General features: G+C 36.9%; 1 protein-coding gene across 1 annotated transcript; it reads left to right on the top strand.

The window, feature by feature from the left end:
- Nucleotides 1–17,135: 17,135 nt before the first annotated feature.
- opn5 (opsin 5) lies at nucleotides 17,136–57,617 on the top strand. Its single transcript, XM_054618933.1, has 7 exons — nucleotides 17,136–17,289; nucleotides 32,884–33,021; nucleotides 44,195–44,314; nucleotides 54,334–54,504; nucleotides 54,945–55,279; nucleotides 55,422–55,666; nucleotides 57,545–57,617. Exons 2-7 carry the CDS (start codon nucleotides 32,898–32,900, stop codon nucleotides 57,609–57,611), a joined length of 1,062 nt encoding a protein of 353 aa, XP_054474908.1. The 5' UTR covers nucleotides 17,136–17,289; nucleotides 32,884–32,897; the 3' UTR covers nucleotides 57,612–57,617.
- Nucleotides 57,618–72,089: the final 14,472 nt, after the last annotated feature.

Below are 72,089 nucleotides of genomic sequence, written 5' to 3' on the forward strand. Positions count from 1 at the left end.
AAAATATCCTCACTTTGGAAAACATCCTCACTTTTGAAAAATATCCTCACTTTTGAAAAATATCCTCACTTTTGAAAAATATCCTCAATTTTGAAAAATATCCTCACTTTTGAAAAATATCCTCACTTTCTAAAAATATCCTCACTTTTGAAAAATATCCTCACTTTTGGAAAATATCCTCACTTTTGAAAAATATCCTCACTTTTGAAAAATATCCTCACTTTTGAAAAATATCCTCACTTTTGAAAAATATCCTCACTTTTGAAAAATATCCTCACTTTTGAAAAATATCCTCACTTTTGAAAAATATCCTCACTTTTGAAAAATATCCTCACTTTTGAAAAATATCCTCACTTTTGAAAAATATCCTCACTTTTGAAAAATATCCTCACTTTTGAAAAATATCCTCACTTTTGAAAAATATCCTCACTTTTTTAAAATACCTCACTTTTGAAAAATATCCTCACTTTTGAAAAATATCCTCACTTTTGAAAAAATATCCTCACTTTTGAAAAATATCCTCACTTTTCACTTTTGAAAAATATCCTCACTTTTGAAAAATATCCTCAAAACATCTTTTGAAAAATATCCTCACTTTTGAAAAATATCCTCACTTTTGAAAAATATCCTCACTTTTGAAAAATATCCTCACTTTTGAAAAATATCGTCAATTTTGAAAAATATCCTCACTTTTGAAAAATATCCACACTTTTGAAAAAAAAATATCCTCACTTTTGAAAAATATCCTCAAAAATTTTTTTGAAAAATATCCTCACTTTTGAAAAATATCCTCACTTTTGAAAAATATCCTCACTTTTGAAAAATATCCTCACTTTTGAAAAATATCCTCACTTTTGAAAAATATCCTCACTTTTGAAAAATATCCTCACTTTTGAAAAATATCCTCACTTTTGAAAAATATCCTCACTTTTGAAAAATATCCTCACTTTTGAAAAATATCCTCACTTTTGAAAAATATCCTCACTTTTGAAAAATATCCTCACTTTTTGAAAAATATCCTCACTTTTAAAAATATCCTCACTTTTGTAAAATATCTACAATTTTGAAAAATATTCTCAATTTTGAAAAATATCCTCACTTTTGAAAAATATCCTCACTTTTTGAAAAATATCCTCACTTTTGAAAAATATCCTCACTTTTGAAAAATCCTCCTCACTTTTGAAAAATATCCTCACTTTTGAAAAATATCCTCACTTTTGAAAAATATCCTCACTAAAATATCCTCACTTTTAAAAATATCCTCACTTTTGAAAAATATCCTCACTTTTGAAAAATATCCTCACTTTTGAAAAATATCCTCACTTTTGAAAAATATCCTCACTTTTGAAAAATATCCTCACTTTTGAAAAATATCCTCACTTTTGAAAAATATCCTCACTTTTGAAAAATATCCTCACTTTTGAAAAATATCCTCACTTTTGAAAAATATCCTCACTTTTGAAAAATATCCTCACTTTTGAAAAATATCCTCACTTTTGAAAAATATCCTCACTTTTGAAAAATATCCTCACTTTTGAAAAATATCCTCACTTTTGAAAAATATCCTCACTTTTGAAAAATATCCTCACTTTTGAAAAATATCCTCACTTTTGAAAAATATCCTCACTTTTGAAAAAATATCCTCACTTTTGAAAAATATCCTCACTTTTGAAAAATATCCTCACTTTTGAAAAATATCCTCACTTTTGAAAAATATCCTCACTTTTGAAAAATATCCTCGCTTTTGAAAAAAATATCCTCACTTTTGAAAAATATCATCACTTTTGAAAAATATCCTCACTTTTGAAAAATATCCTCACTTTTGAAAAATATCCTCACTTTTGAAAAATATCCTCACTTTTGAAAAATATCCTCACTTTTGAAAAATATCCTCACTTTTGAAAAATATCCTCACTTTTGAAAAATATCCTCACTTTTGAAAAATATCCTCACTTTTGAAAAATATCCTCACTTTTGAAAAATATCCTCACTTTTGAAAAATATCCTCACTTTTGAAAAATATCCTCACTTTTGAAAAATATCCTCACTTTTGAAAAATATCCTCACTTTTGAAAAATATCCTCACTTTTGAAAAATATCCTCAATTTTGAAAAATATCCTCACTTTTGAAAAATATTGTCACTTTTGAAAAATATCCTCACTTTTGTAAAATATCTACACTTTTGAAAAATATCCTCACTTTTGAAAAATATCCTCAAAATATTTTGAAAAATATCCTCACTTTTGAAAAATATCCTCACTTTTGAAAAATATCCTCACTTTTGAAAAATATCCTCACTTTTGAAAAATATCCTCACTTTTGAAAAATATCCTCACTTTTGAAAAATATCCTCACTTTTGAAAAATATCCTCACTTTTGAAAAATATCCTCACTTTTGAAAAATATCCTCACTTTTGAAAAATATCCTCACTTTTGAAAAATATCCTCACTTTTGAAAAATATCCTCACTTTTGAAAAATATCCTCACTTTTGAAAAATATCCTCACTTTTGAAAAATATCCTCACTTTTGAAAAATATCCTCACTTTTGAAAAATATCCTCACTTTTGAAAAATATCCTCACTTTTGAAAAATATCCTCACTTTTGAAAAATATCCTCACTTTTGAAAAATATCCTCACTTTTGAAAAATATCCTCACTTTTGAAAAATATCCTCAAAAAAAATATCCTCACTTTTGAAAAATATCCTCACTTTTGAAAAATATCCTCACTTTTGAAAAATATCCTCACTTTGGAAAAATATCCTCACTTTTGAAAAATATCCTCACTTTTGAAAAATATCCTCACTTTTGAAAAATATCCTCACTTTTGAAAAATATCCTCACTTTTGAAAAATATCCTCAATTTTGAAAAATATCCTCACTTTTGAAAAATATCCTCACTTTTGAAAAATATCCTCACTTTTGAAAAATATCCTCACTTTTGAAAAATATCCTCAATTTTGAAAAATATCCTCACTTTTGAAAAATATCCTCACTTTTGAAAAATATCCTCACTTTTGAAAAATATCCTCACTTTTGAAAAATATCCTCACTTTTGAAAAATATCCTCACTTTTGAAAAATATCCTCACTTTTGAAAAATATCCTCACTTTTGAAAAATATCCTCAAAAATTTTTTTGAAAATATCCTCACTTTTGAAAAATATCCTCACTTTTGAAAAATATCCTCACTTTTGAAAAATATCCTCACTTTTGAAAAATATCCTCACTTTTGAAAAATATCCTCACTTTTGAAAAATATCCTCACTTTTGAAAAATATCCTCACTTTTGAAAAATATCCTCACTTTTGAAAAATATCCTCACTTTGGAAAATATCCTCACTTTTGAAAAATATCCTCAATTTTGAAAAATATCCTCACTTTTGAAAAATATCCTCACTTTTGAAAAATATCCTCACTTTTGAAAAATATCCTCACTTTTGAAAAATATCTCACTTTTGAAAAATATCCTCAATTTTGAAAAATATCCTCACTTTTGAAAAATATCCTCACTTTTGAAAAATATCCTCACTTTTGAAAAATATCCTCACTTTTGAAAAATATCCTCACTTTTGAAAAATATCCTCACTTTTGAAAAATATCCTCACTTTTGAAAAATATCCTCAATTTTGAAAAATATCCTCACTTTTGAAAAATATCCTCACTTTTGAAAAATATCCTCACTTTTGAAAAATATCCTCACTTTTGAAAAATATCCTCACTTTTGAAAAATATCCTCAATTTTGAAAAATATCCTCACTTTTGAAAAATATCCTCACTTTTGAAAAATATCCTCACTTTTGAAAAATATCCTCACTTTTGAAAAATATCCTCACTTTTGAAAAATATCCTCACTTTTGAAAAATATCCTCACTTTTGAAAAATATCCTCACTTTTGAAAAATATCCTCACTTTTGAAAAATATCCTCACTTTTGAAAAATATCCTCAATTTTGAAAAATATCCTCACTTTTGAAAAATATCCTCACTTTTGAAAAATATCCTCACTTTTGAAAAATATCCTCACTTTTGAAAAATATCCTCACTTTTGAAAAATATCCTCACTTTTGAAAAATATCCTCACTTTTGAAAAATATCCTCACTTTTGAAAAATATCCTCACTTTTGAAAAATATCCTCACTTTTGAAAAATATCCTCACTTTTGAAAAATATCCTCACTTTTGAAAAATATCCTCACTTTTGAAAAATATCCTCACTTTGGAAAAATATCCTCACTTTTGAAAAATATCCTCACTTTTGAAAAATATCCTCACTTTTGAAAAATATCCTCACTTTTGAAAAATATCCTCACTTTTGAAAAATATCCTCACTTTTGAAAAATATCCTCACTTTTGAAAAATATCCTCACTTTTGAAAAATATCCTCACTTTTGAAAAATATCCTCACTTTTGAAAAATATCCTCACTTTTGAAAAATATCCTCACTTTTGAAAAATATCCTCACTTTTGAAAAATATCCTCACTTTTGAAAAATATCCTCACTTTTGAAAAATATCCTCACTTTTGAAAAATATCCTCACTTTTGAAAAATATCCTCACTTTTAAAAATATCCTCACTTTTGAAAAATATCCTCACTTTTGAAAAATATCCTCACTTTTGAAAAATATCCTCACTTTTGAAAAATATCCTCACTTTTGAAAAATATCCTCACTTTTGAAAAATATCCTCACTTTTGAAAAATATCGTCAATTTTGAAAAATATCCTCACTTTTGAAAAATATCCTCACTTTTGAAAAATATCCTCACTTTTGAAAAATATCCTCACTTTTGAAAAATATCCTCACTTTTGAAAAATATCCTCAAAAAATATCCTCAATTTTGAAAAATATCCTCACTTTTGAAAAATATCCTCACTTTTAAAAATATCCTCACTTTTGAAAAATATCCTCACTTTTGAAAAATATCCTCACTTTTGAAAAATATCCTCACTTTTGAAAAATATCCTCACTTTTGAAAAATATCCTCACTTTTGAAAAATATCCTCACTTTTGAAAAATATCCTCAATTTTGAAAAATATCCTCACTTTTGAAAAATATCCTCACTTTTGAAAAATATCCTCAAAAAAAATATCCTCACTTTTGAAAAATATTGTCAATTTTGAAAAATATCCTCACTTTTGAAAAATATCCTCACTTACTAAAAATATCCTCACTTTAGTAAAATATCTACAATTTTGAAAAATATCCTCACTTTTGAAAAATATCCTCACTTTTGAAAAATATCCTCACTTTTGAAAAATATCCTCACTTTTGAAAAATATCCTCACTTTTGAAAAATATCCTCACTTTTGAAAAATATCCTCACTTTCTAAAAATATCCTCACTTTAGTAAAATATCCTCAATTTTGAAAAATATCCTCAATTTTGAAAAATATCCTCAAAAATTTTTTGAAAAATATCCTCACTTTTGAAAAATATCCTCACTTTTGAAAAATATCCTCACTTTTGAAAAATATCCTCACTTTTGAAAAATATCCTCACTTTTGAAAAATATCCTCACTTTTGAAAAATATCCTCACTTTTGAAAAATATCCTCAATTTTGAAAAATATCCTCACTTTTGAAAAATATCCTCACTTTTGAAAAATATCCTCACTTTTGAAAAATATCCTCACTTTTGAAAAATATCCTCACTTTTGAAAAATATCCTCACTTTTGAAAAATATCCTCACTTTTGAAAAATATCCTCACTTTTGAAAAATATCCTCACTTTTGAAAAATATCCTCACTTTTGAAAAATATCCTCACTTTTGAAAAATATCCTCACTTTTGAAAAATATCCTCACTTTTGAAAAATATCCTCACTTTTGAAAAATATCCTCACTTTTGAAAAATATCCTCACTTTTGAAAAATATCCTCACTTTTGAAAAATATCCTCACTTTTGAAAAATATCCTCACTTTTGAAAAATATCCTCACTTTTGAAAAATATCCTCACTTTTGAAAAATATCCTCACTTTTGAAAAATATCCTCACTTTTGAAAAATATCCTCACTTTTGAAAAATATCCTCACTTTTGAAAAATATCCTCACTTTTGAAAAATATCCTCACTTTTGAAAAATATCCTCACTTTTGAAAAATATCCTCACTTTTGAAAAATATCCTCACTTTTGAAAAATATCCTCACTTTTGAAAAATATCCTCACTTTTGAAAAATATCCTCACTTTTGAAAAATATCCTCACTTTTGAAAAATATCCTCACTTTTGAAAAATATCCTCACTTTTGAAAAATATCCTCACTTTTATCCTCAAAAAAATATCCTCACTTTTGAAAAATATCCTCACTTTTGAAAAATATCCTCACTTTTGAAAAATATCCTCACTTTTGAAAAATATCCTCACTTTTGAAAAATATCCTCACTTTTGAAAAATATCCTCACTTTTGAAAAATATCCTCACTTTTGAAAAATATCCTCACTTTTGAAAAATATCCTCACTTTTGAAAAATATCCTCACTTTTGAAAAATATCCTCACTTTTGAAAAATATCCTCACTTTTGAAAAATATCCTCACTTTTGAAAAATATCCTCACTTTTGAAAAATATCCTCACTTTTGAAAAATATCCTCACTTTTGAAAAATATCCTCACTTTTGAAAAATATCCTCACTTTTGAAAAATATCCTCACTTTTGAAAAATATCCTCACTTTTGAAAAATATCCTCACTTTTGAAAAATATCCTCACTTTTGAAAAATATCCTCACTTTTGAAAAATATCCTCAATTTTGAAAAATATCCTCACTTTTGAAAAATATCCTCAATTTTGAAAAATATCCTCACTTTTGAAAAATATCCTCACTTTTGAAAAATATCCTCACTTTTGAAAAATATCCTCACTTTTGAAAAATATCCTCGCTTTTGAAAAATATCCTCACTTTTGAAAAATATCCTCACTTTTGAAAAATATCCTCACTTTTGAAAAATATCCTCACTTTTGAAAAATATCCTCACTTTTGAAAAATATCCTCACTTTTGAAAAATATCCTCACTTTTGAAAAATATCCTCACTTTTGAAAAATATCCTCACTTTTGAAAAATATCCTCACTTTTGAAAAATATCCTCACTTTTGAAAAATATCCTCACTTTTGAAAAATATCCTCACTTTTGAAAAATATCCTCAATTTTGAAAAATATCCTCACTTTTGAAAAATATCCTCACTTTTGAAAAATATCCTCACTTTTGAAAAATATCCTCACTTTTGAAAAATATCCTCAATTTTGAAAAATATCCTCACTTTTGAAAAATATCCTCACTTTTGAAAAATATCCTCACTTTGGTAAAATATCTACACTTTTGAAAAATATCCTCACTTTTGAAAAATATCCTCACTTTTGAAAAATATCCTCACTTTTGAAAAATATCCTCAATTTTGAAAAATATCCTCACTTTTGAAAAATATCCTCACTTTTGAAAAATATCCTCACTTTTGAAAAATATCCTCACTTTTGAAAAATATCCTCACTTTTGAAAAATATCCTCACAAAAATATCCTCACTTTTGAAAAATATCCTCAATTTTGAAAAATATCCTCACTTTTGAAAAATATCCTCACTTTTGAAAAATATCCTCACTTTTGAAAAATATCCTCACTTTTGAAAAATATCCTCACTTTTGAAAAATATCCTCACTTTTGAAAAATATCCTCACTTTTGAAAAATATCCTCACTTTTGAAAAATATCCTCACTTTAGTAAAATATCTACAATTTTGAAAAATATCCTCAATTTTGAAAAATATCCTCACTTTTGAAAAATATCCTCACTTTTGAAAAATATCCTCACTTTTGAAAAAATATCCTCACTTTTGAAAAATATCCTACATTTTGAAAAATATCCTCACTTTTGAAAAATATCCTCACTTTTGAAAAATATCCTCACTTTTGAAAAATATCCTCACTTTTGAAAAATATCCTCACTTTTGAAAAATATCCTCACTTTTGAAAAATATCCTCAATTTTGAAAAATATCCTCACTTTTGAAAAATATCCTCACTTTTGAAAAATATCCTCACTTTTGAAAAATATCCTCACTTTTTGAAAAATATCCTCACTTTTGAAAAATATCCTCACTTTTGAAAAATATCCTCACTTTTGAAAAATATCCTCACTTTTGAAAAATATCCTCAATTTTGAAAAATATCCTCACTTTTGAAAAATATCCTCACTTTTGAAAAATATCCTCAATTTTGAAAAATATCCTCACTTTTGAAAAATATCCTCACTTTTGAAAAATATCCTCACTGTAGTAAAATATCTACAATTTTGAAAAATATCCTCAATTTTGAAAAATATCCTCACTTTTGAAAAATATCCTCACTTTTGAAAAATATCCTCACTTTTGAAAAATATCCTCACTTTTGAAAAATATCCTCACTTTTGAAAAATATCCTCACTTTTTTGAAAAATATCCTCACTTTTGAAAAATATCCTCACTTTTGAAAAATATCCTCACTTTGGTAAAATATCTACACTTTTGAAAAATATCCTCACTTTTGAAAAATATCCTCACTTTTGAAAAATATCCTCACTTTTGAAAAATATCCTCACTTTTGAAAAATATCCTCACTTTTGAAAAATATCCTCACTTTTGAAAAATATCCTCACTTTTGAAAAATATCCTCACTTTTGAAAAATATCCTCACTTTTGAAAAATATCCTCAATTTTGAAAAATATCCTCACTTTTGAAAAATATCCTCACTTTTGAAAAATATCCTCACTTTTGAAAAATATCCTCAATTTTGAAAAATATCCTCACTTTTGAAAAATATCTAAAAATATCCTCACTTTTGAAAAATATCCTACAATTTTGAAAAATATCCTCAATTTTGAAAAATATCCTCACTTTTGAAAAATATCCTCACTTTTGAAAAATCCTCACTTTTGAAAAATATCCTTTTTGAAAAATATCCTCACTTTTGAAAAATATCCTCAATTTTGAAAAATATCCTCACTTTTGAAAAATATCCTCAATTTTGAAAAATATCCTCACTTTTGAAAAATATCCTCAATTTTGAAAAATATCCTCACTTTTGAAAAATATCCTCAATTTTGAAAAATATCCTCACTTTTGAAAAATATCCTCACTTTTGAAAAATATCCTCACTTTTGAAAAATATCCTCACTTACTAAAAATATCCTCACTGTAGTAAAATATCTACAATTTTGAAAAATATCCTCAATTTTGAAAAATATCCTCACTTTAGTAAAATATCTACAATTTTGAAAAATATCCTCACTTTGAAAAATATTTGGTAAAATATCTCAATTTTGAAAAATATCCTCACTTTTTTTGAAAAATATCCTCACTTTTGAAAAATATCCTCACTTTTGAAAAATATCCTCACTTTCTAAAAATATCCTCACTTTAGTAAAATATCTGCATTCTGACGCTTGAGCGACTTGCTGACAGTGTAGTTGGCCACCTTTGGCTGTTCTGTTGCCTTTTTTTTTCGTCCCATGTTCCCAAGAAAGTTGTTCATAATCCTTCCTGGTGTAACGCAATCTCACTCCCAACTGGTCAAGCAAGGCAGCTTGATCAGTGGCCTAACCCTTCATGCTCTCTGTACCCCTCTTCAGCCCCACTTCAGCTCCTTACGTGCATTAGAGTTTTTTCAAAAAAAAATCTGAGCTCAAAGAAAATAACTTGGTTAGGTTTAGGAAATATCGTGGTGTGGGTTAAAATAGTTAGTTGAGTAGACTAGCCTATATTTGGGACGTAAGTTTAGTATGAAATGTAATGTAACTTTGACATCGAGTTAAAATAAGTCTCACGCAGGACACAAACACCGGTCTCCTGTGTTCGTTTTTTGACCCATCGGTCCATCCCCTGGCATCTTATCTCCACACATGGACTATATAGCTCATTATGCTACGTAACCTGACTTCCTCCTCTACTCCTGCCATAACCACGGCCAGCTAAAGCAGTTAGCTTAGTTTGACGCGTAGGGCCACTGACCAAGTTGCCGTGTTTGTATGTAGAAAGTTTGAATAGGATTACAGTTAAACCTCTGAGAAAGGCATAATAGAAAGAATGCAAAGCAGTTTATTCAGCATAATTAGAAGGAAAAAAAGCGTTTTGTTAACCCCCCACAATCTAAGGTCATATTTTAAAGTGAGAATGTTTTGTGAACAGTCTCCAGAGCCTCTCCACCCTCACCTGTTGACTGCTGTTCTCTGCAAGGTTCATTACAAGGTTGGAGGAGTTTGAATCAGAGCTTGAGCCGACATATTATTTGGGTTCCGCTGTGGGTTTCAGTATCAAGCGATGCTCTCTCACAGTTAATGGAGCTATTCAAAAATGCATGGGCTCTGAGCTGACCCGAGACTGAACCGATGGAAGGTTCCATTAAAGGTGTTGAAGCAGGCCGGAGCCACTAAAGGGACTGTGATGGGAGATTGGCGCCAAATGCTGCAATGCAAGAAGCACCAGATCTGTGAATTCATAAGAGGGGGTTCTGCCAGCTACTAGCACCTCTAGGATGAAAGGCGACTCATGAGAGCACAGAGGTTGCTTCAGGTGTGTCAATGTTTTCTTTTTAACCCCACACTAGATGCAGGGAGGGTGATCTACATGCACAAGTAAATGGCTTAACTCCCACATTATCATTGCCAGAGATTTATGATTGGATGAGCTAGGGAAGGGTTTGATTGTTTGTAGCTGATCATTTTTGACGCAACAAACAATACAATATAATACCCTTACTGAGAGCGAGGTTCAATGATCCCGAGCTAATATGCTACATAAATGAAATGTGCGTTACTAAATGTAAAATAACAACACAAGCAAGGTAAATTCCATGATTTATTATTAACAAATGAAATGCATACAAACAGTTAATGACAACAAGCACAAACAAACAATAACAATCCAATTCATAGTCAACACTGTAAATCCAAGAAAGAAAAGAAAACAGCTGAAGCTCAAAAACTGAAAGTATAAACTGTTTTACAGAGAAATATCTGATTTATCTAAGATTTATCTAAACCTAAGAAACTACTTTTTAACTCAAACTTGTATGTGCTTTGGGCTGAACTGTCAAACTGTCACTTCATCTTTGTCCAGACAGATCCGCAGTGTGAGAATGGGGAAAAAACGTGCAACTTGGGATGTGGATGTCAGAACCAAGCACCTGATGCCCTAGACAGGATCTGTTCAACAGTTGCCCTGAGCGTACTTCCAAGACGCTCCATCTTTTGAGGGCTTAACTAAAACTCCTAGCAAATGTCTCTGCTGGCTGCTCTGTGATCAAAAACACCTGCAGGGGTAGTATAAAAATAAAAAAGTGTGCTGTAGATGTTAAGCCCCTGTTCTGAAGTGGAGATCCATCGACAGAATTTCGGGGCAGAATGACAAAAAACTCAAGGACGATCCACTTTTCAGCTGTGATTCCTTTAGATGGATACTAAAACCAAAGAGAGAGAGAAGATCCAGCTGTTCGGCTTCTCTTCGGGGAAGTCTGAATCTATCATTCAGCAAATGACCTCCAAACCTTTCAAGCCCCACAGGATGTCTCTGGACGGAGAGGCCAGAAAAATGTTGGCCTTGTGTGTTTCTGAATCAAAAATAAGTTTAGTAAATCAGCCTCATATCGCACTTGCAGAAAATTTAAGGTTTAGGCAGCAAAACTAGGTTAGAAAAATGATCACGGTTTGTGTCAAAATAATGTGACTTTAGTGGACTTACATACGTATCATTATGTAAGAAAGTGTTAACGAGAGTAAAGTCAAGTTGCCTCATTTGAAACACAATCTGGTCTTGTGTAGATGGGTATACATCTGAATGTGTCCCAGTCATCATAAAGGTCTTTGTGAACAATACAAAAGAAATACATGCCTGTGAATGTTATATGTCTGGGGCTTTTATTGTAAAAGGTTAGAAGAGAAGGAGTGAATCTGATCTGTGCTGCCTTTGTCAAGGTTGAAGGAGGACTACGTTTGCCGCCTTGTTCCAGACTACGGAGTGTCCCTGTTGTTGGTACATTAAAATTGGCGCGACTCCACCCGTCACTTGATGGTTGATGCCTTTTACTCGTATGTGAAAGCTCCTTAAAAATCAACCTTGTTGCGAAAAAGAATTTGTATTGGTTCTTTGCAGCACAAAATAAACATTACATACCATTAAGGAAAAAATGTATATTGCCATGCAAAGTAATCGCGCTAACCACTCTCTCTCTCCCACCATGAAGAAATACAGTACTTTTCTAGGTTTCTTTTCAAGTCAATTTTATATATACTGCCCAATTTTACAAATTTCACATTTGCCTTAGGGGGCAGATATGACTCCTACTGTCCTCAGACCCTTGTTTTATACAAGCAGAAACATGTTTCTTTTAATGGAAAATAAAGGAAGAACCTCAGGAAGAGTAACTTAGGATGGATCCCTTTTCGCGGAGGGACATACGTGCAATAAATTTACAGAATAGACTAAACAATAAACAACATAATACAATATTGCAATAAAAACTCCATACGACAAAAAAATACATATATGGTGAATAGCTGCTCCCAGGTGTTGCCAAACAGCTTGAGCCTGAGCCAATCTGCCTCCTCTCCACATGGAAACAGATCCGGGTCCAACATGTGGAATGAGTATTTCGAAACATAAGCGGGGAGTCTGAGTGTCCTCCCCCAGGAAAAAGTTCCAGAGATTTTTTCTGCATTCTGATGACTTTTAAAGAATGGAAATAGTGAAACATATAAGTACACTGCATCAGCAATGTTCATCTCAAATACTTTAAGTATTTTTTGAACTCTCAGGAAAGAATACAGTTTAATTTGCTCTTTTGGCTTGAACTTGGCGGAAACTCTAAATAAACGTATATTCATCCATTTTCATTCATCCATGCATTCAGTTGTTTTTTTGCCCCTGCTTGACTATTTCGTTATTACTGTAGCCTGCTCTCCATTTCTCTCTTCACTCTGACTCACTGAAGGACGTTTCAGAAACAATGTGACAGTGGCTTGCATTGCTTTAGGATGGCTTTTTGCGCCATCGAGCAAAGCCCAACGTTGGGCACTTCACACTCTGATGAACGCTGAACCCGGGGGCTCAGCTCAAACCAGGTTGCATATAAGAAGTGGACACAGTCGTTGTACGCCCTAAAGCATACCCTGCTTTATTGTCTATTTGGCTCTAAACGGACCATAATTTACTAAATGACCATCATCCTGTGTTGAAGAAGATTTGAAACTAGAGATTGAGACCATAAACTGATGTTTACAATGTTCACTGAGGTACTAAATCAAGAGAGAAGTAGAGTCATGTTTTAATAGAGTTCTATTCAGTTTATCTTCTTTTTTTAACCAGGGGAGTCGCCCCCTGATGGCCATTAGAGAGAGTGCAAGTTTGAAACACTTCCACAATGGCTTCGTTTTTCAGAACGTGGAGGTTGCCACATGGTCGTAAACAGCTCCCCTCGGCCAGGAAACAGCATTTGGTGTAGCTGTTTTGCTGTCCGTATGGAAACAGTTTGGGCTTTTAGACGCAATATAAAGAGCCAGAAACTGGTTGTGATAATGAGAAGTTTAAAAAAAAGTTTGGAAATCTTTCATTAGTCTAAAGAAATACAGGAATATTGTGATCACGTGAGGAAACCGAGAGAGGGCAATATAAAAAGCTAAAGTCTCCCAGGAAAATGTGCATGGTTGGGAAGTGTTGTCCCAGAACAGCCAAAGGTCGAGCCCAGAGAAGCCTGAGTAAAACCAGAGAGATAGAGAGAGGATACCAAGCAGTGCTGGTGGGACACAAACAACACAAGGTTATTGAGAAGCAGTGACTTTCAGAGAGTTAATGTAATCCCCTTGGGCAAGACTACTAGGCTCAAATGATACATTGAGAATGCTGACCCGCCGGCCTGATAATGAAAGGATGAGCAACTAATTGAAAGTTAATGGAAAAATTTGAGGTTCAGTTTGGATTTAAAGGTCTCAACAGATTCAGACAGTCTGATGTCGATAGGGAGGTCACTCCAGAGGAACACAAGGCCCTTTGGGCTGCTGACTTCTTGACCTGGTTATTATTTACTTATATTGTACTTATCCAAAACGGCTGCAAGATATAATGTAATGCCATCAAATAAATGACAGCGATACCAAATAAAATGGCTCTGCTCATGTGTGGGCCAATAAACAAATGAGTAAATGAATAGACCTTGATTTGTTGAGACTGTCTTCTGGATCTCCTCCGATGCTTTAGTACCGATGAAAGCACTGCACACACACACACACACACAGACACACACACACACACACACACACACACACACACACACACACACACACACACACACACACACACACACACACACACACTCTACACACAAAAAACAGCGCTGTCCTTCTGAGAATAGCTCATAATAATTATTGCAGATATATCAGAATATTATTTCATAGGCTATTTGGGATTTTGGGGGGTGATGGCTATATAAAATAAAAAAAAAGGAATAATTTCAGCATCTTTTGAAGTTAACCTTAAATGTTTCCATTTTGTAGCGGGTTTATGCTGCTAACTTTGTTATTTTTTTTATCTGAACCATAGACTATATATGAAGTGGACGTAGTTGTCGTGATGTCACCAATTGGTTTGTCGTCTAATGTTTTGAATCCTTGATTTCAGAATTTTGGCCATCTTGCTTTGTTGGAACCAGTGAACGGAAGTGAGCATATTGGACTGCGGAGGAGTGACGTAAAGACGCCGGAAACAGCTCTGCTAGCGGTAGAGACCTGTCAATCGCAGTAGCCCCGCCCAAAATCATTACCCACTTTATTGTCTATTTGACTCTAAATGGACCTAAATCTACAAAATTAACAAATTGTTGTATTGAAGGAGACTTTAAAATGAAATTGAGACCATAAACTCTTATTTAAAAGGTTCGCTGAGGTAATAAATCAAATGACTTCTTTAGAAATAGACTTCTTCTTGCAATCAGAGGAGACACCCCCTGCTGGACATTAGAAGGAACAGAAGTTTAAGGCACTTCAACATTGGCTTCAGTTTTCAGAACTGGAGGTTGCTACATGGGCTGAACCTGTTCTGTGTTGCCCCGGTGAACCCGAACATTAGCTTTCATTTAGCGTTTTGATTCTGGCCACGTGGTAGATTCAATTAATTTCCATAGGCTAGAGGCTAACGTTGTCCGTCTCCTGTTCAGTGTAAGCGTACAGGGTACAGCGGGTTAATGAGACATGCTTTTGCTGATGAGCACGGTGAGAGTGAACCAAAACTTTTGCTCTCTGCAGAGGAAGGGAACAAAAGACGTTATGACGTTATACATTTGTGCTTCATCCATAATTAATATAAAATATTGATAATAGCAGCTTTAAGTTTAGCCTTTGTATTACATACAGAGGGGAGTGGAGGAAGCTGGAGCCTCGGGCCACGAGCAGCTGGCCTGAGATAAATTGAAAGTTGGTACATTAAAACTAGAGATTCAAACTGTATTGATGAAGATAACAGTTGGCATATGTTCATCTTTTTGGCGCTGAACCAGAAAACACAACCCCAAATATATATAAGAGCAGCACAAACATGAAGTACCCTCACTAAACCTGAGAATCAGTGCACGTGAATAAATCGCTTGTGTGTTGTGTGTGACCGTATTAATCATATTTTTTGAAGTGAAACATGAGAGTGAAAGATTAAAGTAAAAGTCCACTGTAACTTGTTCTGCAACCTTACAAATGAAAGGTATTAATAAAGTTGATTTAAAAATGCTCTTCAATTCAAAACAGTCCCTCACGCCTCTCATCCAGGACCAGATTATTTTGATTATGTAAAATGACCTCAATTAACTGACTTTGACAGAAAATGTGTTCATATATCTCCATATTGTTCATAGTAAGAAGATGCTAGACTATATGTTTCAGGGCTTTAAAATCCATGTTAGGGAAAACTCAATGGTAAAAGTAGGTTTTAAGGGGTTAAAAACATTAAAAAATAACACCTGTTGCAACAATATCTATTAATCTATTCAACAATTAGTGCCAGCTTTCTATTCAATAATTACAGCAAAGCATAAAAAGTGACAACAGCCTACAGTTTAGCCTGCATCACATGAGTTCAGCTTTGTTTTTCTCTGGGTCAACTTTAGACTGGAACATGTGCTTGTTTATCTTTTAAAGAATGTGGTTGTTCTCTTGGGGAAGTCGTCCAACCAGCTGCACCGTCGGTGGTCAAGAGAGACGCTCAATAGGAAATGGGACCGTTTCCCTACAAAGTAAAAGGAATTTCTTATTATTAGCCACATGAATAGTTTTCTTTTGCTGCTTTATAATTCTACTCCCTTTAAATGTTCTATGAGAAGTGTTCTTTTCACCCCACTTTATGTGGTAGCTCTGCTTTCTAGTAATAAACAATAACAGTAGTATTTAGTATTATTAGTATTTAGGCCCTCGTTTACCATCTGCAACGTTAAAGTGACGCTCACACATAAATAGCTACAATCAAATATTATAATATTATTCTGAAATGGTCAAATATGCCCAGAGAGTAGTTTACTTTTTGTACTTTGACTATGTTTTGGATGCATATACTTCTGTACTTTAACTTGAGAACAGTCAAGTAATGATTACAATACCATATATTGTTCATGTTCTTTTTAGGGCCGCAAATTAGTCAATTAATAATAGATATTTTTAAACTAATGACTTTTTGATCAATGTCATATGTCATAATAAAGTAAAAAAAATGCCTCAGAATGTCTCAGAGCCCGATACGACATCAATTCAAAACAATCCAAAACCCAAAGATACTCAGTTTACAATGAAAGAAAACACAGCCAATGTATGATTGATTTATTGATTAGCACCAGTGCCTACCAATCAGTCCAGATAGTCCCAAAGCTAAAAGTAAAGTATTATTATTATTATTATTATTATTATTATTATTATTATTATTATTATTATTATTATTTCCTATCTGCAGTGACCTCTATACTTTGAGGGTCACCCAGTTAACCCCTCGGTGAAAACATATATAACCAGTGTTGCTGCCCTGAGTCGAGGGGTTTTTTATTGTGAAGGATTCCACCGGATTCCACCGCGTCCTTATTATTATTATATATATATTTATATATATATCAGACTTGGTGCTGCCGTACTCCAGTGGATGCCAAGAGGACAAGTTGGAAGCTGAACCACGGGAATATCTACATGTTTCTCTCCACCTCCAGCACCGGAGCTGACTTGTACCAGCTCATCCTCCGGACAGAGGGACAGAGATCTGTGGGAATTAACCTCCGATCAGGATGTCTGCTGACCGATGAGCCAACGGTGAGTGATGAACCTTCACTTTACAGTTGTGTTTGTGTTTGTGTGGCTGTGTTGAGGGACTCCAGCTGCGTTTTCCTTCTTTCCCATGTGAATGACCCCCAGTTAAGTACATGATCATGGCTCCCTTAAGAGTGGGACTGTTCTCTTTAATATATATATATATAAGGACCTGTTGATGTTATTAATGAGTGAGCACACCGAAAGGCTCCATACAATCATGCAGGGGTTTTATTATATCAAGTTTCTGTTAGATTTAACAGATAAAATGTTACTGGTGTGATATAGATGTTAATATACCAGCTGGCTCTCTCCTTGGACCAGCCTTTGGAAATGAAGCTGAATGTGTGTGGGCTAGTGATGGGAAAGGTCTGCAGACACTCTAAGGGGTTGACATAAGACATATGCAACATATTTTTTCAGAACAAAACAAATGTTATCATATTTTCATGCTCAGGTGAAAGCTTGTGATTTTATTAATTTTATTTTATTTAATTTTATTTTGACGTTACCTTTTTGTTTGGATTCTCAGAGCCCATGTGTAAAAAAATAAAAAATATATATTCTTTCCCTTTCTGCACATTTTGTAGAATATGATTGAGGTAATAACCCTTCTCTTTGCCACTAACTGTGCTTGCACATTTAATGAGGTACCAACATACTGAATCGGCTTCATATGGAAAACTGTGTTTTCATGAGAGATCTCCCTGTAAACCACATGAATACTGTGTTCATAACAGTTGTGTAAGCTCCCAACACTAAGGGAGCATTTGAACATCCTCTGCGTCTGGCTCTGTTTTGCAGCTGCAGTCTCTCTGACAGCCCGAGCACAGATGAGTGCCTCGTGTCTGTAGTGGACTGTTCAAGATTTATTCAAAAACATGTTTATTATTATTTCAGAAAGCCTAAAGCTATTGTGGTGATTTATCACTGTGAAGTATGCTTTTAAGCTAGGGCTCTGTTTGGGGTTAATATAAGAAAACATGCTACACTTAATTGTCATTAGTCAAAGTTTCTCAGTGTTCCTGAGACGAGTACTATTTATTTTGGGTGATATTTTAGCTGTATTTATTTATTTTTGTGCTTTGTGGTTAGAGATGTAAAAACAGCCGTATATCCCTCTACCTCTACCTACTTATTCACGTCCTCATCGAACCTCAGAGCAAACCTGCACCTTTTAAAGTCATGCTTCAAACAAATCCTCTTCTTCTTCAGCCCTGCAGATGGCTTAGTTGAAGTCTTTTGTTTAAAAAAAGTCAGACTTTTAAAATCTGAAGTGCATCTCTGAGTGACAAAGGATAAAGGTTTTCAAAAAGTGCTGAAGTGCTTGATTTTATACGTAAAATAAATAAAAGTGGTGGGAGAAGTACTCAAAGGAAGAACTTTAAACTGTTTATGAAACAGTCTCAATTAAATCCTGATGCCTCTATGTGACCTACATAAGTAAAACATTTTTTTTCAATCATTGTCGTCGGTGCCAACGGGTCGAATTCCGTGCAAGATAATTGAAAATCATGCAGGTTCACCACAAACTCGTACAGCTCAGACTCCAGGGTCTTGAGCAGAGACCATTACACCATGGACTCCAGACCATACAAAAATACAATAATTGATTTCCTCATCATTTGAACTTTGTGTTTTTATACAGCCGTCAGATAAATGTAGTAGAGTAAAAAGCACAATATTTGCTGTAGTATTGTACAGTAGTATACGACAGAAATACTCAGGTAAAGTACCTCAAGGTTTTTCAGAACTTCAGTAAATGCAATGGCAAAGAAATTTGTCATCATATTTCTGAAGCTCATCACTTAACCTTGAATCTATAAATTGCTTAAAAAGTTATTATTGTTTGAATGCAAATAAGTGTGTGTCCTCTACTCTTGTGATAGAAAAAAATGTCCCATATTCACCTGTAATGTATTCAACATGTATGCCATTTTACAATTCATATCTTCAAAAGCCATAATCTCCACTTCAGTAGCACTAACGTAAACCAAACATTTCATTCCTATCTATATTCTGAAGGTTTTTACAGAGGGGTTTGTTCATATATCATTAAAACATTTTATTAATAAAACATGGACAATTTTTTTTTTTTAATGGCTGTTAACAGTATTTTCTAATGTATGGAGTGATAAAGTAAGATATCCAAAAATCCCCTCTGTAAAAACCTTTGACTCAAATATGTCAACAAAATGAATCAAGAGTTTTGAACCTGGCTTTAGATTTCAACTCAATTTAATTTATTTGTATAGGACAGAATCACAAATTTGCCTCAGAGGGCTTTACCATCTGTTCAGCATAAGACATCCCCTGTCCCTGGACCCTTGCTTCGGGCTGGTTGTTTTTTAATAAAATCTTTTATAATCATTTTATAATATTCTGACTTTATTCTCATTGAATTACAACTTTACTCTCACTAAATTACAACTTTATTCTAATTAAATTACCACTTTATTCTCATTAAATTGGAAATGTATTATCATTAAATTACAAATTTATTATCATTAAATTATAACTTTATTCTTATTAAATGATCACCTTATTCTCGTTATAATACTGATGTTTCTCTCGAAATATCACAACTTCTCCTGAGACAACAGATATGTGTGAATGGTTTGAATGTGCATAACGTTTTGGAACAGGAGAAGAACTCTTCCTTGAACACATGAACTATTAAATTCCAGGGATTTACAAATTCATTGAAATGAGTCAAGGAGAGAATCATGTCTCAGTAGAGATAACATTAAATGAGAAAAGTTGATCTACAGGAGAATAAACATTTGGGATAAATACAGATGCCTGAGAGCCTTACTGAATTATATCCCATAATACATCTGCCGCCTGAATTTAGTGTTTTCCTTCACATAGAAAAATATATTATATTTCCACCATAAATTGGTGCATAAAAAATCACAGAAAAAACGGAAAAAAGGTGTTTAATGCTCAAAATGTACCCGTTTTTAAACATTGATTTTAGAATTTGAATGTCAACGTTCTGAATGAAGCTTTGGGGAACCAACTATTCGGTACAGCCCTACTTGTTAGTAGGATCAGTTAGTTGGTTTTCGTTTTTTCATGGGAGTTACTGATATTGATCAGCATTAAGGACATCACCAGATTTATGCCAAAAATAGACCCTCTAATGGTTTCAAGGCCAAATAATCTGAATTTCTTTTTACCTCTGATAACACCGAGACGGGGACAATGAGACGCTAGATAAAGGGGACGTGTAGGATAAGTTATCGGTGTCATCTGAGGAATCACTGACTTTCTCTTCACAAAATCACTTATCTGGCCTTTTGCATCTGGATACTAATTTGAATTTTCCCCTTTTTTTCCCTCGCATGTGTAAACTCCCAGATGAGGTGTTTATAAATCTCCTGCGTTAATATTCGTCTCACCTGCAAAGAAAGAAAATGCAATTCAGCATCAGCGTCATGCTTTTCATCACCATATCTTATCATTGTTTTTTAAGTGTGTTGTTTCTATATCTTGTATCTATTTACCTTTAAATACATGAAATTCACAGTTTGACCAGGCTTATCAAACTGAGAAAAACTCAAAGGAAGATTTAAAAAATATATATATGTTAAAGACCAAATCCTTTATTGTAGAGTTGCAGTAGTGTAACATGGGAAAATAGTTTATTATTTTCCATGTTCAGTTGTATAACCGTCATGAACTCTGGTGTAAAAAGCTAGAATAACAGCAAGATGTGTATAAAATAGAGTTGCAACGGATCACAAATGTCAAGTTTGTGATTGTATCACGGTTTTGATATTAGTAGAATACTAATAGTAGAATAAAAAGGGAGCAGATATCACTTTTAGAGATGCCTCAATCAGTTTTCTTATGCCACCGATACCAATTCTTGATAAACCATATTGGCCAATTCAGATATTTTTTTTTATTTTCTCATAGCAGCTGGTATACAAGGCTTCAGACCATCTTGTTTTAATGAAAAATAATTTCAACCACCCTGAAGTCATCCTTGCACTTTCATTTTGTCATTTATAGTAGTTATTTGCATCACAAGACGCAATTCAAATGATAAGTAAATAAAAGATTGCGCTTATATAGATAAAACAAAATTGGATTGTCAGTTTTAAGTTTTGTATAATGAGCTAGTGAAAGATACAAGAGAGGGAAATAATAAATGTTAAACCACTTATTTCATAACATTATTACTGTGAAACATCTCAATTGTTTTTATACAAGCTTACCTCAAAAAAATCTGATTATGTGTGATTAAATCATGACAAAGTTATGATATACCCTTGCATTAGGTAGGTAGCATCCCTGTAGCATTATCAGGGATCGACAACTAGCAAGCATTGATGCCCATCTCCCGATCCCATAGTTATGGTCAAATATTGCCAGATATCGATCACACTATGATGTGAAACTGTGTTTTTAATCCGCGGCTCACATGCATGCCGAATGCATGCGGATCACAGATCAACTACTGTCTGTTTCACCACTGGTATAAAGACGTTTTTTCTGTTTCATACTGACCCTTCTGCTGTGTTTCCTGTGTTTGGCGCCGTAGGCTCAGTTCAGCTCTCACCAGAAACACTCAAGACTTCCCCAACCTAGTAAATACAAATTATGCATATAGTCTTGGATGTAGGAAGCGAACTGTATTTCAGGTCCCATCTTTACACACAGAAACCAGATCAATCCTTCCCCCTTTCAAGCCCTGATCTCCAACCACAAAGTGTCTCACTGTGCACTAGATTGTCATGGTATCGACCGGCCCTCCCAAACAGACTAATTAAATCCTCTGTTGCAATACTCTTTCTGAAAGACTTTCTCAACCTTGAGCTGCACACAAACAAAAGGGAAACAAAACCCTCTTCATTTCATTTGACTGTGTTGGGAACATTCGTTCAGAGTGACATTTCCCTTGTTATTAGTGGCCATTAAAATAATTCCTACTCTGTTCAACAGTGTTACGTAACTCCTCCTGCATCAAAGCCTCTTGTGAGATAATGTACCTTTGACCCTCATTGGCTATAATCTACCGATCTGTTTTTAATTTTTAATTTAATCCTGCTAGCAAAAAAAACCCAACATCTGTTCCCTGGAACCGTGTAGATGAAATAAAGTGATAAAACGTGTAATTGACTGCTTGGAAAAATTCAGTGTGGAACCAGCGGAAATTGTTACGCCCCACCCCCGAATATACTACTATGATCGTACTGTTTGTGACCTGATACAATAAATGGGATTACATCTGTGTTATTATCTTTTTTCTCAAGATATAGTCTCTGGTTACATATATATGGATCTGTGTGAAGGAAGTCATCTGTTGTTAAGTGAGGAAGCCCCCCCCCCTTAAATAAAAAGTCAGTACAGCTATACTCTGTTCTGCACGATAAATCTTTTGCCAAGGCTGTAATGACTTTATTACAGAAATCTTGACGAGCACCCGCTGTGTCCCTGTCTTAAATAAGTCTGTTACCGAGCATCAAACAAGCTTGATAGGTTTCAAATCCAGTGACTCTGGAAGAGCCCTACTGCAGTTGCTTCCCTCCGTTGTAATGCAATTCAGATCGTTGTCCTGAAAGGAACGTTGATCCGACCCAAAAGGTTGTATTGTCCTTGATTTCTTCAAAGAGATGACCACGGGACCTGCACCGTGTTTCCCAAACTCATCCCCCAGACATGGATACTAAGCCTGTCAATCGGTATCCAGAGCTACTGCTGTTTCGTCTATAGTCAGGATATCATACATTTCTTTTGGCTACTTACTGGTGCAGATTCCTCAGACACAAGGTTGTCTTTCCTTGAAGTGACATTGCACAGTTCTCAGCAAAACGTTATTGCCCAGGCTTACAAAATTTTGCTGGATCTCCTATGCTGATTTTTCACTTTTGTCTAGGGATGCACCAATCCAATACCAAAATCACATTTCAGTATAATGCGAATCGCAAATTCGCATTATACTGGCTCAAATAGGGGGAATGGGTGAGACTGGGGCTGATCTATTTAATTAAACTCTATGTTTTACGTCTTATTACACCTGCGCGTACTACGTCATGCTTCAGCAGCACTCCGGTAGATCCCCTAGCTTAGGGAAATAACAACAAACATGTCAGGAGTTTCCAGGTATTTCAGGATTGTCACACCAACAAGTATTACTTCTATTTTATGTTTAAAAAGAAATGTCTACAGACATTTTGTTTTACAGAGTCAAAAAAGCAATCAAAAGTCAAGCCTGGTGCCTTACACATAAAATAATGATCCCAGTAGCTTCCAGCTTATTAATTATACATTGGTATTGGATCGCTACTCTGTATAGGCCGATAACCAAAGACCAGGTATCTCTATCAGCGCTGAAAAAGTCAGATCAGTGCATCCCTACTTGAGGCTAGGTTTGCAAAGTTATTTATCAATTGCTGCTACGGGGAGGGATCAATTTACATCAATGCATGCCAGTATGTGTGGTTTTTCAAATATATCCTAAGGGTTAGTGGATATTCCTTAAATTGGCAATGCTAATGCCAGGTCAGACATCAAGAGGCCCTAGGCAAGATTTTCATTGGGGGGCTTCTTTACTGTTTTGTGTATGTGTGAGAGAGAGAACGACAAAACGCACACAAGGAAACATTAAAAATGCTGAGTTAACTTAATTTAAATCCACAAAACATTTACGATGAGATCACATAATCATGTATTTTAAGATTATTGAGATCAAATGAAAACAATAAAGCAGAACTCAACCATTCATTAATTTTTCCTACGTGAAAAAAAAAATCGCTGTAATTGTCATTCATAATTGATTCCCTGAAACTCTACCAGAACAGTGTTGTTGAACAGATGTGGTTATAAAACTAGTACAGCCGTGAACCCAATTTTTTCTTCTGCCAACCAGATATAACAATTAAATTAAGATTTTTATAGAATTACATTTTTGTCATGTTTTACGCAAAGCAGACTATTATGGACACTGAAACAGTACATTACATCAAAGATCACTGTGGACAACGTGTGTTGTATTGTGGTAATGTTCTTCTCTGCCGACAGCCAAAGTTAATTCCATTAAAAACGTCAAGTTATGAACAGCATGTATCGAAGATTTGTGACTTTGCTCTAGTCGTTAAAAAATGCATCCATCCTAATTTATCCATAATCCATAATTATGTCTTATCTATATTTCACATACAGTGCCCGTTAGTTATATTGCTCGGCTCGATCTGCTTCGTGCGACACACCCGTATATCCGCCTTAAACAGACCAGTCGCATATTTTTAGCGGAACAGAGTGGATAAACGCTTCCGCAGGTCGGTTCCTCTGGCGGAATCAGAAGCTGTCCAGAGTGGCCTGCGATCAGCTCTGGCAGAGCAATGTCGATCTTTAATCCATCTGCAGCTGTTACCAGCTCTGGTAATGCATTTCACAGTCTGAGGGCTTTGAAAGCCCGATAAACCTCATCAATACTCTGACAGCATCTTGAAGGTTGGAAAAAAATAGTCGAAGAATAGCAAACCAATGTTACATTACATTTACATTACATTACAGTCATTTAGCAGACGCTTTTATCCAAAGCGACTTACAGGAAGTGTAAGTTGAGTTCTCTTGGAAGGTAATTACTGGATAAGGGAGTTTGCCTATTCCTGATGTACCGCAGAAGTAGTGCCAGAAAAGAAACACCTCCTTTTCATGACTTCCCATTGTGTGTGGGTGGTTACTAAAAAAAAAAGAGAGAGCGATGAATACTTTTCTACAGGCACCAACAATGAGTCAGTGCTCTTCTGGCTGCAGTAATAGCATATGTTTGACAGAAACTGGGCACAGGCTGTTCACTGTGATGGATTACTGAGATACATTTCAAGTCATTGGGGTTCAGGTTTGTTTTTGTTTTTATCCGGTTTATCAGGTAAAGTAAAATGTTCAGCTTATAGTAAAAAAAGAAAAAAAAACTGTCTCTCAGGAGTCAATCAATCAATATCAATATGAGTTTAAGTGTACGCTATATTTAGAATATTTTCACCTCTTTACCTTGACGTCAGACAGCCCTTAACGATGGGGAACTGGATTTGAAAATGAAACTTATCCATGCTTTTCTCAAAACCACAAGACTCCATTGATAAACAGGAATTTTGGCTAACAGAACATGGGAGTAGCTGGTCTACCGCTGCCTTGCTCGGTCAGTTAAATTGTGTTATGTCTGACTTAAGACAATAACACCAACAAAGCGACTAATGGAGGCAGCGGTAGACCAGCTACTCCCATGTCTGTCCTGTGAGGTAAAATGACTGTTGTGTCAAAGGAGTCCGGTTTGAAGAGAGCATAGATAACGGCTTCAGAAAAGACTGTAAAACAGTGAAAATATAATATATAATATAAGTATCTTGTACACTTAAACTAAATGTTTAGCTGCCGCCTCTGGCTCATCATCAGACGTATTCGTACCTGCAGCAGTGTGAATTTGCGACAGTTGCGAGACTTTTTCAATCAAAGATTCATATACATTTGCCAAACAGGCTACCTCCGCTTCTGAAAATTGAAAGGTGTTGCTTTGAGTACGCGTGCAAATAAGTAATTGAAATGATTGTTATGCTGCGTTACTTAACACCCCCCCCCCCCCCCCCCCCCCCAAAAAAAACTTACCTTGTCGTCTCACAGGTCGCATACTGACCTCCTCTGCTGAAGTGTGATTGTATGAGGTGCCAATCAATAGTCAGTGTATAACCTATCGTAGATGGAGTGTGGAGAAGCAAGCATGTGTAATGTAGCAAAGTAATATACTGCTGTGGATTTATTTAGACACCTAAAATAATCCATACCGGCTATGGGTGCGAGTTGTGCAATTGATCTGTTGATCTGAAGATTTAATTTTTTTTGGAAAGGAACACAGGTACCAATTCAAGTCTTTGGGCTGAATCTGAAAACGCCTAACGCTTCGTGCAACACATGCACTAGTGCAATCAGACCTGGATTTTAAATCATAGACTGTAAATTAGAAGTGTCACATATCAATTTTTGGACTGCCATGTTCTTTTTTTTTGCAACGGATAAACACAAGTTACTATATTTGGAATGCGGAGGAGTGACGTAGAGACGCCGTATACAGCTCTGGTAGCGACCTGTCATTCACAGTAAGCCTGCCCTAAAGCATCCCCTGCTTTATGGTCTGTTTGACTCTAAATGGAGCATCATTTACTAAATGAACATCATGCTGTATTGAAGAAGACTTGAAACTAGAGATTGAGAACATAAACGCATGGTTACAATGTTTACTGAGGGAATAAATCAAGTGAGAAGTAGAGTCATTGTCTCCAAGACTTCCATACAATCGGAATTCTTTTTGCAACCGGAGGAGTCGCCCCCTGCTGGTCAGTAGAGAGAATGGCAGTTTTTAGCCACTTCTGCATTGGCTTCTATCGGCAGAGCCAGAGGTTGAAATACAATCAATTCACTCCTTTTTGTCTTTGTATTGATGTTTCCTTTGTAATGTTACAATTAGAAATGCAACTTATGAAGAATATCATAATCTATCGTGCCTACTGTACAGTATTATTATATCCATTTAATACCTGTCAAGAAGGAAAGGGTCGTTCCATCTGCATCCTCTAATTTGATGTTTGGTGTAAAATCCAAAACAGGAGGAAGTGTGTCCTTTGTTGCCTGATTGGAAAACAAAGGATGTGGAGGTCAGGGTGTTGGAAGAGAGTGTAGACTTTCATACGAGAGACTGGAGATCGCACCCTGTCTCAGATCAATAATTAATGTTGTCTTTCCTCCCCAAGCATAAATTCGTCTGACCGCCACCATATATTAATCTTACTGTAGTTGCATGTGAAGATAGTGTAAGAGAATGTCAATTTAAAAGGCTTTCATTCAATGTCATTAGTTTTTTTGCAGAACCATCCAATATCTAATAATGCTCTTAAAGTTATATGGTTGCTTTGTGCACACAAAGATGCTGTATTTTATAAATATCTGTCCTATTAAAGTTTTCTATCCACTCTGCATCAGTGGACTGAGCACGGAGCCTGCCTCTGTAGATTCTAAAAATAATAAAAATAGTATATATTCCCATAAAGCGTTGTAAACAGCTTTTTAAGATTGTTTACTTAATTGCAAAGTTGGTAGTTATGACATACATCTTTATTTTTTAAACTTATTTTAGGCACAGTGCTTGTACAGATCTCTTTGGTTGCGTTGAACAGTTAGCGGGAAAGTACGAGTAAAATGAAATTGACATTATGCCTTGTTTGGTAAGGTTGTCATTTTTCAAAGAATGGAGTACAAAATAATTGAAAATTGCAACTTGCATCAATTCAAATGTTTTTGTATTGCTTTTATTCAATACGTTGTAGCATTAACGTTCCATTCATTTGGGGTTTGTTTTCTGCCTCACAAACACACTGTTAAGACAAGCTAATGTAAGGGAAGCTAACGTCACTGAAAGAATTCATCGATAAAACTGTTATGTGCAGCCCCATCTTACAATTAGTCGATTCATTTTAGGACAAATATATCGTTTAACCTAAAGATTGCTTTTTTATTATCCAGTAAATAATTAACAATTTAATTACCCAAAAAACAAAATCAAAAACTTGTCTCATCAATATATAACGTAGTTATTGTGACGTCACACATTGGTATGTGGACTGCCGTTTTGAAGCCTCGAGTTCGGCAATTTGGCCTTTGCCATCTTGGATTACTGCCATCGCCATGATTCATATTTTACGACCAATAATCGGAAGTGACCATATTTTGAATGCTGAGGAGTGACATAGAGACACCATATATGGCTCTGGTAGCGGTAGCAACCTGTCAATCACAGTAAACCCGCCCTAAAGCATACTCCTCTTTATGAGCATTTGACTCTAAATGGACCATAATTTACTAAATGACCTTCATGCTGTATTGAAGAAGGCTTGAAACTAGCGATTGAGACCATAAACTCCTGTTTACAATGTTTACCGAGGGAATAATTCAAGTCGGAGTAGATTCATTTTCTCATATACTTCTATACAATCAGACTTACTTTTGCAACCCGAGGAGTCGCCCCCTGCTGGTCAGTAGCGAGTATGCAAGTTTTACGACACTTCCGCATAGGCTTTACTCAGCAGAACCGGAGGTTGCCACCTGGGAATAACTGAAACAATTTACAGACACAACAGTCTGTAAAGTTTCTTCAAGCCATTCAACCATGGCCGCCTTACTAAACAGAAAATCTAAATCAGTTAAATATCAACGTAAAATGACGCATGGCATAGCATAGAAGATGTACTCCTGTGATAACCCATTTACAAGAGTTTACAGAAAAACACATTGCTGGTTTTCTGCCCCAAATAATTTAACCCTCTAGTGGATAGCTGGCAAATTATTGTTTTCTTTAAGGGCGGCTGTGGCTCAGTGGAGAGCAGGGTCGTCCTCCAATCAGAGGATCGGCGGTTCGATCCCTGGCTCCGGCAGTCCATGTCGATGTGTCCTTGGGCAAGACACTTAACCCTGAGTTGCTCCCGAAGGCTGTGCCATCGGTGTATGAATGGGTGTGAATGATTAGAGAGACCCTGATGGGCAGGTGGCACCTTGCATGGTCGCTCCTGTCATCAGTGTATGAATGGGTGTGAATGGGTGAATGATTAGTAATGTAAAAGCGCTTTGAGTGGTCGGAAGACTAGAAAAGCGCTATACAAGTACAGTCCATTTACCATTTACCATTTCTCGAGGAATCTGCTTATACCGGTAGCAGCCATTCTTGTGGCGGGCTGCAAGCACGTTATGCAAATCAAGCTATTTCTGGAACTGATGATATAAATTACGACGATGAATTTCCCCAGCAGAAATTGTAAAACAAGATAACTTTATTGTCAGTCAAGCTAACAACATATTACATGATAATATTATTGTCATACAAGCTAACGTTGTATGACAAGCTGGCATTATTGAAAGGCACTTGCGTATTTCAAAGGCAGCAAACAGCCTTACCTTTAAATGTTCCAGGAAAAAAACATTATTAATAATTTCTTACCTTCTCATATAGGTAGAGCCATGCTATAATGCCTTGGCTCATGACTAATAGGTATTTGGGACATGGAGTCATTAGAACTGCCATTTGATCTGGACACGCAGCTTGGGGAGCAAAATTGCACATCATTACATTACATGTATTGTCATTTAGACACTTTTAGCAGACACTTTTATCCAAAGCGACTTACAATAAGTGTATTCAACATAGGTATTCAAGAGAACTAGTGCATCTCCTTTCTTAAACAAGCATCTAAGAGCAAAAACCAGAGCAAAAGTGCAGTGCAGAAACAAACTGACACGAATACAATAAGTGCTAAGTGGAAGGATCAGGGTAGTACTTCTTGAAGAGGTGAGTTTTCAGCCTGCGCCTAAAGATGGGCAGCGACTCTGCTGTCCTGACGTCAGTGGGGAGTTCATTCCACCACTGAGGGGCCAGGACAGAAAAAAGCTGTGACCGGGTGGATCGGCCGCAGGGACCTCTGAGCGACGGGGCAACCAATCGCCCCGAGGCAGCAGAGCCAAGTGGTCGGGCGGGGGTGTAGGGCTTGACCAAGGCCTGGAGATAGGAAGGAGCTGTTCCTTTCACTGCCCTGTAGGCTAGCACCAGAGTCTTAAACGGGATGCGAGCTCTTACAGGGAGCCAGTGTAGAGAACGGAGAAGGGAAGTTGTGTGAGAGAACTTGGGGCGAGTGAACACCAGACGTGCTGCAGCTTTCTGGACAAGCTCCAGAGGTCTGATGGCCGACGCCGGGGCTCCAGCAAGTAGTGAGTTGCAGTAGTCCAGGCGGGAGATGACCAGAGCCTGTAGAGCACCTGCGCCGTCTCCTCAGTGAGGAAGGGGAGAATCCTCCTGATGTTGTAGAGGAGGAATCTGCAGGAGCGTGTGACATCAGAGAGCAATCTATTTGAATGTATTTCTCTACACATGTAATGAATGTCACTTTGGTCCCATTGCTGCTGTCAGCAGCTTCATTACTTCAAGCTGATTCCTGTACTATTGGGTAATCATATCACTATTTCTATAATGCATCATGACTTTTCACTGATATTTTATCGTCTAATTTGTTGTTATATTTGTAGAGTTACGCTGAACATGTTTTCATGCCTTGGCTCCATTCACTTGATTACCACCAGGATATGATTGAATTGGTGACTGTAAACTTTGAAGACAGTGTTCTTAATTGATTTAAGTTTATATTTTATTGGTGAGAGTGCAGAGATGTTAGAGAGAGTGACAGCAGAGAAGTATGCATGCATATAACCCCATTATAAAAAAAAGAGAAGAAATGTTCGTTTTGCAAAAGTTTGTGACAGGGATAGTAATCTGAATAGTACTTCATTGCAAGTATCTATACCATTTCTATACCTTCAATAGTTCAATTCCAGTTAGTAACAGGACTTTTCCCCTCATGGTACATCCATGCCTGCCTGTATTATGCAATACCTCGTCTTCCTCCTTTCTTGAATTTGGGGGTTATCATTATGTATGCTTGTTACTTTGAGGTTACCTTTTATTTAAAGAAACAATCGACTGCTATACAACTCAGGCAAAAGCCAAATTTAGTGTGCAAAATCACTTCTGACAATCAGGTGTGTTAAAAAAGTATCTTTTATCAATTCAGAAGCAGGAAGGCTTGACCATGAACTGATCTGAAATATAAACCTAACCTATAAACTAAACAATATTTTGTGTAATGATTTGAGTTCAGAATTCTTATTTTATAATAAAAATATAAAAAATAATACTTTTTCAGAAAAATGTTTTTAATTCTTATGGCATTTTCCCCAATAACACTTTTATTTCATGTCACTTTCTATCTCATATTGTCACGACAGTGGTGGTGTCACTGCCCTCTCAAGCTAATTGAATTGCTGCTACCAGATTGAAACAGTAAGCTCCTGTTAGCTACAGCAACAACAGTGAAAGAGTTATTCTGTATCAATGAACTATCTGCTGCTCCTCTAAATACAAGCAATAGACTGACAGAAACCAACACCTCCTTTTCTTTTAGCTTAAAAAGGCTGAAAAGCGAAGCCACTGCAGAAAACTTTCCAATGAAAAACCAAGTCTTGTTGTATAAAGTCTATGAGAAAATGGCCCTGCTTCTCAGTTGATTTAAACAAGAGTTTATGGTCTCAGTCGCTACTTTAAAGTCTTCTTCAATACAGCATAATGTTCATTTAGTAAATTATGGAGCCATTTAGAGTAAAAGAGACCACAAATCAGAGTGTGCTTTAGAGCAAGCTGCTACCACAGTGTTGTCCGGTCTTGGAATCTGTAACTTTAACACTTTCACAGTGTGTTTCAGTTCATACATTTAATTGTAACATTTGTTTCATCAAAATATGCCTTATTAAGAGCTTGGTAGTATCTGTTTTTTACTTTCCACTATCTTCTGTCACTTTTGGTTGCAAAAAACACAAGATGGTGGTTGTCTAAATGCCGAACTCAAGGCTTCAAAACCAATAGGTGACATCACAGTGACTACATCAACTTCACAGTCGATACCAGGACCCTAAAACGAAGTAGTTAAATGGAATTCTGCCATCATCAATTTTATTATTTACACCTGGTTTTCCTACTGTGACATGTCAAAATGTCTTTTTTGAAAAAAACATATAATAGGCTTCCTTTTTGTATTTCTTGAACCTGCATAACTTACACTTACCTAAACCTGAGAACATGTCCTCACCGTAGACTGTCAAAACAGATGGACGATGCATATCAATTTCCCGCCCATACACCCCTTCGAACCAATCCCTTGCCAAGCACGGTCACATCTTGTTAGCAAGAGAGAAAAGCAGGGTATTTGACGTGTAGTTACAGTTTTTTAGTTTTGCCGTATCCCCTCGGCTAACATGGTTTATGCCCTTTTCTGCAGCTTGCCATGTTTTGGCTTCACTTTCACTTCTCCCTGGATTGAATGTAACTTATTTTCTTTTGAATCATTGATTGAGATTTTTGAATGAATCTTTGAATGTCTGTTGTCATATTTTATGACTGATTTTATGAATTTTATGAAGGTTTCCGGGGGCAACCCCTGAAATCAATTGGCCACCCCATCATCCTCAACTATGATCTGCCAGCCAGACCTTTGTACTGTGACGGTATTATTAAATGTTCTTTGTTTTCGTTTCTATGTAGCCCAAGCCTACTTCTGGAGGTGCAATTTCTTTTTGAGGAACAACAGAAAGTATGGAAGCTTTATGTTACATTTGTGTAGTGCCACTCTGGTGTGTTGTGATTGGGGGGTCTATGTATCTTTTGAATTACAATATTAAACACATGAATGTAAGAAACCATCATATATTGTAATAGAGATATGGGTAGTGGAAACAGAAGTGTGCAGGCACACGTATATCTGTGACCCTTGGGACACCCCAATCAAATAAGTCTGGACACTGTTTATCTGACGCCTGTGTGTGTGTGTGTGTGTGTGTGTGTGTGTGTGTGTGTGTGTGTGTGTGTGTGTGTGTGTGTGTGTGTGTGTGTGTGTGTGTGTGTGTGTGTGTGTGTGTGTGTGTGTGTGTGTGTGTGTGTGTGAACAGTTTTCAATTTTAAGGAAGCAACTCCATGTCTCACCCTTTTCTTCCACTTCACAGGACATCCCCCACTGATGGAGAACGAGACGTGGCCACACCCTTCATACATCCCCCATTATCTCCTCCGTGGGGACCCTTTCGCCTCCAGACTCTCCAAAGAGGCGGATATCATTGCCGCCTTTTACATCTGTATCATCGGTCAGTCTGATTGCATAGATTGCTTTTCTCTTGATAAATGTTTTTATTTCACTAAAAGTGATGTTGATCGTGCTGCAATCAGGCTTCATGATAATGTGTTGGAACATAAACATATCACTGCGAGGCAATAAGGCCAAAGGCAAGATGAAAATAACAGACTTTGGCGTGCAATGACTGTTTGAAGTGGCTCTTTGTATGTTGATAGCAGAAAAAAATCTATAATTGTATCAGTCCAATGAGGGGCTTGGCATTTGGGCAAGTAGCCGTGAGGTTTTACTTGCCCGATAGCCAAGCTTACTTGAAAAAAAAATGGAGAAAGAAAACGAATAAAACAAACAGGAACATATTGACAAAGGAGCAAAAAGATAAAATAATAATTCTAAATGTTATCCTTTTACTTTGTTGTTGTTACAAACAGGGGTTATTTGCATAAAAACGCACAATTCAAATTATTAGGAATCTAATTAGGAATCTGGGCATTAGTAGTGTTAATTGTATATTACAGGCTGTTTTGCAAATGGCAGGACTCTGTAGGAAGCATACAATGGCTTGTAGAGAAAATAGGAAATTGCGCAACACCATGTACGTGTGATGTTTGAAATGAAAATGAATACAGCATGTCATTTGGCACAAGGTGTTCATACAGAGACAATACATTGATGCAGAGCAAAAGGCTACACAAAGGTCAGGTATGGGAGATTGGGAGTGAACTGGTAACCGAGGGGTTACAACACATGCCATAGAAATATGTCATCAACATCTGACACATTTTACTGTTTGTATGTTAAATTGCATCAACAATTAGCTCCACATTGGTCAGTGTGGAGTTTGTTTTCGTACTGCTGAAGCGGTCAATGTTGCATCACAACTGTTGAAAAAAGTGAATTCAATTTAGGTTCTATCTTTATTTTGGATGGAGATACATACAAATGATGTGCAGTTGCATAGCACTATTATCTGTGACATTACTTTTAGTAAATTTGAGCAAACAAATGATGCATTCCAGAGCAGAAATTAAGTTATTTAAGAGCACATGTTAGTAATAACAGCAAATCAAATTATTGACAATTCTCCTGCATTAAAGACCTTCTGGAGTTGGCCTCAGGTAGGCAGGAGTTCTAAGGGGGTCATTGTTGAGACAACGGTTCTCAAATAAGTTGAGAACCAAAAGTTGCTGCATTCCCTTTTAATATAAATCATGACCACATTTCATTGAGGCTTTTGTTAACAGGAATGGGGAGGAATGCGTTCTATTTGTAAATGCAGTTAGAAGGGATTTATTGCTAATTGGGTTTTTCTCTAAGCAAGAAAATAGAAGCAAAACAACCCAAACCTTGAGGTGAAATATAGCAGAGTGGGACACAGTTGAGTTTTGTGAGTGAGTGCTGCTGTGTTTAACCTGTGTACACTGTTAGAGGTGATTACAATTAAATATACTTGAGAGGACAGCATCAGCCCAGGGCCACTCACATGCATTTTGTTTTCTTTTTTTATAATATGTTATTTAATCACACAAAAAAAGTTACAACGACAAAGAAACTTAAAAAGATATACAGCTCACGTTGAAAGACAGAACCTTAATAAAAAGGCTATCGCCACGAAAAAAAAAAAAAATCTAAACAGAGATAAATACAATGTCATAAAAAATGCATATGGCTAAGAACAGCAGAACTGGGCATCACAGTATGGACTTCAGCTAACAAACTGTAGCGTTAAGGACTCTGCACAGCGGGGTTGTGATGAAATATACGTCACGTAAAATGCAAAATACTGACCTGCGACTATTTTCCATCGAAACTATTTATACCAGAAGCATGCAAATTTTAAACAGTTGCAGAACTTTTTCAATAAAAGACTAGAATTGATTTTGCACAGGCAGAAGACCAACTACCGGGATCCCACTGACCCAGAGCAGTCTGTCTGAGCTTAACTGTATAGCCTAAGCTAGTGTAAGATGCTTTCTTTTGTTTTCTTTAAGCAAAATGCTCTGAGTGAATTTGAGTTCCCTCTGGTAAGCAGTTGTTGATGTCTATGGCTTTTATTGTGAAAGGTAAGAACAGAAGGAGCAGAGCTGGTCTGCGCTGCCTTTGTCAATGTACAAAGAAGTTTTAGAGTTTGCAGTTTTGGTTCAAACTACTGCGCCTCCGAGTTGTTGTCAATTTTTGCTTACCTTTTGAATTTGTCAACTTGGTTGATGCCTTTATTTTGCGGTGCAAACGCTCAGAAAATTGAATCTCACTCCAATAAAAGATTAAGTTGCTTTTTTAATTCGTAATATTTGCATTTTGTGAAATTATTCATTACAAATACAACAGTTTGAATAAAAGATATTGGAAAAAAAGTGTCCAAAAGCCTCAAAGACGTCCAATAATTTCGATCCTAGCACTCTCAAATGTGTCACGGAAACCATGTTTGTTGCTTCGAAGCCTCTTACATAAACTGTTAGTTTGTTCATACTTTTCATGCTATTGTTGCTCTCTCTTTGATATTTGTGGTTGCAACAAGCCAATGAACAGGACTGCTTTTAAAAAGGTCGGATTTGGAGTCAGAAGTTAATAATAAGCTGGTGTGTTGGTGTAATGGATGGTTTGCTGAACTGGCCTGCTGGGTACAGTCCCAACACCCCTGGACCAGAGCTTCTTTATGAAGTGACACGCCTCATTGGAAAGGACCAGAAACAGGGGTAAAACAACAAAGACCTACAAAATGACTACAACGCTATGTAAGTGACTACAAAGTGACTCAAAATGGCCTAAAATTAACAGTTTATTATTTTTCCTACATATCTACATGGTCATTACATTTATATAAATAATGGGCTGCTATAGAAGCAACATTTAGTTAGATTTAAAATATAAATAAAATCTAATCCCCTTCTGAAGTTATTTTTTTGTAGATAATATATTAAAAAGCAATTATTAAGTAATGAAAAAGAACTAATGAGAGTATTGATTAAAAACCAGAGAAGTAATATTGATAAAATCCTAACAATACCATCCCTGCTTGCAGTTGTGTTTGGTCATACTGTTGTGATTGCTTTCATTAATAGCTTGGGATGATTTTCTATTTCATTTTAGGATGAGTAGAATTACAAAGGATCTTAACTCATGGTGCCCGTCCAAGCCTTCAACTTCATCCTGCCGTCTTCCTCAGCAGATGGAGTTTGCTCAGTGCGTCTTTAATCTCGATGCGATTATAAACACCTTTTATTGCACTGGAGCTTCTCTGGCAGTTTTTAAATCTAAGCGCTGTTGCAGTTTTACAGATATTATTTAAAAGTATGATTTCATCCGCTCAATAAGTCCCACACACGCACACAACAAAGAAAACATCAAAGGACTGAACATTTTCAATTTATGTCTTGTTCTGTGTGAACAGATCCCACACAAACACATGGTGGTGAATTTTATACATTAAATATAAGCAATCATAGGCTCATGTAATTTCTTCCTTCAGTGTTAGTGAGCGCCTGGCTTCTTTTGTTCCCCTTTATCCCTGGTGTGAATAGCTTTGTCACCTTTACTTACGCTCTCCTCCGTCTCTCTGTCGGGATGGGAATTTATTCAATACCGTTCATCCAATCAGCGTGAAAAACAACCACAATCGTATTATTCGGACAAATTCTGCATATGTAATGTGGTAAATGAAACGACTGCAGCATTCAACCGTAGCAGCCTTGCATTTCATAAATCTCCTGGCAACCCTAGCTGGTGCCTGCTCGGGGACACGGGAAATAATTTGCTTGAAACATTAAGCCTCGATATAGCAGCAGGGCTACAACAATAGAGAGGTTGTGTGGGTTTACAGGTCGGCTCAGTCCAGCGTTTCTATCGCTAAAGGTCAAATCCAGCAGACACCCATCATCCTCCTGATTATAAGCCAATATGGCACACAGCTAAGCAGATGGCCAGGTTGGCGTCAAGGAGCTTTCCTAACCCTAAGCAGCAGCAACAGGACAAGTAAAATGCAGTGGATTATATCAGGAGATTAATGTCATGGATGTCTGAGGATCATCTGATTATAACCACTGTTGTTCCCGCTATGGTGTGCCAAGCTTCAACCTCTTTAAAACACAATGGTTGATATCAAATATAAAAAATAGAGCATTAAATATGAGGAACAAAACAGATGGACAGAGGAAGATATGAGAGTCATGATATATTTAAGGGGGTATGCAATTCATTTTCCCCTTGTGTTTTCTTACTTTTTAAAGAATCAATTTCCTACATGGCTCAATGTGTGAATGCTCCAAGAGCCCAATCTCGGCTGAGAGCCACTGTCTCTGTTAGGAGGAAGTGATCAGACTGAAACCCCTAACGCAAAACTCCAGAGACCGCGAGCTGGTGCTCATGAAGAATTTATTAAGGAGTCGTTAATGTGAAAGGTGGGCAAAGTGCAGGGACAGAGCTGTGAGCCGGAGGGTAGAGCAGATCTAGGCGGCAAAGCCAGCAGGGAAGCCAGGCAGAGTGAGTCCAAAAATCCCAGAGGAGGTCTGTTGGTTCAGAGTGTGATCCGGGAGACAAAAGAAGGGGAACGGATGCAGGATTCCTGTCAAGACCGTCAGTAGCTGAGTTTACAATCTGACAGCGTGGTAGCGTTGATTGACGATGATAAGCTGCACTCCCCAACACCTGCACACCTGATCCCTCTACTGCCATAACGCACGCCCACACACAGACAAACAGAGAGAGAGAGAGAGAGAGAGAGTGGGAGACGAAGAGAAGCTCCTGACTAGGATGAAGCAAAGGGTATGACGATTACTTTTCCTGACGCAGTGCATCATATGAGTGCATGGGAATTATGAGACGCACAGTGTGCCCATTGTGCCATTCAGTGATTTAATTTACCATTTTATTTCTCGTGCCCTTAATAAATAATGTGAATGAATCAGGTTTATTCAGCAGTGAAAAAAAGATATGTGCGCTGATCAAACGGGGGGGAAAGGAAAGCAGCTGACAGGACAGTGGGTTTATGAGTGTAAGCTTAATGCTTAACCCCGAGCCAATACAAACATTATTTTGGATAGAAAAACTGGGGTGTAAGGAAATGAGAAGTGATGTATTTTTGCCAATTTCTGTTGCTGAGCTTCTCAGTGATTGGTCAGATTGTCGTATTGATAGTGCTGTTGCACGGATGCTGTCAGATAAGAGAATGTACTCTCAAACTCCAAAACTCCCTTCCACATATACTGTCCCTGTCCACCACAAGCTTCTTTCCCTGTTTCGCTCCTCTCTTGCTTTATCTGCAACTCCCTCTTGGCTGGTGTGCCTGCATGTGTCCTCTGACCTCTGCAGCTCATCCAGAATGCAGCAGCCCTGCTGGTCTTCAACCTACCCAAGTTCTCCTACACTACCCCTCTCCTCCACAAACCTGAACTGGCTCCCAGGGGCTGCTCCAATCCGATTAAAGACACTGGTACTTGCCTATCGAAGGCAGGTCTTCACAGCACATTAAGGACATGGTCAAACCATATACCCTAACCCTTGCTACTCCTTCACTACAAACGGGCCCAGCGCCCGCTCTGCAAAATCTTGACTGTTTGCTTTCCTTGCTCCACAATGGTAGAGTGAATTCCCCAGTAACATCAGGACAGCAGACACTCTACACATCCTCTATTGCAGACTGAAAACTCATCTAAGTAAGTAAAGAATATTGATGGGACCTGGGATAAACGACTTGTTAAACATATTTTGAGTTGCTTATAGGGACTCTATAGCCCCTCCCTGAGCTCAAGAACTCAAACTGGCTGAACAGAGAATGGGAACAGCCATAATACTTACCCTTTTTATCTTTGTCTTCTCTGTAAACAAAGGTGAGTCAAGGGCTTTGGGGGGTTTGTCAACAGTTTTTGACATTGACGCATTCACAAAAGGAGTTTATTCTTAGATCTACAGTTTAGCTGACCGTACAGGGCAGGAAGGTAAAATGTTATAACACTCCCAACAATAGATTTGTACACTAGTTCTGAAATTTGCTGACCTCTCACAGAGGCCACGTTTTCTCAGAAGATTAAGTTCCTGTAAAAAAACTATGTTTTTTGAGAGAAGCTCACCTTGGGAGTCCCTAGGTGTACAGAGGCATTTAACATGTTGGCCATCATGTTAAATGCCTCTGTACAGCTATCTGTGGATCTGTGTCCAGAGGTTGTTTTGTATCGCACATAATTAATTTGATTGTCTGGGCCACATTGAATTCTAGCTTGCTAATGCGACGCCATGTTTAAACGGCCTTTTAGTGCAGGCCAGCTACGCAGCTTCACCCAGTGTCTCATATTTCTGTAAAAGGCTAACTAAGGCATATATATCTTGTTTCTTATTGAGCATACCTTTATTGGTAAAAGGAGAGAATGGTGGAGGGGTAAGAACACAGCCATTTTATTAATTTACTTGTGCGCATGAGTTGAACAAAATGTAACCAGCATCTACAGTTTTGAACCCATAACATCATGTTGCTCATCACAGCTGTACATCCACCTGTAGGCTTTTATAAATAGAAATGTGAAGCTCCAGACAGAATTTGCTCTGTGGTTATTTTATAACAGTCTGATGCTGGTTGCACAAAATGGAACCAGGGGATCTGCTGCACTTAAATGTGGCTTAACAGCGGGCAACATCCATGCAGTTCAGAGACTTCAGCGGGGTGCGCTGTGCCGGCTCTCTCTGTACACTTATCTCATGCAAATTAACCAAAACATGGATTGTTTTTAACAAAAATGAAATGGAATGAAGACATCTTTAAGGCTTTCAGTACTGTCCTTTGCTCTTCTTTCAATGAAGAAATCCTCTCCAGTTCTGATAGAACTGATGCTAATTCAGCATCTACGCTGAACTCTTCGGGAGCAGCCGTTGTTGTTAGAGCAAACACACCTGAACCCCGGCCGTGGCTGCCTGCAGCTCCTCACATGACGCTGATTGGTCCAAAACCACTGTTGTTCAGAAAGAAAACAAGTATTTGAGGCTGAAGAAGATGGATTTTTTTCATGTGATTTGTCAACCATGCGATTTTTGCCCCATCTTGTTTCACAAGTATCCAGTTGCCGTATGTAGGCTGCTGGACACCAGGTTAATCAGAGTGGCAGTTAATTATTTGTAAATTCGTTGTTTGCGTTAAAACAAACCAATAAAGAGCTTGAAGGTACAGAGTTCTCTGTGAGTTTGGTAATGCAAATAACCCAGTCCTCATTAAAAATAATCTTTTGATTTATTATTTGTCGTCAACCATGGTCTCCTTCCCAACTCTGCAAATACAAAATTTTGGTCAGTGTCCAACGTACAAGATACAAAGAAAAAAATGCACCCTATCGCAATAAATTGTTACGCACTATAAATAGTTGCTTGTTTTCTACGGAGTAGCATAGGACAACTCAACATACTTTATTTTCAAAGCACAATTTTCCCTTCGATTGTTGAAGAACAAGACAAGCCCCGTCCTGGTTCACTGTGTTAGCCCACATAAGACATATTGTGTTCATTCTGCTGATATACACTTTGGGTCAATGTTAACTGAAAATGCCATATGTTTGTCTCTTAACTCTGCTGCATTATTGTCTCACCGTCACGCATAATCAACTTAACTATTAAATCAAGTCTTATTGATGAAACTAAATTAACACATAGAAGGCCATGAATATCAATGTAGTTGTCATCGAGAGTATCAGGCCATTAGATGCTGGGAATGCAGAATGGGGGTTGGGTAGAGGAATTCATATAACCATGATGTCATATTTTCTCCTTCACCCTCTTTTTTTCCTACCTCATTACGGCTTAATTAAAGTTTGCACTTTTTCTCATTAACATATACAATGTAGTGCATTGTCCACTGTTAAGTGAGGATTTAATGGGTGTAGACTGCCTGATGTGGATGGTCTAGCTAAATGGTCTTTACTTGTCATGTTTCATTTACAGTATTTCAATAGTTACAAAACAAGAATAGCTGTTCCTCCTCCAGGTTTGTTTGCATTTCAAAAGGGAACTCTTCTAGCAAAATGAAACATTTTAGTACAGTTTTAATTATTACGTGTCAAAATTGCTGGAGATTTTTTCTTCCCTGTGGCTTTATTGAGACGGCGCTGTTTAGCACTATTGCCTCACAGCAAGAGGGCTGGGACTCCAGACCATGAGTGGCAGAAACCTTGAATCACTGCTGACTGAAATTTGCTGGGGTGAAAAACACAGGAATTAAAAAAAGAAAGAAAATAAATTTGGCGTATCAATAAAATGATGTGCCTCACTGAGAGGTGTAGGTGTAATTAATGAAATCTGCCACTTTGCATTGTGGGAGTTTTATTTTTTATTCATTCAGCGCCAGGAATGATCCTGAATTCAAGTCGATACATCGATGGGAAAGATTTCCATGCTTAGAAATGATAAGTTTTCAGACCTTTTGAATCAATTTCCACACATTGCTGTCTATATTCCAAGTAGCTTTATAGCCCAGAGTAAGCTGAACCTCTTATCCCACACTTCTCCACTTTTTTGAATAATTGGCTGTGATCTATACTATCAACACCTTTTGCAGGTCAATATAAATATAAACAGAATACTCTTCATTTCATCATTTCCATTACCGCATAAGTAGTAGTTTTCTTTTTTCCTAAATGTGTACTGTTGTTCAGTAAATTATGTTTAAAAACCAGTTTTAAGCCCTCCGTGTTTCTGTGAATCTGATATCTTCAAAAGGGTCATCTCATTCATCTTAATGGTGGTGAGTTGAGATTTAACCACTAGCCAGAGCATTGCAAGCAGCAGTCATGCTAATAAAAAGGTAGCAAATCAATCAAATGAGCAAAAGCCCTGAAGCTTTACATACCAGTAGTGAAATCCTTCTTATTTAATTCTCAAATTGACAGGTGTGTTAGATGCCTGGCTGTGCTGCAATAGTAATTCCTCTCTTGCTAACACCAGAAAGTAGCTTAATGTGTTACAGTAATGGAGATAGAAGCTCCAACGACCCTGTCCAGGTCTGTGTAAATTGAATATCCACGTAAAAGTGAAGCCAATGCTGAAGTGCCTTAAACCTGTAAATTCTTTCTAATGGCCATCAGGGGGCGACTCCTTTGGTTGCAAATAAAGTCTGATTGTATAAAAGTCTATGAGAAAATGGGCGGGGCTACCTTGTGATTGAAAGGTCTCTACCACGGTGTTGTCCATACTTTTGTCTTACAACTTTAACCATTTCACAGTGTGTTTTCACTTCACCAATGTTAATTGTAGCCTTGGTCACCCAAAAAAATGACCATATCTTATTCAGCTTCCGGTTGTATTTAAGTCCACCCTCTCGTGTCACTTCTGGTTGAGTTAAAAAAAAGATGGCGAAGAGCAAAATCCAAGATGGGGAACTACCAAATAACAAACCTTAGGCTTCAAAACGTCAGTACACAAACCAATGGTCCACTTCTTATGTACCGTCTATGGACGCACTACATGGGTTCTCATGCTGATTAACTATGCGCTGATATGTATATATATAATTCATCATCAGGTGAAACCTCTGCAGTGAACACTACTGTGCTGTCACTGGAGTTAGCGGTGCGCCACACACTCTACCTCCCCCAGTCATCTTCACCACCGCAGATGGCTGTCTTATTGATAGCTGTCCTCTGCTCCTCTGTGCTTTGTTTCGCTCCAAAGATAACACAAACAAGTTTGCTCAAATATTGGAGGGACAATTCCCTACGGTACCAAATGCAGACCTACAACCTAGAGTCATCGTGCAGTCGATTTATTGGTACCATTTCTCTTCTCGTGAGTGGCATTGTGTGGGATGGATTCATAACATCAGGATTATGCACACTCTTTCTCTCTGTCCTCTAAAATAACTGGCCCGTCTTTTAACTGAACTTAACGGCTTTTCTTTCATGTCTTTTGATATCCTTGATAACCTGTTTTGTATGGTGTTCTCGCATATCTCCTTTATCTTTCCAAACTATCAATCAATTTTAGAATAAAGCGCATACATATAAGCAAGCCTTTACAGCCTCCCTCTAAAACGTCTGTTTATTGGGTGTCTGAAGCCTCATAGGAAGCTTTTACAGTGTGTCTTTTAAAGAAAATATTAATTAGCAGATGTAGGTTATACCAATTATGTGGAACAATAAAATGCACCTGTGTCTGCAGGGTAGCTAATGTACACTGTAAGGCTTTAGTCTCTTCTTGTGTTATAGTGGCTTTTTCTTTAATCTGAGAATGTTCCTCGAACCAAGCATTATTTACATTATGGTTATTAATGATATTTTTCCATCACCATGCCTTTTCTTTTCATCTTTGCTGTTTTTTCAGCATGAAGATTTGCCCCTCAGGCGGTTACTTTAGTTAAATTGGTTTCTTGATTAAATGCATCTGCGGTAAGAGTATGTGCCTGTGTTGTTCACTGTCTTCTTTGCATTACTTATTTACTAAAGTGCATTGCCTTGTAACAACACATTATGTAATGTAGTACATTTTCACTTCATAATGTAACATTTTGTGATTAAATGCTGCATTTGATGATAATGACCCTGGACACAATATGTAAGAGTGCCAAGGGTTGTTCTTTTTTGATACATTTTTTTCCTTCATTTATAAAAATCATTATAGCATTATAACGACATTATTTTTATGCATTCTGGCATGAGTCGTACTGATTCATTTAAAAAAGACATAATTAGTTAATTAGATTTGTGAAATCCACACAAACTACTTCAAACTACATCAAGATGAAGACATCTATTTTGGTTGATTGTTACAAAATGCATGTGTTTTTACATTTATATTAAAAAATAACTTTAAATAACTTAAAATATTGCTGTAAAGCTGTTTTTCATCAAGGGCAGCAGATTATTTCCAAATGCCGCTGTTATGACGTTATGATGTGAAAATGTATTACATTTTTTGTCAAGCTCACATAATGCAATGTTGTTATATAATGTGTTGTTAGGGTGCTTATTTGTATAACTCCCACAGTTATCAAATATGCATATGGGTACAAAGTTGAGGGCCTGATATTGGGAATCCAGTAGAAGTATGACAGAGTCAAAGGAACGGATGTTAACTTCTCACTTTGCCACCTACAGCAGACTTGGACAACCCCATTCAAGTACCCATAATGCATTCAGATTTATGTAGAGACATTTGTGACTGGTGTAAGCGCAAATGGTTAAACTCTCTCTCTCTCTCTCTCTCCCTCTCTTTTACAGGAATCCTGTCTGCAACAGGCAACGGCTATGTCATTTATATGACCATCAAACGCAAGACCAAGTTGAAGCCTCCTGAGATCATGACTGTTAATCTAGCCGTCTTCGACTTTGGCATATCAGGTAGTGGCTTCTGTGTGAAGAATAAATGTGAGAAAGAATGACGGAGACGTATAAGATCATTTGGCATTGAAAAGAAACCCCATAAGTAATAGAAGTACAACATATCACATTGGCTTGGTTCAGCCCAGCGGCCAGGAAAAAATGTGGTTTCTGCACAACTCGGATACGTTGAATGTCCCCGTGCGTGCATTCGATCAGCGCCAGTGACGTAGAATGTAGATTGTTACCTGGTATCATGATAAGTATAACAAGCGATAGAGTCCACTCAGGGCAAGCGAAAGGTGAAGACACAGAACTTTCACCAAGGAGAGATGTTTCATGTGAAATCAAAAGTAAATGTTGACTTAACGCTTTTTACAGTGTAACCTCCCGTTTGTCATGTATGGTTACGTAAGAGAGTTTGCTTACTGCTGCTGTTATGTATTTACAATTATGACGTTATTTTAACACAAATCGTGGTGTTTTTTTAAACTTAACCAAGTGGTTTTGTTGCCTCAAATGTAACATTACAACGTGTCATTGGGCGTTTTTCGCAATTTTAAAAAAACCTTCCTATTGTAATCCAGTTATCCTGCTTACCAACAAAAACCCCAGACCTGAACACATGTCCACTGCTTAAGCTAAAGACATAAATATTTATAATAAAATAACAATCATTTAGGCCTGTAATCCCCTTTATTCTGTATCTGAAGAAGAAAAGCCCCTTAAAGATAGGGCTATGAGGACATTTTCATCAGGTTGTTCTAATTTCCCTCACTGGCCCACTGCACTAACTGAATATACTGTCAGTAAGTGTCAGTCAGCCAATTAGTCTCTCATTCAGTCTCTCTCACACATTAGGGTAAGTCTGCATTTTACTCGATTTATTTATTGATTCACTGGCTTGTTAGTATGAAATGAATTCTATTACCATATTTGTAATACTATCGACTACTGAAAGGAAACCCTTTTAATGTCGATTTTTTTTCCCCATTTCATTGAACCTAGTCATTATCTAGCATTGCATCTCAAAATGTTGTTGCCCAAGTTCATTCTTATTGACCTGTGGAAACATAGTGTTCCCTTTTTTTAAGACTCACTTGTTGCGCACACTTTTGACCTCAGAGGCACGCTTTGACATTTACTTTTCTTTCTCTCTCTTGCTCTCTCTGAACACATTAAGAACCGTAGTCTCTTTTTTTCCTACTACAAGATCAACAGATTTTACACATAAAGGTCACTGCAGTTGTCATGGTCATTGTCCGAGTGTTCCTCGGAGAAGAGAAAGCCCAGAGGAGGCTTAGAACAAATTGTATGATTCGTGATAACGACTCAACAGTATACGATTTAAACGATGCTAAGAGTCTACAGCCATTGCTAATAGCTTTGTGAAGCTTCACACAGCAGCGCTTTGTGCTAAACGCTTGATTCAGGATGTCAACATGCTCACAATGACGCCGCGAACGTGCTGATCTTCAGCATTGTTTTGCCATGGCCTTTTATGCTAATGTTTGCTTATTAACACAACGTGCTGATGAGGCTGTGATTGAGCTATTTATTAATAAACCAAAGAGTTGGACTAATTCAAATTTGACTCGCCTATCGTGCCTATCACAAATTATGTCAAATTTAATTAAAATCCATCCAATATTTCTCTCAAAAACACATTGACAACAGACCTTCTAAATCAAAACATGGTCATGCGCGGGAGGAAGGACCCCCCCCCATTTTTCCGGAAAAACAATTTTGGATGTTTTAAAACGCGTGTTAACCAGCAGACCGTTTGTATAGAACCATTCATGGTGAGGATCAGCTGCAAGGGCAGCCACAAATCAACCAGTAGACAGAATGGAAACAACATTTTGCTGACATAATTTATAATTGAGCATACACAGATGTGGTTTTGTCATATTGTTTCTCTCAAATCCTCCCAGCAGATGAACGGACTGTTTTATAAAGAAGTGTAACAACTTAGGCAGCAGACACTGCATTCAATCAACAGATCCTAGAGATGCCTTAACAGCTGACCCCCGATGCTAAAATGTGTTATTTTCAGGTGAACTCAAAATCAATGTTTGCTGCAGCTTGTTTAGAGTCCATTTTGTTTTCATGAATAAATGAGTTGCATTGAGTTCAGCATAAAGTGGAGTTGAATTGATATGACAAAAGGTAATTTTGGGGTTTTTTATATACGATGTGAGCGCTGCTGCAGAAACGATCCGTTCAATTTATGATCTCTGACCTAACGCTGTGTATCTGGTCCGTATGCTCTCTGGCGTTCATCATTGTGGGAGGTTGACCCAGTTGTGACCCGCTCTATGCAGAACACAGTCTAAGTCAAGCCAACAAAGACCATTTGTGTTGGGACAGCGTGGTCCGGTAATCAGCCCATGTGTTTGCCCCGCAGCGACACAAGAAGCAGTCCTTGGCTCGAAATAAGTGTTTTTAAATAAACCCTTGTGACGGCACGTTGAGATTAACTGAGGAGTTTCAGTCCGAAATGAGTCATCCCACCATTTGTGTGCTGACATTAAAGTTCGGAACATCTTTGCACAGTGGTGACCTAGATCAGCCAGGACTCACTACAGCGATTATCAGATGACTTGATTGGATGCGCAAAGGCGAGGCATTATCAAGTCTTATGACTCGTGATTTGATTACATTCAATTCTATTCTTTCAAAGAAAGTTCAACAGCTTTCGAAATATAAATTGGAAAAAAGAGCAACTCTTTAATACTTCGATTAATCATAAATCAAATTTGATTTAAAAGCAATCACCCTCCCAATCATTCAACACACTAGGGGTTGAATGAACACACACATTTTTGTCATAGCACACACACACAAGGCTACCTCACTCCCACACACTTAATACTGTCCATGGTTACGTACAGGCTTCCAGCAACCAACATATCATTTTCACTGTCTATCTTTGCTGAGAAAAATAGGCGACACACACAAAGTTGAATATTCCATGAACATTTATTTTACAAAAATTGGAAAACAATGGAATCTATATATCAACATTTTTCCAATTTCCATTGAGTGTAACTAATTTTGGAACAAATTTGAGGCTACAATTGAACTATTTACATTTTTACAACCCCTACTTAAATCCTCCCCTTTCCTCTCCTCTCTGCTGTGTTCAGCAGCCTGCAGCTCAGTCCAAGTTTCACAGAGTTTTTGTCTTGTGTCTGATGGCCTCAGGCTCATGGCTTCCTAGTTGCGCTGAAGAGCTCATCATTTCCTGTTTTTTACAAGATTTGGTTGGTGCAAAGGGTTCATTTGAGCAAGATTTAAATGAGGCTTGTAGGAAAAGATATACATTTTGATGAGATATCTCTCTTTTGGTTACTTTTCCTGTTGGAAGAATCTGTCACACATGATGTGTTAAAGGACCAATGGAAAGTAAAAAATCCAACAAAAACGACTGTTTTTATAGCTTCTGGGTGCGATGAACAGTGTAGTTCTTCCAATTTAAGAAACAACGACACGCTTTTTTTTGTTCCCCAGCTTATTCTTTTTTGCTGAGATCCAGGTTGCTCTGTAATTATACTCAAAATAAAAGCATGGTTGTTGTAGGCTCCTAAATCTGAACAAAATACATTAAATTTACATGACTGGGCATGCTCCTTCTCCCAAAACACATGTACGTCTATACCTCTTTTTCATTCTTACTTGGAGCCAGTAAACAACATTTTTTTAATATGTTTTTTTATTTCTGAAGATATGTTCCCTTACAATACCTGTTTGGTAGAATTATATTTTAAATGGAGTATACCTTTTCATATTTTAATATCGTGGTATAAATCCCATAAACTACAGTGGTATTAACTACATATTGGCTACTCCTAACACACTAACTAAGACTTCCCTGCAGCTGCTATCTGCAAGATCTGATACTGTACAGTGTGTGCTATGTAGATGTTTATGCTGCTGCCAATAATAATACACCCAGTATATCATCTGTATGATGATATTTGATCAATGTTGTATCTTAATGGCTACTTTTTCATTTCACATATGTCTACTCATACAAACACCGGTGATAATTGTTCATGCTGTTGACAGCAATGGTCATCAATATTTGCACAGAACTCCATTTAGGTTCTGTATTTCAGAGACAGACACATGATAAAAAAGAGGAAAATGGCCATCAGCATTCGTGTGTAGAAAACCACATCCTTTGTATGCCCAACATTTAGAGCTTAGGGAATTTCACAATTGGATTTGGATATTTGTTGTCATGGTTTGCTTCAAATTCCTTTCAAAACCGACACGATTGAATAAATTGAGAGGGCGTCACTATTTACAGCCCTTCCACCACTGAAATGCAATATAAAATACAACTGTCTCACAGAACAGGGAGATACAGAGAAATGTGTGTGGGCTTATGAAGCTTTAACTGCATTCATTCGGATTTCTCACACGCCTCTGCTTGATAACGTTATTAACGACAAACATTTATCCATTTTTGGCATTCGTCAATTGATTCAGGATTGTATGAAGATAAGACTTGCGATTCTATTATGGGATGTCACATGACCTTTTTGTCTTTTAAGCCACCTACCACTAACTGTAGCTATAAAAGCATTTCCTGTCTTTCTCTCTTTCGTACACTTTTTAGTTAAAATAAGTAAATTAAGTAAATTTAAAAGTGAATAATTATTCAATTTGAAACCTTACTAATCAACCCTCTTAGCATTTTCACATTGGGAACAGATCGAATTAGTAAAGTATAGTTTCAGGTCATGGATGTGTAGAAAGGGAGCTGATTGCTAACACGTAGCATGTAGCATAAGCTACAGGAACATTTAAAAGAGATAGGCTTCCAGTGCTTGACTCGTAAGCATTTCATTTCATGATAATTGTTGTATATCAAAGAATATTAAATGCAAAATATAATTTTGGAAAGCAGTTACAATTCTGCAATAATAACTACTGTTGTTTGTGTGCTCAGATGTCTCACAAACAAAACCTAAATGTTCCTTTGTTGATTGTATGGACCTTTTCCCACTTCTCAGTAATTTTCCGCCTCTTGGGTTCTGTGGTTGCATGAAAGAACGTTTTTCTTCTTCTATGACCCATGTAAATGCCTTCATGACTATTATTTTGCCTTTTCGTATTTTTATTTTATCCCCCCGGCACTTGTGCGCAGTCAAACCTTTTATAAAAAGCGTCTTTCATTCAGCACGTGGCAAACATCTTTGTAGTGCCCTCTCGCTGTAACGACAAGATTAATCATATCAGAGAGGACGTCTTTCTTTTATCATGACATGTAAAACAGCACACAGTGGAATATAGCCCCAGCCTTGAGGTCATCCTAGTATTTGGAGCAGTGGACAGTCATGTTAGAGCGCCCGGATAACAGCTTGGGTGGCCGGTGTGTTGCTCAAGGGATTTTCGGCAGTAGATGCAAACTGGCAACTCTCCAGCTACCAGTCCACACTCCATTCTTGGTCCGTGTGGCGACTTGAACCGCTGGTTCCCAAGTCCCCACGGACTGACGTACTGCCGATCTGCTCAAATATGTACTGTATATTTGCATAAGTAACCCTTGTCCCTTTGATGTCTGCACATGGAGTGCTCGTTATTCTAACGGCGTATCTTTCCATTGAGATGATGAGATAGTCTGCTTACAGAGTCTCTTTGGACCAGCAGGTGCCGGAGTCCTGCAGCTTAGCTTTGGTGTATCTAAGCAAAATGTCCCTCTGATCCCTTTGGGCAAATACACTGGATTTCAATACAATCACATTTTCTCTTTCAGCTTCATGTCTCGTCAAGGTTTTCATAGCATTTGTAAAACATTTCCATGCATAGCACCCATAACCTTGCCCTTGGCGTACCATCTGCGTTTTCTTAGAATTCTGAACAATTTTCCCTTGTGAAACCACCCTAATTTGCTCTCATTGCGCATTAGCAGCCTGGTTTTCCTCCTAACTACAACTGCAACTGAATTATTAAAAAAGCTTACTTTGGTATATTTTAACCCGGACCCTACTTTCTCATGTTTTTGTGTCTAATTGACTAATGGGGACAACTATTGGTGAAATTGGGACAACAATTTGTGAAATTGGTAAGAAGGTAAAGAAAAAGTATTTTTTTCTCTGTAGGGTTCTTTCCATTATGTTGCCAGACACTTATAATAACCATCTGATCCTGTTGTTGGCAAAAACAAGCACTTTGAGTGGACCTATATTGACGTTGAGGAGTTGCCCCGAGAGATTACATTGCTGCCAATTGAGCGGCTGCCATCTGCAGCATTAATATATAAAATATATATTTTTGAAATGAGTAAAAAAACATATTTTTAGACGTTATGCAACTCAAATCATGTAACAACATGTTTTTCACCTTGCATAATAGTTCATGTCATCCTCAGTGCAGTAATCCTTACTAATCCTCTACTGGTTGACCTGTTCATTATTTAAGCCTTTTAGTGGGGCTTACAAGGATATGGACGGCTCTTCCTGATCATCTTGAAGATAATAATATCCTAAATGAAACTAGTAATTTAAAGTGTCTAAAACTGGAAATTATATCTCAAATACAAAAAGACCAAAACGCTGAAAAGAATGAATAAAAGTTATAGTGATTGTCGTAGCTGACAATAAACTTATCTCGTCCGGAAGTGCACAGAACAAATCCATAACAGACAGTATCCGGATCAAGAGTCAAATACATTACCTTTATGAATATTCTCCATTATTGAAATTAGATTTTTCCCTGTGGGACCTAAAGATGCATTCATTCAGCTGATTGATTTAGTTGGCTGTGGGTCCATCTAACACTTTGATCCAGGAGCAGTTTGTCCTGACATCTCCTGGCCAGACCACCCTGAAATTTTGTATGAATATTCATAGTTCCCATAGGACGTGTTGTGGTGACTGCACTTAAGCGCTACCACCAGGTCAATATTCTCATATGTATCCCTGTTTCAATAATGTTAGCAAATGCCAAGGAATCTATATCTATGCCAAGACTTCCTTTTAAGCGCACTGCTGTTGTTAACATCCTAATTAAGACCTTGAGATGCTAGACTGGAGTTGGAGTTAACCGGATTGTTCCACAAGTAGCAAATTTACAAGCTAATTTTAAACCAATATTTACCTAAATCATCATCAGAATACAGCCAGTGGGTTCCCAGAGTACATTTCGGCCAATGCGTTCCGCCTCTTTGGCGCTACACATGGACTGTTTACCGGATTTCAACCAAAGCCTGATCCAACGAGATCGGTCAACACTACTTGGACTACAAATACAATTCTGTTACCAAAATCTTGTCCAGTTGCAAATTGTTTATTGTTTATTAACTGGATCCCCATTTGCTGACACCTTGGCGGCTGCTAATCTTCCTGGGGTCCACAGAAAGGACAAAACATATTACATACAATACATGACGTGACGTGAAACAAACTGTTAAAAACAGTACAGTCAGAATAATAAAAAATAGTACAATCAAATACAAGTATAGTCTGAGACTAGGATGTATAGTATCCTCAAAGGATCAGGAGTACACAAAGTCAATGGAGTTCTCTCATATGGTCAGTGGCCTCAGGTGAGCCCTTAATCGATTTTTAAATGTGAATTTATTACCTGTAAAAGTTATATGAGGAGGTAGCGATTTCCAAGCTATTATTGAATGGTAGATAACTGTGAGTTGGAGGAGGTTTTCTTCTTTGGGTTGGAGGTATCAAGTGAGTTGAGCTAGCATTCCTCGAATAGTGGCTATGTCTTTAGCATGTGCGTTGTACTTGGTTGAAGAAATATTCAGATTAGATACTACATTTCTGAAAAACACAAAGAGGCTATAGTGGAGTTAATTTTGACTGGGAACCAAGACAAGCAAGTGCATATATGCTATATTTATTCTCATTGAGCACCAATCTGGCAGCCCAGTTTATTTATGTCTTTCTTTGCTGCCGCTGACCATATAACTGGACAGTATTGCAGGTGACAAAAGACCAAGGACTGTAATACTTGACAAATAATCAAGGATGTTAAATAAGTAGAGCACTTTCTAGACATTGCTATGCCCCTTGCCATTTTAGTCACAATGTCGTCAATGTGCTCAGACTACGACAGTTGTTAATCCAAAACTACACCAAATAGTTTGGACTTTTTTACCTTTTCTTTTGCCAAACCTGACATTGACAGATGAAGCTGTGGGTCACCAATAAGCATACCCCTAGAGCCAAACACAATACTTTTAGTTTTGTAAATGTTCAGGGCTAGTTTGTTCACTTTCACCCAATAAGACACTCTCTCTAGATCCAAATTCAGGATGGTTGCAAGTTCATCTTTGTTTGAAGCAGTGCTACAAGGGTTGTGTCCTCTGTATACAATAACATATTGGCATTCTCAATTGCTACATCTTTTGTGAAAATAGAGAAGAGTAAGGGGCTTAAGCAACTTCCTTGTAGAACCCCACAGCTGATGTATCTGCAGTCTGATAAGCTTAGCAATCTCAAGTGGCAGAGTGTATGTATAGGAATTTTGGGATTTGCTTTTTGAAAAGGAGTGACATTTTCTTCCCATTTTGGAATCTAATCACACCGTTTGCAGTCAACTAGTCTGGATGCTTTTTCCCCAAAATATGCCAGGCAGTGGTAGCAAATCTTCAGCAAAGTGAATACATGTAAAAGAAGACCCCCAAAAATTGAACAATCCCTAAGTAAAGTATGGAAGAAGCATACACCAAATTAGTCACTCCCCAAATAAATTTGTATGCTTGCTGGGGAGTGACGGGGTCGGATGCCCAATTTCAACTCTGTACATAATCTCAATTCACGCAGTGATCCTTTCCACGTGAGTTGGAAGAGAAAACAACAACGATAATCGCAGTTACAATTGCTGGAAAGCTTCTTTGCTGTTATTGCCATGACTCAGAATCCGTAAATACCAATTGGCCTCTGAACATGTGAGCGACCGTGTGTACATGCCCCGCTAGGTATTGCAGGATTCCAAGAAAATATTTGGCTCACTACATCCTTGGCTCATGATTATGCAAACTTGCCTTGAGAGGTTTCTGATGTTTATCCCTTTTATGCCGCTTGGGCTAGGCATGCCACATGGCCCTCAGCATGTCAAGCTTTCTAGGGAAAGGGTCCGTATCTGACACACAACACAACTACCAGGGAGTCGCTTGCGTTTGCTGCAAAAAAAGGGGACACTGGAGCCTTGTGCTGAACCCATGAATCCTTGTTGTGTGTGTGAAGAGTGTTCCCGACGTAAAGTCCCATGAAAATACCTAGCATTCACACTAGATAGAACGTCACACAGGACTGTAACGTTCCATGGAAGCTTTACTACAATAATCACTAGTATTGCCTCGTGTTGATGTTCTTCTCCTTTCCCAATTCCCTTTTATGATGTTGTCCCAAGACCTGCCACACGTTTTCCTGCTTTTTAACCTTTGAATACACTGGGAAATGGAGAAAGGGGCTTTCTTTATCTGCACTCCAACACACTGAACTCATCTAGTCCGTTTTCTGGAGGGAGTCCCATTTGATTATTGATGGACTACTATGAAGACCTGAGAGTATCCATGTTTTATAAAATTGCTCGATCAACCTCGGATCAAAAATTGTAATGGTTGTTCAATCTGGATTTATTTATGTTGTCTGATTTTGTCTCCAAATATTGATAAAATAGGCAAAGTGGATTATTTAATTTGTGCAGAAACATTTTTGCATCTGGCTTAAATCATTTTTTTTAGTCATAGTTTAGGCATAGTTACATGCAAGACACAATAATAAAAACCTAAAAATCTCATCCATTCTTAACTTTCAGTCTTAATTTGTGTTGGAGAAACGGTTGTGGAGTTGGTGAGTGGTAGTAAATAATCATTTAATCTTATAATCTAACTTGATCCTTTCACTCTGTTTTTTTTCCGCTTTCTCTGTCTTCCCCTTCCACTCTTTTTCCAACCCCACCTCCACCAACTCCCATCCTCTTTTTCCAACCTCCCCATTCCTGTTTCACGCATGTCGTTCTTTTATCTCCCTCCTTTTATCATTCCTCCCTCTCTGTTCTTTCAGTGACAGGAAAGCCCTTTTTCGTTGTATCTAGCTTCGCCCACCGCTGGTTGTTCGGCTGGGAGGGTTGTCGTTTCTACGGCTGGGCAGGCTTCTTCTTTGGTTGCGGGAGCCTCATCACGATGACCGTGGTCAGTCTGGACCGGTACCTCAAGATCTGCCACATCAGATACGGTACGTCAGGTTCTCATCTAACAGGGTCGCCTTAACATTTGAATTCTATGCACACCCACCCTTTTTGATTTTAATACAAATTACTATTTGTCACAACGTAGACCCAAAACCCACGACTGGAAAATGTATTCTTATATATGGTGTAATTGTTATACTAATTACAAATTAGAATGAAATGAATCCTAGAATCCCTCATCCTGGCCCATGGGTGTCGCATTGTTTTGGCTAATAAAATGACATAAAATACATTTTAATTTCAGTTTGACTTCAGCTTGAGTTTGCTGAAATAGTTCCTAGTTCAGGGACACAACATTCTCATAAAAATGGAAAATGGACCCTCGTGTCAACTAGCCTAATTGAATCAAACACTGTTGTTAACGGATTTAAGTTTCAATCATGATCTCACTATTAGTCCATCATTCTTACTGTCTTTTTATTAGGCACATGGCTAAAACGCCAGCACGCCTTCCTGTGCCTGGCCTTTGTGTGGGTGTATGCAGCTTTCTGGGCCACCATGCCCCTGGTCGGATGGGGGAACTACGCCCCGGAGCCCTTCGGGACCTCCTGCACGTTGGACTGGTGGCTGGCACAGGCCTCGGTTTCCGGCCAGAGTTTTGTCATGGCCATCCTGTTCTTCTGTCTCGTCCTCCCCACGGGCATCATTGTCTTCTCCTATGTCATGATTATCTTTAAGGTCAAGTCGTCTGCAAAGGAGATTTCACACTTCGACGCCCGCATCAGAAACAGCCACAACCTTGAGATGAAACTCACAAAGGTGAGTGAGAGGTTGGAGGGGAAGGTGCTGTTGAAGAAAATAGAGCTTGACAAAGAGAAAAGAAGACATTTCAGTATATTTATATAAGAATTGAGCTAAGGGCAAATCAGTGAACTGAATGCTGCTTGGTGTCCCCTCCCAGGTGGCAATGCTGATCTGTGCAGGCTTCTTAATAGCCTGGATCCCTTATGCAGTGGTGTCGGTGGTGTCAGCGTTTGGGGAGCCAGATTCTGTGCCCATTTCAGTGTCTGTCATTCCCACGCTGCTGGCCAAGTCCTCAGCCATGTACAACCCCATCATCTACCAGGTGGTGGACCTGAAAAATTCCTGTGCGAAATCCTCCTGTTTAAAGGGCCTGAACAAACGCAGGCATTTTAGAAAGTCAAGGTAAACAAAGTGTGTTTTACTTTACAGTCTTTTTTACTGTGACACTGTTGATAATCACAGGCTCATTAGCTAGTGTGCATCACAGCCATTATAACCTGAATCTTCTAACTGTTTGTCTGCTATAACAATCATGCTGCTGCATCTAATTCCACCACATTTACCTCCTTCGTATATGCTATATGTTTGGTATTATTTTAAATAAGATCAAAAGTGCAATTATGTGTTAATTAAGGGGTGACTAGTTCCTGCTTCAGAATCCTTGTTGGATTGTTTTAGAGCTCCATCAAAGTAAGACTGAAGCTTTCCGAGATACTCTGTCTGCTGGTTTTGAATGCATCACTTGTAATGGAGTATTTTTACATTGATGTATTCTTTTGCTCAAGCAGATGATCTGAGTATTTCTTGCACCGCTGCTGGAATATAAATTTTAGCTTTGAAGCTAATTGGTAGGAACTGCTGTAACTTAAAGGTTGATCCCATTATATTACTGTAATATCTGCAATTTAAGGTTGTTGCATAAGAGAGTTCTCAGCATGTAATCACTCAGCACACATAAGCTAAACAATATCAGCATTCTGCAGGTATTATTCCAATAAAAACGGGAACAGAATTTGTGGATAATTACCAGGTAACATTCATTCTTAATTTTTAAACATTACACTGGACACAACAACCGTACAATAATTAACTTAAATAATTAATGTGCTTAGTTTCAAGACCCACATAGACCTATTTTGGTCTTTTTGATGGGGAGATAGCAGGTCAACAGTATTTGCCAAATTAAACTGGTGTCCATCGTTTGAAAACTGTAAACCTGAAGATTAATTTTAGATGCAGCTCAGCAGTGCCTGTCAACTTGTTATAGTTATGAATCAGAAATATAAATTAATTAATGAATCACCTAAGATAAACTGTCAAAGTATAAAAGGGTTTAAAACATTATAATGGAAGTATATGATGGTCATTTATCTTTAGTACGTTTTTTGGGTTGATATGTCTTGTTATACAGATTTGGTGCTGCAGATAAAAAAAAATGTACCACTCAAGAATAGATAAAATGATCAAAATATCTCCAAAGTACCACATTTAGACACCAAGACCTTGAGAAACACCATAGTAAAATACATGCTGTCATTTGGTATCAAACACTTTTGACGTTTAGAGATTTAAAAGAATAACATTTTTCCGGCGGTTGGATGGCGAGTTCTTCTGTTGAGGAAAATACTAAGAAACCTCTTATTATCAATATACCTTGTCAAGCCATACTATATCCTTTGAATGTCTCTAGTTTGTGGTTGTAAAGTTTCATGAATGGTCACAACAGGTCACTTTAGTTAGTGAAGTCAAGTTTAAAAAACAGTCTTACTAAAATTAAAATGGCTACTATGGGTACTAACATCTTCACACAAGAATAACATTGGGCTCATTGGATCCATTAGAGTCTCATCTTTCTAATCAAAACCCAATTTATGCAATTCCAAGAATGTTTTCGGACCCCAGAATGCAGAAACGATTTTAAGAATAGGCGAAAATAACACATTTATACTGCATGCAATAAACTGCATAGATTTTGTCCTAAAAACTGCATGGGATTATCAGTGGGCAGGTCTGTAAAGCCTCGTAGGTACTCATAGAACCCATTTTCATGGACATATCTTGAGGTGAGAGGTCAATGGACCCCTCAGAAAATCGGCATATCAGTTTTTCCTCGCCAAAACTTTATTCTAAGGCATCTGCAGCCTACGAAAGACAGGATCTTGCCGGCGAGCCCACGGGTTTCGTAGGGTTAAACAAACAAATCTAACATGGCTTTTAGTATTACGTCTTTTTTCTTTTTTACTGATGTTCTTGTTTCCTCTTGTTCCTATGTCCCTGCAGGTTCTACACCATCTCTGGCTCGTTAAAGGACAATACACCAGCCAAAGAAGCTCACATCGAGATGTGAGATGGACACTTTAGACTGCCTGACCCTCTTATCTCTCCTACTTTGGACAGTTTGCCTTGTCCCCTGCCCTCTTGTGCCCTACACTCGCCCAATCACACGCTGCCTGTCACCCGCTATGATATCATCAAAAGCTCACCTTGGTTACGCTGCGGTTCCTGAGTTTCCCAGCTTGTTTTTACACCCACGCTGGATCCCCTTTGTGACACGGCTCCAACAGCTCCCCACCCCCCTTCCCCGGAAACACATCTTCCCCACAAGGTTTTGCTTAATCTGTGGAGTTGTGTCGTCTTTACATTCGTTACAACATACAAGTGACGTGTTGTGTGAGCTTCTTGACTGTTTTTTTTTTCAGTATTACAGACATGAATATCTGTAAACAAAAAACCAAACAACACTCATGTTACTGACTGACTTACTACAGCGTTGTTCTCATAATACGGCTTGACTGAGGTTTGAAAAAGTTTCCCTCCAAAATCGAGTCACATCTGGACCTATAACTTTTCATAAATCCAAGTCTTACAAAAGTGTGAAATTGCTATGAAAATTTCAATATATTTTCAACAATGTTTTTGAACCCGAACTACAATTTTTTTTTTAAATCAACCTGACGTAAGCCATGTCAAAACAAGTTTGGGTGTAACCGTAAAGCTCAAAGTTGTATTTTTACTGTTTGTACAGGCTGTTGTCTTTTGTACTCCTTTCACCTGTGGCTTGTATACAGTTGTTATATCTCAAAAAGTTCTTATCAGCAGTTAAACTGCACACCAGGAGACGTTGTGTGACTCTAATCAGTGGAACCGAGACCTAGACAATGCACTTTACTTGCAAAACCATTTAGTATGCATTAATACCAGTTAGTTTCTTTAAAATGAATGGAAAGTCATTCTTTAAGGAACAACTGTGGTTGATTCAGAGACCATTTTCTTCTATCTATTTATTGTTGGTTTGTTGTGCAAGAAATAACTGCATCTTTTCCATGAAATTGTTTGAAATGTTGGTAACTATGCTTATTCACTTTCTTGCCTTGAGTTACACTAAGACCACTCTCATCTCTGTGTGTTAAGTATGCAGTAGAGAGAGAGAGAGAGGGCAATTAGCTTATCTTAGCATAAAGACTGGAAACTGGGGAAAACGGCAAGCCTAGTCATGTCAAAAGCTAACAAATAAAAAAATGTAAAGCTCACAAATCAACACAATGTATTTTTATTTTTTAATACGTCTGGAAAACCAAAAGAAAATACTCATGGAGAGTTCCTTGCTGTAACAAGTAGCTAACCATTTCCCCCTGCTACCAGTTTTTATGCTACGCTAACCACCTCCTGCCTCCAGCTCTGTACTTAATGGAGCAACATGAGAGTGATGACATTCAACTGATTGCTACGACCTACAATGTTCACATGCCAGTGGAGATAACTAAGCTAGCGCTACTGCTAGCACTAATCTGCTAGTATGCCTACTGCAAGCTGGCCACTGTTGCTGTGCAAGCTATAACAATGTAATCTATCTTTATAGTTCGATTCAAATCAGTCTGGGATGCGCGTCATGAAGTGAGACACTCAGCTGCAACTTGTCACACCATAATTCACCAGAAAAGGCGGGTCACCTGTTACTTCCCACTTGGGTTTGCAGCTATGCTCTGTGAAAATACAAATGTAATGCCAAAAAGTGTCTGTCTGTCTGTAGACGGATTTTTTAACCGTGATAGCTTCGGAACCGTGCAAGATAAAGTCATGAAACTGTTCAGGTGTGTAGTTGAGATCTACATGAAGATTGACTTCAAAGATGGGCATGGTTCGAGCAAGGGGAGACAGAAGTTGGGGGGTAGTAAATGGGGGAGAGGCATGATTTTGCATTATTGAAATCTCAATATGTCATAGAGGTAAAAGTGGGAAAATAATAAAGAAATGCGGCAGCTTTACTTTGTTTTTCCCGTTGCTGGGCTGACTCTTACTAGTTTTACATGGGTAGTTGTGTCATGTGTTACTACAATGGTGTGTTAAGCATCTCCTTCTACCGTGCAAGTAAACAAGCTAGCTACAGAAACGTGGCCTGCATGACCCTTGATTTGAGTGTAGCACCGATCAGTTGTAAGTCTGCCAAAGATCTTCTCATCCAACTTCTGCCGAGAAAGTGAATAAGTGTGTTTTCCAAAAACATCAAAGTATTCCTTTTAGAGTGAACATTGACTTGGTTAAACGTTTTGCCTTTTGCACACACCTGGGATATAATTTATAAAAATGTTCTTTAGATTCATGTTTCATGTTCATGTATACAAATTTCTGGAATGAAGACAAGCAATACAAAAAAAAAAGGTCTCCTATTATTGAAAGTCGTGCTCATCTGTCTTGCGCACCTTCACTCCATGAATCATAAATTAGTGCCAATTTAAAGTTGCTTGATCTAGCTTTTCAAAATGACATCTGGTGGGTGATAAGGAGGGAGGAAATTGGAAAATGGGGTTGATGTCTGCTGACACGCTGGGAGGCTCTCGAGTGCTGAGAGAGTTCAACAGCAGGGTTAGCTGGAATGACAGAGGGATGTGGAGTGCAACGAATTCTTTCTCATGTCAAAAAGAAAGCCTGCAGCATCGGGGTGAAACATATGTCACTGCTCACATGTCTGAGGTGGGTCAGTGATTCCCTCAATTTTGGCTCCAGTTCATCACTGTTAATTTTGTTTAGAGACATGTCTCAGTGTGATAATTATGGTGTGAGACACTTGAGCACATACAATTCATATGTCAAGTGAAGAACCGAGGGACAGGGAACGTTTTCCTCATCAACTTCTATGACACAAGTTTCTTTTGTTAACATTGGTAGGGTCAGATTTGGATTCTAGATGAAGCCTCTCAATTTCGGATTATATTCAAACACAATGTTTGTTATTCACATCCTGTGCGAACGTTTTTTAAATTCTTTTAGCAGAATCCGAACATGGCAACTAGAGTACGGTAAATGCTAGGGAAAGAACATGGTGATAATAAACCATTGACGAGATGTGGTTAGAGTTAAGATGCAATCTTTTTCTTTACGGGTGGTTGAACAATTTTTTTAACAATTTCTTGTTTCTCGAAACCTGCCGATTTTTAAGTGCGTCGCTACGAATGTCTTCCAGGAGAGACTGACAATTGGCCACCAGCATAATGGTGATATATATATATATATATATATATATATATATATATAAACCTATATATATATAATATAAATAAAAAATATATATATAAAACCTATGCTAACTCCAAGATGTGAAAATTCTTGATTTTAAAGAATGCTAATTCTTTGGTCCTATCACAGTCAAATATAAAGGTATGTGAGTGATATGGGACAGCATGAAAAGACGATTGTTGTAAAATCTACTACAAGACTACACAGAATTTACTCTATGGTGATCATTACTTCTGAATCTACCTCAAATACTGTATTAGACCATGTCAAAGCTACAATAATACATGGTAGTAAAGTGCAAATGATACAGTGTATTTAATTCAAATTATGCTAATCCAGTTCCAAATGTCTGAGTGTAGTTTATATACTAGACAATAGGCTGATTCTCACAGCCAGTGCAGGTTATTGAAGGATCCTTTGGTTGAAAACGTCTGCCAATGAACCTTCCATTATAATACTAAAGCAAAATGCTTGAGAACCAAACCTGAAAACTTCACAAAAACAATGAATACAAAATTTGTCCCATTTTCAGGCAAGACAAAACATTTTTTCTGGTGAAGCGATGCTCCCTTTTGCTGCTGAAACTTGTATGTTGCTGTCTCGCCGGGTCTTTTGTAAACCTGCCACATGGAGTCCCTTTTGTTTCCCTCCATGTGTCAGCACTCACCACCGTGCAGACGCTTAAGCCTGAGTGTTTGGACATGTCCTACTGTCTTAAACACCTGACTGGTCTCTATTATGCCTCCAAGCAGAGTAAGTCAGACACTAGAAGTGATCGATTGTGTTGTGCAATTTGCAAAGACCGCATCCCACATTGTCAATCCATACTCCATTTTCATGTGGAAAGATTGCAGGCAATTTTACAAAATATGTACATGGTGCTTTTGCAAGATTGTTCTTCATTTTTCCTCAGCAGGAAAAACGTGTTTCAGAGGAGATCATATTAATTTTCAGCTTCAGTAATTGTTAAAACGAAAAGCATTGTTTAGTCTGCGGTCACCGTGGATCATGGATGTGCTTCGGACTGTGCTTTTTTATTTAGGAAAATATCATTCTTAACAAAGACACAGGCATTGCTGACTACTGCTGGAATCACTGAAAATCCATCAGGAAATTGTCACACACATTACATTACAGTCATTTAGCAGACGCTTTTATCCAAAGCGACTTACATTCCATACAAAGCTAAGGGTCAGTCAGTTCTAGGTTGTTGTATATAGAAAACAGGCCATTATTCATGAGTGCAAAGTTCAATTCGGTGTGCTTACACAAATTGATAAATTATAGTTAAATAAGATATTTTCTGTCAATATATGATGATGGTATGTATGGAAGTACGACTGACAAACACTTGCACAATCTGATTCAATCCAACACAGAATAATCTTCACAAAATAATTGAAAAGGTAAAATTTATTGCAGGGCTATTCTATTGGATTACATTGCATTATATTGTACAGGTGTCAGTGTGTCAGTGTTATTTTGCCCACTTGAAATGTCTGTTAAATCTAGCATGTCTCTTGTTAGATCCAGTCCTTAGTCCCCGTGTCCTTTGCACAAAATCCACTAAATGTAAAACACTGCTGCACCAATATTACACAGTATTACTTTAGCTGCACTGGCTGCATCGTCCCAATATTTCTTGTGTACTTGGACCCCCTCATGACTTTCTGCTTGCATATAAATGCTGTATCAATAATTGGTGATGTGCTAATTGATTGAATATTTCTTTAAAAATACTGTTCTTGTTTCCTGTTTCGGTGGTTCCGATTTTTTCACAGGATTTGTTTGTGTAGTTGGTGTGAGCATGGAAGCAAAAAGGAGACTGATATTTAGTTTCCCAGTAAGCACACTGTACTGTGTACTTTGAATCAAGACTGATACAACTGATGTTTATGCATATAGAAAGCATTATAGCACAGGCTAGGGTGCGTTTGCTCTCAGTTCATACGTCAAATCTTTAAAAGAAAGTCCCATTGATAATCATAAGCATGAAATTTAAGCCTTAAGATTTCACAGAATACATATTCATAATCATGAACTGAGGCTTAAGTGGCCTGGCCTGGTGTTGGATGATGAAGAAGACGACAATGATGCCCTTGTTTGGCATAAAACGGAATCTCAGGTATTGGTTGTTAGTAGTTTTGGTCTGTTAGTCCGTTGGTGGATAAGGATGTATGGAGTTACGTGTGTGCCAAAAAATGTGCTGCACATAAATACTGTTTTCAGAGTTTGTAATGTCAACTACTGTTGTTTTTCCATCTGTACACACTTAAATACTGTATTAGGCTACACTGTTTCGCCTTTGTACATCACTACTGTTTGATTTTGTCAATCACTACGCGTAACCATAATCCATGAACACATATTAAATAGAATAAACTGTTTCACTATTCAAATGTGCGGCTGGATTTGCTGGTTTACAGATTATAATTGTATAATTTAACCTCTTCTAGGTTGTTTTTACGATGTCATCTGAGGGTGGTTGAGGTCACTTCAACCTCCAATACCCCCCTTCAATATTTAAAAATCACCCGAGAATCCCCTCGGTATAGTGTTCTTTTCCGTAAATATACTTCATTCAGAAAAAAAAGATTTGTCTTTTGTGTGTATTTTTTACCTGTTATTAAATATGTATGTCATCAGTAGGAACAAATAGTCTTAGGCCTGAGGGCAACAGGCCTGGTAGGGAAGTATTGAAAGACGGACTTGTTGGCTTTGGTCTCTTTATGGAATGTGTTGACACCAAGAAAAATATAGAATAACGGCAGAAATTTCTAGTGAAAAAGTTAGTGTAAGAAGACCATCTACAGGGGCGAAGTTGGTTTTATGCAGGACAAAAGTTAGGGATGATCGCAAATAACCGAAGTGATAAAAAAGCCAAGACCATAAACAATAACAAGCTAATATACAAATAATGATGAAAAATAGAATTTTGTAACCTGACAAATTAATACATCAAGACATGTTTGGCACTTGCACCTCATACTTAGTCCAACTGTAAATATTTGTTAGTCTTTCAGTGTGTTATTCCTTTTGGAAATTATTATTTTTTCATGTGACAGTAGGACAACTCATTGATACTAATCCGTGGACAGTTTACCATCGTCAGGTGGAAAGACTTTGAACTACTAGATCATAAATGACAAATAATTCACTGTTGTGCTTATGATCCTGGGTTCAAGCCAAATATAATAGATGATAGATTTAAATTCTGGAACTTAAAAAGGAATAACAACATTGTACTCCCTTACAGACAAGGGACAATAAATTACTTATTTTTCATTTATTTATTTGGATAGATATCCCCAGGTATGCAATCATTTTGAACAAACCTGTCACGATCGTGGATTTATTTTAGTATGTTTCCTGTTTTGTTTTGAAGTTCCCTGCCTCTTGTGTCTTGTGTTTACTTCACTTCCTGCCCTTGTATGTTTTCCTGCTTTTGTAATTGTCTGCCCCGCCCCTGATTGTATACACCTGTAATGTATTAGTCATGTCAGCCTTGTTCTGTTCCCTGGTGTTTCTCCAACCTATCAGCTTTCAGCCCTCATGTCTACCCACCTGTGTCTTGTTGTCTGATTAGTTTCTTGTGTACTTATAGTCCTGTCTTTTGTCTTTTGTCTGCTAGTTGTTGGTTCGTTGGTTATGTATGTGGTTATATCGTCTGTGTTCCTGCCTTGTTCCTTCTATGTCCCCGTGGATATTCCTGTTTCTTTCATTTATTTCGTGTTGGTCTTTCTGTTATTACTTTTGTCATCACCCCCATGTAAGTTTTGGACTTTTGGTTATTAAAATCCCTGTTTAATTATCCCTCGGCTCCTCCTGTTGCCTTTACTAAAACCTTACAAAACCATTAGTAAAAAAAACCAGACTTTAATGAACCAATATTCAGAATATTATTCATAGCCTACCAAAATTATTAAAATAAGGGTGCTATCTCTAGATTTGATAAAGGCCTAATGACAAAAAAAAATCCTATACTACATCTTACATTGAAAAAAAAATGGAAAAGAGAAGGTAATCTCTATATCAAATGAGAGGTTCACAAAGCACTAAAAAGCATATTTAACACGGATCTGCCCCTCCAGTTTTTTTTTTTTACATTTACTTTTTTTTGTAAATGTTGATTTTATTTTTTTCACTGTTCAATCAGATTTGTATTTGTTTTGCGCTGGTTACTTCCTGAATCCCCCACAATACATTAGTGTCGTCCTAAGAAAACTGTGTTCATTGAACACTGAGAGGATCAAATATGTTACGGTCAGATTTTGTGGGGATATCGAATGAATGACCCTGTAATATTGTCTTAGTTAAGCAAACCTGACTAACTTTTATTCTATTATCTCTCAAGTTTCTGATGTATTTTTCATTGCTCACTTTACTGCTCCCAAAATGTACAAAAATCTAGACGGCAGATGAAATAAAACAGCTTTTTGTCCAGAAGTATGTTTTGTAATTGAAACAGCTGTCCCAAAATAAGGAATTTCTGAAACAAACAAAAAAAAAAACATATACATAATGTAGTAAATACTGGGAAACAACAACAGTAAGCCTTTGAGGCAGAAACATAAGTAGGAAAGAAATCGGCTGAGCATTTTGCAACAAAATGAATCTACGTGAGCTATACTGCTTTCCCTTTGATTCCTCTCATTAAATTACACTACATGTCTCACATCTGCTCCCATGAGTCGAAAACCCTGTGAATCAATCCTGTCCACTTGAAAGAGTGATGACTTAATTATTCAGCTTTAAGCATTGAACAACTGACCTACTTTTCTTTTGAACTTATCAGCATCAGTCTTTAGCTTATTAGTTTTAATATAAACTTGGATTTCAAAACCAACGTGAATAGTTTGAAAGACAGCTACTGTTTGTTTTCGTTAAATGTGGAATGATGGGAACTAAATAGCTCAACATTGTATATGGACAATTCTGCCCAAGTGTGTTTTACTGTTGAGTGCTTTCTTGGGCTTTCTTTCATGGTTTGGAGCTCGGCCCCCTTATTTCTAATTATGGGAAGTCTTAAGTCTACAGCACATTATTTAAGTCAACGGAGTACTTCTAGATGTGTGGCAGGTCCAAGGAGGAAAAGCTTTCCAAAATTGGTGATAGAGAATTAGGCTGAGTCCTTACCCAGCCGGGCCTTATCACCCGATATCAGTGTTGGACCTCACTAATGCTCGTGTCTGAAGGAGGGCAAATCCTAGCAGCCAGGGCCTGGTTTCACAAGATCAATTTAGTGATTAAGACCTTATTTTGCTCTCAGAATATTCTAATGCAACAAATTTACAAAAAGACTTCTGTTAAGCCTTGAAATGTAAGCCACCTTACACACAGGCCTATTTTAAACCGAAAGCCATGTTTCCAAGTCGTTAAGGCATAGTAGAGTATCTTAAAAAAGGTATAGTGTCACGGCCAGGTTATGCCTCCTGTTTTCCCCTGAGTCTGTTGTTTTTTCCCTGTCTGTCTGTCTGTCTGTGTGTGTGTGTGTGTGTGTGTGTGTGTGTGTGTGTGTGTGTGTGTGTGTGTGTGTGTGTGTGTGTGTGTGTGTGTGTGTTTGTGGTGTGGGCGTGGCTCCAACCTGGTCTCCTCCCGGCTTCCTCCTGATCACCTTTTCCAGCCTGCTCAGCTGCCTTCCATCTTCTCATCAACCCAGCAGTATATCTACCCCGGCTTTCCATCGATTCATGGCCAGATCATTGTTGCAACCTCTGTGGAATTCTAGTTGTTCTCGGCCGCTCAGTGAATGTGTTTTTCTGAATGTTTTCTGTGTATATCTTTACATGTACTTACATTGTCTCCCTGGGCCTCCAGGATCATCCTTTCCTGCTTTGCCAGCTCATTCCTCTGCCACGCTCACACCCCGCTCTGCCTGCCCTGCCTTGCCGGAACAATTATCCACCATCGCTCTATCACCCTTGGTCCCCGGTGCTCCATCTCCACCCTTGTCATTTTCATGACCCATTATCCCTAAAATAAACCCTTTCACGTCTTAACTCCCATTGTGTCTGCGTTTGGGTCCAAACTTACACTCACGTCACATATAGTATAGTATGTCGAAAAAAGACAAAGAAGTTGTAGAGTAGTATGACGAAAAAGTCATTAAAAAGTCCAAGTATAGTATGTTGAAAAATGTCATAGTATAGTATTTATTAAAAATGTCATGAAAAGGCATAGTATAGTCCGTCCAAAATCGACATAAAGAAATCGCACTATGGTATTTTGAAAAATGTCATAAAGAAGTCATAGTATAGTATGTTAAAAAAAATGTCAGCATAGTATGTTTGAAAAGACGTGAGAAACCCCAATTAAAAGACATAGTATGTCAGAACAAAAGTCATGTATAGTATGTTAAAAAAAAGTCATAGTATAGTATAGTATGTCGTACAAAAAGTCATGGTTAAATGTGTCGGAAAAAAATAATAGTATAGTATGTTGAAAAAAAAGACATTGTAAGTTATGTCGGAAAAAAGGTATTGTATATTATTCCGAAAAACCCCACTAAAAGTCTTGTATAGTATTTCCAGAAAACTTCATAGTATAGTATTTCCAGAAAACTTAATAGTATAGTATGTCGATAAAACTCATTGGAAGTTATAGAATTTTATGTTGAAAATCACCTAATAAAAGTCATAGTATGCTATGTCGCAAAAAAGTCATAGCATATATATATATATATATATATATATATATATATATATATATATATATATATATGCTATGTTTGTTGGAAACTAACCCATAAAAAGTCTCAGTTTAGTAGGTTGGAATTGTTTTATGTTTAGTTTAGTTTGTTTAGTATGTTTAAACACTGTCATAGTAAAGTCTTTTAAAAAAAGGTCATAGAATAGTAAGTAGAAAAAAACCATAAAAAGTCATAGTACAGTATGTCTAAAGAAAGTCATGGTATATTATGTTGCAAAAAAGCCAATAAAAAGTGATAGTATAGTAAGTGGAAAAAAATTGTAGTGTAGTATGTTGCAAAAAAAAAAAGATTAAAAGTCATAGTATACAATGTCGAATAAATATCATAGTATAGTCATAAAATAAAATCAGAGTATGGTACGCTGAAAAAAAGTCATATTATAGTTTGTTGGAAAATAACCCATAAAAAGTCATAAGTAAGTATGTCAAAGAAAAGTCATAGTATAGCATATATGTATAAAACAAACTACATAGAATATGTGGAATGAATAAAAAAATTACAAGTCTACATCTGAGCATCTCATACAGTAATTACGTTCAATATTATCTACTAGACCTCACATCACTAAGTGACTTCATCATGCCATGGTCCAATGTACACTGGCCTCTAGTGGCCACTTGTATGAATTACAAAGAACAGTTTGGACAATAACAAAAAAGATAATAAAATAAATATAGATAGTAAAGTTCAATGAAAAAATAAATATATAAATGAGCCAAAGTGTATCAAACATGCAGTTTCGAAAGTTAGGAGGGGATCTTTTGGGAATTACTTGCATCTAATAATCATTAACAGATTAATATTATTGTCATATGTGACACTTTCTGTCTTTCTTTCTATATCTGTCTTTCTTTCTTTCTTTCTTTCTTTCTTTCTTTCTTTCTTTCTTTCTTTCTTTCTTTCTTTCTTTCTTTCTTTCTTTCTTTCTTAGGTAACTCTTAAGCTGTGACGTAGTGTACAGTTTGAGTACCAAATAAAAATAAAAAACTGCAGAGTGCACACAATCCTCCAGGGGGAGCAATTGCTCTTTTTCTGAATTTTCCAAAGCTGCTCAGGCTCATAAAATGCAGCTTCAGCAACACCAGCATGAATGATAGCAAATCTCTGCATTTGATTTTCAAGCTTTGAAAATGGAATCAGTGCCTTTTTTTTTTCATATTCATTTTCTGTCTGGGAAAAAAAATCATGAGCCACTGGGACCTCAGGAGATTAGATGATATAACGGGCATAAAGTGTACCATGCTGTACAATATCCCCCTAACTCCATTCATCTATTCCTTCCTCTTTAAAGTTATTCCCTCCTTATCTCCTCCCCTCCCTCCTCCATTTCTGTGATATCTGCACCCAAAAAGACATCCTCTCTCCCTCATTTTACATTTTGCCATTTTACTCTTCTTTTTTTTGTCTCCCTGTGTGGGTGGTTGGAAAAAAAGGAGGATGACTGGAACTGGAACTGGAGATGGCCCTTGCATATATGCAGGAGCTCTACAAAGAAGCAGTGTGAGCAGAGCAGGAAGCTGGCAGGATGATAAGCAGCAGATAAAAACCAGGGCTCCCATGCATATTTCATTCCTGGAGAGATGCAACCCAGCAGGAGTGGGTGAGAAGGAGTTTGTAAAAAAAAAAAGAAATGTGTCATATTAAGACGAATTCAGCTGCTTTCTCTGTCTCTTCTCTTTTCCTTCTGCTTTTCTGCCTGCTACTTCTTCTTCACCCATTCCTCCAGTCATGATGAACTGTTCTCGTCACCTGATTGGCTTTTGTAATTAGTACCAATGAGCTTCTCTGGCACGCAATACATCTTAATGTAGATGAGGGAATGCCATTCCTTTCTCTGCTTTGATATGGAACATTTTAGCCAAATTACACATGCAAATAAAATAAAAAGTGTAAAGGACAGATCTCAATCACAATAATCTCTTTAAACAGATTCTGCATTCATATTCAGAATCTGTAGGCAACGGGACAAGATATTGGTATCAGAAGTATAACGGTTTCCATATGTAGTACATGTAGTATTGACCGGTCTTTGGTTGCAGGTAAAGAGTCTGTGTGGAAAGCAAAAGAAGTGGAATGAAATTGGCCAAAATCTGGCTACTTGAGAAATAATCCCATTGCACATGTCATCTCTCAACTCCGGCCCCAGTCCCGCATCTCAAATTGCTAATCGCCGAAACGGAAGTCCTCGCCCGGATATCCACTGGTTACTGGAATCCCAGAAATGTAATCCATTGCCCCAGGAGGCTTATTGTCGTCAGACCGATAGCCGATGGGTTCCAAGATTGCAATAACCATTTCCCCCAGAAGGCAATAATCATTTTCCAAGAATGCAATAATCATTTGCAATATTGCATTTCCCATGCAGATACTTAAGTATAACCGAAAATATCTGCATGGGTCAATGCTAAGGTGATTTATAAAAACCGACCCTTTTGGTGAACCAAATTAATTTGAGCCAATGCTTTTATTAAAATGTGTGCAACAAGTCAGTCCTCCTATAGGTGAAGCTATGGTGCACTCTGGTTTGCTTTAGCATTATATACTCGTCGACTCTATCAAAGATTTCATCTTAAATAGGTTACACATTGGACCCACCTCTGTCAAGTGGAATGGAATATGGATGCATCATGGAATGCATAATAGGTTAGGCGTGATGAAAATAAAAACTTCTTTATCAGTCAAAAAATTTGAATTATTAAGTTAGAATGATGGCATGCCATGTTAAAATTCCACAATACTATCTTAGAGATGCTAAGTCAAAATAATGACTTGCTAAGTTATTATGTGAGTTAAATATGTCATTAGTTTCACTGGGTATTTCATAATGCTAATGTAGGGTGACCATATTTTGATTTCCAAAAAAGAGGACACTCAGCCCGGCCACGAGATAGCCTACTTAAATGATACTCGCAGTTTACCCAAAGATTCCCTATAATTTTAATATATATATGTATGGATAGAATATTTTGTTATATTACAAAATAATATCTCTCAAAGACAGAAATTCAGATAGGCTTCATAGAGGTTATTGAACTTTCTTTATTATGCCTCAATTGTAAAAAAAAAAAAAATATATATATATATATATAAATGTAAAATAAATGTAAAATCTCTGGAATAAAATAATGATAGAAATAATGTCTCTTCTGTGTTAGAAAAATGAACTAGTAAAATAATAGCTCTCTTTCAAATCTTAGTGGACAAATAAATAAATAAATAATATGAAATAATGTTCTAAATGATACCTCCTCTGTATTAGAAAATCCAACTTTAACAATATATTTCTCACTAAATGTTCAGTGTAATGTAAAATAATAAAAAGTACCCTCACAAGATATTACTTACAAAAAACAATCTGTGTCCATATGAGCTGTGAGGTCCCCGGCACCTTTATTGGACACAGACACATATGTACAAGCTTTGCACACGGTGCACTCAGCCTCCCATATGTCCCGACCGGGTCGGTAAACTGGGAATTTTTTTCGCAGTTCATCTGTGAATGTGCATTTGCGCTTTGGCATCTTGAACCCTTCAGCTGCACCGCCGGTGTCTGCTGCTTTTCTTCTGTTTTGGAAATCCGCCCACAGTAAGGTGACCAGATTTCTGAAATGAAAATCTGGGACATTTTCAATGTGGCGGTGAAAAATCATTAAATATTATCATTATGAAATAAAAAATGGTAGTAGTAAGTACTTTTTCATGTATTTTAACCAGCTTTTATTACACAAAAGGACCTGGTTAATAAATCAAAATATCAGCACCCACAAATATCATGTATCAGTAGCGCACAGCAGTGTCAAAAACACAAATGTAGAATACTTTAGAAAAAACATCTCTCTTCCAAAGTTAAGTGCCATGTGCAAAGACAGCTGCCAGACCAGTAGCTAGTAAATATCATTCAAGATGTAATTAATAATAATTACCAAGTCATAACATATGAGTATATTAATATTATACATGACTCAGGGCATCAGCTAATCAGATGGTCTGCATTTATAACTACTACAGTCATTAGTTACCCACACAGCCCGACACAAAATACAGAAGTTAGCCTAACACACACAACTATCAACCATTGATTATTATTATTTTTAACAGAGTCTCATGTTCCTATGCCTACAGGAAAATCACATGTTACCAAAGCAGTCTTCCACCTCCCCCTCTTCCAAAACAGGGCCACATACAATGTCATCACCTGGTAATCTCATGCTAACGTTAACGTTACAGCGTCACTAATGACAGATATGAAAACATTGTCATAATGTTAACGTCCACTGACTTTTATAACGTTACGTTAGGTCTTCAATTCAGACCTAACGTCCAAGTCTACTGCCAATTCACACAAAATAAATAAGTTCATATACACAACATACCATTTATGACCGCTGGTCTTCTTTTCTTTCCTTTTTGCCGCCTCTAGATTGTTGACGCTGCCGCGTCTGGTCGTACGTCCTGATTAACGTCTGTACGTCATACGACGTCTTCTCTGGCGATGCGTTAAATGGCTACTGTAATAACGCTAACCCACAATGACAACCGGGGGAGGGGGGCACACACATATACACACATATACACGCACAGAAGGAAAACCGGACATTATCA

This window comes from Anoplopoma fimbria, chromosome 18, assembly GCF_027596085.1.
Source record: "Anoplopoma fimbria isolate UVic2021 breed Golden Eagle Sablefish chromosome 18, Afim_UVic_2022, whole genome shotgun sequence".
Taxonomy (NCBI): Eukaryota; Metazoa; Chordata; class Actinopteri; order Perciformes; family Anoplopomatidae; genus Anoplopoma; species Anoplopoma fimbria.

Bases quoted from the DNA above. Each gene is read 5' to 3' on its own strand.
- opn5 (XM_054618933.1), top strand. From the start codon at position 32,898: ATGGAGAACGAGACGTGGCCACACCCTTCATACATCCCCCATTATCTC. The intron at 33,022-44,194 runs GTCAGTCTGATT...TCTCTTTTACAG, and splicing joins CTTTTACATCTGTATCATCG to GAATCCTGTCTGCAACAGGC. The intron at 55,280-55,421 runs GTGAGTGAGAGG...GTCCCCTCCCAG, and splicing joins TTGAGATGAAACTCACAAAG to GTGGCAATGCTGATCTGTGC.